This window comes from Uranotaenia lowii, chromosome 2 (assembly GCF_029784155.1).
Source record: "Uranotaenia lowii strain MFRU-FL chromosome 2, ASM2978415v1, whole genome shotgun sequence".
Lineage (NCBI taxonomy): Eukaryota > Metazoa > Arthropoda > Insecta > Diptera > Culicidae > Uranotaenia > Uranotaenia lowii.
This window is the reverse complement of record NC_073692.1, coordinates 355,536,033-355,595,932: the sequence shown is the minus strand read 5'-3', so window position 1 is coordinate 355,595,932 and position 59,900 is coordinate 355,536,033. Positions and strand designations below refer to the sequence as shown.

General features: G+C 41.2%; 7 protein-coding genes and 1 long non-coding RNA gene across 8 annotated transcripts; 3 read left to right on the top strand and 5 right to left on the bottom strand.

Moving 5' to 3' along the window:
* Positions 1-1,936: 1,936 nt before the first annotated feature.
* LOC129743084 (uncharacterized) lies at positions 1,937-3,971 on the bottom strand. Its single transcript, XM_055735035.1, has 3 exons — positions 3,638-3,971; positions 2,118-3,422; positions 1,937-1,974 (listed from the first exon to the last, which is right to left on the bottom strand). Exons 1-3 carry the CDS (start codon positions 3,969-3,971, stop codon positions 1,937-1,939), a joined length of 1,677 nt encoding a protein of 558 aa, XP_055591010.1.
* A 7,283-nt stretch (positions 3,972-11,254) lies between these two features.
* LOC129747732 (luciferin sulfotransferase-like) lies at positions 11,255-12,494 on the top strand. The gene is made up of 3 exons (XM_055742070.1): positions 11,255-11,433; positions 11,495-11,674; positions 11,737-12,494. Exons 1-3 carry the CDS (start codon positions 11,276-11,278, stop codon positions 12,407-12,409), a joined length of 1,011 nt encoding a protein of 336 aa, XP_055598045.1. The 5' UTR covers positions 11,255-11,275; the 3' UTR covers positions 12,410-12,494.
* Positions 12,495-29,147: 16,653 nt separating this feature from the next.
* Positions 29,148-31,532, top strand: LOC129745311 (nucleolar GTP-binding protein 2). Its single transcript, XM_055738299.1, has 2 exons — positions 29,148-30,310; positions 30,380-31,532. The coding sequence occupies exons 1-2, from the start codon at positions 29,329-29,331 to the stop codon at positions 31,456-31,458; spliced, it is 2,061 nt and encodes a 686-aa protein (XP_055594274.1). The 5' UTR covers positions 29,148-29,328; the 3' UTR covers positions 31,459-31,532.
* Positions 31,533-31,905: 373 nt separating this feature from the next.
* LOC129746894 (phosphatidylinositol N-acetylglucosaminyltransferase subunit P) lies at positions 31,906-32,595 on the bottom strand. The gene has a single exon (XM_055740822.1). It carries the CDS (start codon positions 32,593-32,595, stop codon positions 31,990-31,992), a length of 606 nt encoding a protein of 201 aa, XP_055596797.1. The 3' UTR covers positions 31,906-31,989.
* Positions 32,596-32,618: 23 nt separating this feature from the next.
* Positions 32,619-33,101, bottom strand: LOC129746895 (EKC/KEOPS complex subunit LAGE3). Its single transcript, XM_055740823.1, has 2 exons — positions 32,953-33,101; positions 32,619-32,886 (listed from the first exon to the last, which is right to left on the bottom strand). The coding sequence occupies exons 1-2, from the start codon at positions 32,976-32,978 to the stop codon at positions 32,619-32,621; spliced, it is 294 nt and encodes a 97-aa protein (XP_055596798.1). The 5' UTR covers positions 32,979-33,101.
* A 2,741-nt stretch (positions 33,102-35,842) lies between these two features.
* On the bottom strand, positions 35,843-37,531 carry LOC129743083 (uncharacterized). The gene has a single exon (XM_055735034.1). It carries the CDS (start codon positions 37,529-37,531, stop codon positions 35,843-35,845), a length of 1,689 nt encoding a protein of 562 aa, XP_055591009.1.
* Positions 37,532-47,353: 9,822 nt separating this feature from the next.
* Positions 47,354-52,292, top strand: LOC129743080 (uncharacterized protein K02A2.6-like). Its single transcript, XM_055735026.1, has 4 exons — positions 47,354-47,690; positions 47,813-49,036; positions 49,227-51,011; positions 51,072-52,292. Exons 2-4 carry the CDS (start codon positions 47,834-47,836, stop codon positions 52,290-52,292), a joined length of 4,209 nt encoding a protein of 1,402 aa, XP_055591001.1. The 5' UTR covers positions 47,354-47,690; positions 47,813-47,833.
* Positions 52,293-54,681: 2,389 nt separating this feature from the next.
* Positions 54,682-55,438, bottom strand: LOC129749061 (uncharacterized). Its single transcript, XR_008737914.1, has 2 exons — positions 55,007-55,438; positions 54,682-54,927 (listed from the first exon to the last, which is right to left on the bottom strand). It is a non-coding gene; the product is annotated as an uncharacterized LOC129749061 (long non-coding RNA).
* Between the last annotated feature and the right edge of the window lie 4,462 nt (positions 55,439-59,900).

Sequence of the window (59,900 nt, the reverse complement as noted above, 5' to 3'; positions counted from 1 at the left end):
CACCTAAATCAACAATAGACTTCACGTTCTCCAAGCTCACTCCAGAAAGTTGATAGATGTAATGAACAATATTACGTGAACGTGAGAAATTAACCACTTTACATTTTTTTGCGTTCGCCGCCATTCCATTTGAGTGGCACCAGTCCTCTAGTTTGGCGATGTCAGTTTGTAGGGCGAGGCAATCAAATTCGCTAATCACTTTCCTATAGAGTTTCAGATCGTCGGCATACATAAGCGTGTCAGATTGAAGCGTTGCACACAAGTCATTTACAAAAATAATAAATAGGGAAGAACTGTACAAGACGCACCAGCGAGGTAAAATGGCCCATGCCTTTCTTTCTCAAAAATACAATAACCTTTAGCTCCGAATGGTGTTTTTCGTCATTTTCATTGTAGCAAATGAGATTTTTCATCATTTTTAAGATGAAAAGTTCACAAAAACGACTTTAATTCTAAGGAACAGAAGGATTACTGGATTCTGCCTAAAACTTGTTACTTTTTTGGTTAACATATAAGGTTTTATGGTAAACCAGTCTGCGCTGTCTCATCCAACTGCAGCTTTTCGTTATAACACTTGTATGCACTTTCGAATGACTATTAATATTTTATTATATTTCACTAACTTCCCACAATTTTTAACAAAAATCAATCATATCAAAATTGGGGCAGAACGCCCGCAAAACCACGTGTTTTAAGCTCAAATTTTGAATGCAGTTAACTTTTCAGAAAAACCAAATGTCGAAACAAAATGTTTTTCAGTTGATTTGCTGACTCCCAAATTACGATAAGCATGCATAATTATAACAAATTTCATCCTTGTTTGAGTTTAAAAGGTGCACCAATATTTGACTCGAAGAAGTTATCTGCCGCCATGTTTGCCACGATATCAGTCAAGAAATTGAATTCCGTTGCCTATCTGAAGGCGTTTTACCTATAAGGATATAAAAAAGTGAATTTTGAACAGCAACATTTTCGTTAAATTAAGCAATAATAAATGATTTTTTGCCAAAGTATGGTTACTTTGCAAAAATACGATGAACATTTAATAAAAAATTTGATGTTTTAATTACTATATTCCGTATAATCATTGTTCCATTTCTCACCACCCAACCGGTATGGTGCGTTCTGTCCACTAGCTTTGGCGTTCTACCCCGCGGCTTGTTTTCTGGCTGTTTAAGATTTTCACATAAATATTACCAAAATCGTGTTTTTAACATATTATTTCTTTTTGATAAGATGTAAATGTGATCACTGAATCGTCGTGAACTTTCAATTTGGTTCATAGATGATGGGTATCGCTGTAAATAGCGATTATGCTTAACTGGTGCGTCTTGTACAGTTCTCCCCTAATAAAGGTCCAAGGTGACTACCTTGCGGTACTCCAGACGGCATGTCAAATTTCCTCGAGCGTGAATTTTTTATTTTTGTGTACGCCTGACGGTTAGCAAGGTACGACGCAGTCCATTCAAGCGACCAGGATGGAAAGCCAAGTCTATCCATCTTTGCAATCAGTATTTTGTGCGGGACCCGGTCAAAAGCCTTCGCAAAGTCGATGTAAACCGAATCTACTTGACATCCTTTTTCCAAATTGTTGTTCAGCGAGCTCACGTAGCACATTAAGTTGGTGACAGTTGACCTTTTTTTAACGAAACCATGTTGCGAGTCAGCGATGAAGGGTTTGATGGCAGCATACATACGTTCATGCATCAAAACTTCGAAGATTTTGGAAATTGCACAGAGTATCGAAATCGGTCTGTAGTTTTCTACACAATGTGCGTTTCCTGATTTGTAAATCGGAGTGATAGCCGCAATACGCCAGGCGTTAGGAAATGTCCTTTCTCTGAGTGAGCGATTAAACAGGTGACAAATCGGTGCAGCTAGGGATGCAGCGCAATTTTTTAGTACTGATGGAGGTATATCGTCTGGTCCAGTACCTTTAGATGGGTCGACTGTCGATAATCTTTCGAAAACTTCCTGTTCAGTGAGAGATGGCATAGGTAAGTTGACGTCGTGAGATTGTATAGAGGCTAGATAGTTGCTATCTGTTTCATAGTCGGCGGAACTAAAAACGCTTTGAAAAAAGTCAGCAAACATATTCGTAGATTCCGTCAAGTTACTTGCAGCTACGCCATTAAAACTGATGTCCACAGGAATAGTTGCATGTCTTCTCTTGCTTTTAAAGTGTTTCCAAAACGACGAAGGATCGCGTTTCAGGTTCTGTTGAAGGCGGCTGATGTGTTGACGATAAAGATTGTCGTTCAGTTCTTTAAAATCTCGTTCCAAAGACCTCAAACGGCGTCTTTGATCTTCGGTACGATTCTTAGTATAACACTTGCGGGCCTTACGAAGCTGGTTCCGTAATCGTCTGAGATCAGAGTTCCACCATGCGTGTTTAAATGACTGGGGTCTCGGAGAGCTCTTCAAAGGAACGTATTGTTTCAAAACGGAGTGGAGTTTTCTGTAGAATGCATCGACTGCAACATTGACGTTGTCGTTAGCACCGATGAATTCCCAGTTTGTGGAGTCAAACGCAGCAGCAATCAGGTCGAAGTTACATTTACTGTAGTCTAAGACGAAGTCAAATCTTCCTGTGCAATCGGTCGGCGAAGAATTGGAGTGAACTTCCACACATAATACGTACGGCTTGTGATGACGGTCGGTAGGAATAATCGAGACCGGAGATTCGAACATGATCACATTACCAGGATCATTGCAGAAAGCAAGGTCCAACAGGCGCATATTGTTGTTTGGTATGGAGCATATTTGATGCAAGCCAGCGGAAAAAAGCATTTCAGTTAGAGAAATTTCGGCTTCAGTGGAGGCGTTTGTCGGCAGGTAGCTATTTAAGTCATGATCAAAGATCCATTGCAGTTGTGGGAGATTGTAATCGCCAACAACGATGACAGAGTCCAGTGCGGTGGCCAGATTCATTATTCGTTGTACTGCGGCGAAATGTGTTTCGTAGTTGCGAAGGCAGCTGTTAGGCCGAAGATATATGCAACATAGGTACAAATATCCCGGATCGGTTCTGATTCTGACAATAGTTTGCTCAAGGTGTTCACAACCTTCTAAAGTTATTGGGATTGCATTCAACTCCTTTTTAACAGCAATCAGGACACCTCCACCTCTTTGAGCCGTGCTCGTCTCAGCACTACGATCGCAGCGATATATACTATAGTTCGAAGAAAGTTCGCAGTTTTGAAATTTGTCGTTCAACCAAGTTTCTGAGATTAAAATGCAATCATGGTCACTAGCAGACAGCGCGTTGTAGAAAGCGGTTGTTTTGGTGCGCATACCACCTGCATTCTGGTAGTAAAGGGAAATGCTACGGAGTTCAGTTCTTATCGGTTGAGTATTGAAATTTGAAGTAACGGGTTCAAGGATCAGTCGTTCCACAGGATCTGGGTTGACCGCTTCTGTTACTGATTTGGGGTAATATAAGGGGTTGTTTGTGTAGTATTGTTCGGAAGAAGCGATTGCGGTTTGGGGGCCCAAAAAACCTCGTTGGATCCGTTACCAGTAAATTCCCTGAAACGAATTCCAACAGGCCAAGTCTCAGTGGCCAGAGCTTTACTTCGCAAGTCTGTTTTCATGTCAACTTTGAATGACACAAATGAAAGAGAGTTAATATCTCTACCCCTTGGTACGAGCTTTCTTATTTTGATTTCGTTGTCACCAAGATTGCTGCGAATCATATCGAGAACCCTCTCATCAGAAACACTTGGGTGGACTCCAGCAAGGTACAGCGAGAAAGTTGAAACTGATTCAGCGCTCTGCGATGCGATGGAAGCGATATTGGCATGATCAGAGTTGGTCCCTTGAGCACAGATGCGTGAAGGGGGTGGGCGACGGGGTGTGGAATGAATATTTTCTTCGAAACGGCGACGTTTCGTACCAGGAACGGGAACAAGCAGTTTATTGGAGCTAGGAGTACCTTTCGGTGTCGGGAAATCTTTAAAACCGGAACGCATTTCGCTGCGTATAAGCTGAAGGATACTGTCCTGAATTTCATTTTTTAACGATGTCTTGAAAGAGTCGACAAATTCATCCGCAGCCGAAGAAACTGATACCATGGCATTTTTAAAGCGAGCCGTTGATAGCAGTTTTTTACAGCACGTGCAAATCCAGATAAGATGCAGATTTTTTGTTTTTCCCTCAATCAAATTTGGCGATAATTCGGAACATTTCATGCAAACTTTTGTAGAGCAGAACCCTTCGCATTGGATGAAATCCCCTTCGAAGATGTCTGCACATTTTTCACATTTATGAGCCATTATTAAATGTTATTCCAGATATTGAAAAGGCTACTGTGCTCAGCAACAGATAGCGCTAGTGTCGCTTGAGAGAAAAAGTAATTTGGGCTTGTGTGTCTGTTGTGCGCAGAGGGAGGCAACGTTACACGTTTTGTCTATGTATCGTGTGACCAACATCTTTCAAACAAGTGGTCGTGAATCTCGTTTTTAAGCTTTTTTTCCTCAGATTTAAGCTTTTTTTACCTTGAGAAGATAGGAGACGAAAGCTTAAATCTGAGGAAAAAAGCTTAAATCTGTCAAAACGAGGGGAAACAAAGGGGAAATCTGAGAGATGTGCTCCATACGGTTTGAATAGCGTTGCCGCCGTCTGGTTGTGCGCTTGTTCTTTGATGTTGTTTTTGGTTTACCTTGTATTGTCGCAGATGAAAACAAAGCAGGGGCCAATCACGATAAAGCTGAGAATAGTGGCGATGTCGGCGTTTGGTCTGGTGGTGTGGGTTGGAGCAGCTAGTGAGTTTTGTTTTGGGTGGTCGGAATCGCAATCAAAACACAAGCAGCAACAGTCAACTTTATTCGGTATACGGTCGGGTTTTTGCAAACGGAAACAGTGTTTTACATACGGTTGAGTGGCTTGTTGTGCTTTGTAATGATGTACGGTGGTTAGCAAGTGAAGAGCAGGATGTGGCGGTTGGCTGTTGTCACGCTAGGTGATCGGTGGAGCGGCTGGTATCGGTGTTTTTGGAGGCTGGTTTAATCAACTCTGCGGGCAGGCGAATTTGATGGCGAGGTGGGAGGGTAGGAGGACTGGCGGAGGCTTCTCGAACCACACTCGAGCCGATATGTAGGTGCTAATTAGTAGCCTTTACCTTGCGAGCAGGAAGTGGACGGATTGTGACGGCGATAGTGCGGTAAGTAATAATGATTTTGATAGTATCACTAGGATTTTAAAACTTATTTGCGGTTCTGAATCAACAAAAAATAGTTGAGCAGTTACGGAGCAATAACAAACACAAGCTTTTCAAGATGGCGGCAGAATGAAGCGTTTTTCGGGCATTCTGAGCTTAATTTGGGATCACAACTTTAAAATGCGATTTCTGGCCTTTAGAAGCGTTTTTCGGGCATTCTGAGCTTAATTTGGGATCACAACTTTAAAATGCGATTTCTGGCCTTTAGAAGCGTTTTTCGGGCATTCTGAGCTTAATTTGGGATCACAACTTTAAAATGCGATTTCTGGCCTTTAGAAGCGTTTTTTAGCGATTCTGAGCTTAATTTGGGATCACAACTTTAAAATGCGATTTCTGGCCTTTAGAAGCGTTTTTCGGGCATTCTGAGCTTAATTTGGGATCACAACTTTAAAATGCGATTTCTGGCCTTTAGAAGCGTTTTTTAGCGATTCTGAGCTTAATTTGGGATCACAACTTTAAAATGCGATTTCTGGCCTTTAGAAGCGTTTTTCGGGCATTCTGAGCTTAATTTGGGATCACAACTTTAAAATGCGATTTCTGGCCTTTAGAAGCGTTTTTCGGGCATTCTGAGCTTAATTTGGGATCACAACTTTAAAATGCGATTTCTGGCCTTTAGAAGCGTTTTTTAGCGATTCTGAGCTTAATTTGGGATCACAACTTTAAAATGCGATTTCTGGCCTTTAGAAGCGTTTTTCGGGCATTCTGAGCTTAATTTGGGATCACAACTTTAAAATGCGATTTCTGGCCTTTAGAAGCGTTTTTCGGGCATTCTGAGCTTAATTTGGGATCACAACTTTAAAATGCGATTTCTGGCCTTTAGAAGCGTTTTTCGGGCATTCTGAGCTTAATTTGGGATCACAACTTTAAAATGCGATTTCTGGCCTTTAGAAGCGTTTTTCGGGCATTCTGAGCTTAATTTGGGATCACAACTTTAAAATGCGATTTCTGGCCTTTAGAAGCGTTTTGTAGCGATTCTGAGCTTAATTTGGGATCACAACTTTAAAATGCGATTTCTGGCCTTTAGAAGCGTTTTTCGGGCATTCTGAGCTTAATTTGGGATCACAACTTTAAAATGCGATTTCTGGCCTTTAGAAGCGTTTTTCGGGCATTCTGAGCTTAATTTGGGATCACAACTTTAAAATGCGATTTCTGGCCTTTAGAAGCGTTTTTCGGGCGTTCTGAGCTTAATTTGGGATCACAACTTTAAAATGCGATTTCTGGCCTTTAGAAGCGTTTTTTAGCGATTCTGAGCTTAATTTGGGATCACAACTTTAAAATGCGATTTCTGGCCTTTAGAAGCGTTTTTCGGGCATTCTGAGCTTAATTTGGGATCACAACTTTAAAATGCGATTTCTGGCCTTTAGAAGCGTTTTTCGAGCATTCTGAGCTTAATTTGGGATCACAACTTTAAAATGCGATTTCTGGCCTTTAGAAGCGTTTTTCGGGCATTCTGAGCTTAATTTGGGATCACAACTTTAAAATGCGATTTCTGGCCTTTAGAAGCGTTTTTCGGGCATTCTGAGCTTAATTTGGGATCACAACTTTAAAATGCGATTTCTGGCCTTTAGAAGCGTTTTTTAGCGATTCTGAGCTTAATTTGGGATCACAACTTTAAAATGCGATTTCTGGCCTTTAGAAGCGTTTTTTAGCGATTCTGAGCTTAATTTGGGATCACAACTTTAAAATGCGATTTCTGGCCTTTAGAAGCGTTTTTCGGGCATTCTGAGCTTAATTTGGGATCACAACTTTAAAATGCGATTTCTGGCCTTTAGAAGCGTTTTTCGGGCATTCTGAGCTTAATTTGGGATCACAACTTTAAAATGCGATTTCTGGCCTTTAGAAGCGTTTTTCGGGCATTTTGAGCTTAATTTGGGATCACAACTTTAAAATGCGATCTCTGGCCTTTAGAAGCGTTTTTCGGGCGTTCTGAGCTTAATTTGGGATCACGACTTTAAAATGCGATTTCTGGCCTTTAGAAGCGTTTTTTAGCGATTCTGAGCTTAATTTGAGATCACAACTTTAAAATGCGATTTCTGGCCTTTAGAAGCGTTTTTCGGGCATTCTGAGCTTAATTTGGGATCACAGCTTAAAAATGCGATTTCTGGCCTTTAGAAGCGTTTTTTGGCCATTCTGAGCTTAATTTGGGATCACAACTTTAAAATGCGATTTCTGGCCTTTAGAAGCGTTTTTCGGGCATTCTGAGCTTAATTTGGGATCACAACTTTAAAATGCGATTTCTGGCCTTTAGAAGCGTTTTTCGGGCATTCTGAGCTTAATTTGGGATCACAACTTTAAAATGCGATTTCTGGCCTTTAGAAGCGTTTTTCGAGCATTCTGAGCTTAATTTGGGATCACAACTTTAAAATGCGATTTCTGGCCTTTAGAAGCGTTTTTTAGCGATTCTGAGCTTAATTTGGGATCACAACTTTAAAATGCGATTTCTGGCCTTTAGAAGCGTTTTTCGGGCATTCTGAGCTTAATTTGGGATCACAACTTTAAAATGCGATTTCTGGCCTTTAGAAGCGTTTTTTAGCGATTCTGAGCTTAATTTGGGATCACAACTTTAAAATGCGATCTCTGGCCTTTAGAAGCGTTTTTCGGGCGTTCTGAGCTTAATTTGGGATCACAACTTTAAAATGCGATTTCTGGCCTTTAGAAGCGTTTTTTAGCGATTCTGAGCTTAATTTGGGATCACAACTTTAAAATGCGATTTCTGGCCTTTAGAAGCGTTTTTCGGGCATTCTGAGCTTAATTTGGGATCACAACTTTAAAATGCGATTTCTGGCCTTTAGAAGCGTTTTTTAGCGATTCTGAGCTTAATTTGGGATCACAACTTTAAAATGCGATTTCTGGCCTTTAGAAGCGTTTTTCGGGCATTCTGAGCTTAATTTGGGATCACAACTTTAAAATGCGATTTCTGGCCTTTAGAAGCGTTTTTCGGGCATTCTGAGCTTAATTTGGGATCACAACTTTAAAATGCGATTTCTGGCCTTTAGAAGCGTTTTTCGGGCATTCTGAGCTTAATTTGGGATCACAACTTTAAAATGCGATTTCTGGCCTTTAGAAGCGTTTTTCGGGCATTCTGAGCTTAATTTGGGATCACAACTTTAAAATGCGATTTCTGGCCTTTAGAAGCATATTTCGGGCATTCTGAGCTTAATTTGGGATCACAACTTTAAAATGCGATTTCTGGCCTTTAGAAGCGTTTTTTAGCGATTCTGAGCTTAATTTGGGATCACAACTTTAAAATGCGATTTCTGGCCTTTAGAAGCGTTTTTCGGGCATTCTGAGCTTAATTTGGGATCACAACTTTAAAATGCGATTTCTGGCCTTTAGAAGCGTTTTTTAGCGATTCTGAGCTTAATTTGGGATCACAACTTTAAAATGCGATTTCTGGCCTTTAGAAGCGTTTTTCGGGCATTCTGAGCTTAATTTGGGATCACAACTTTAAAATGCGATTTCTGGCCTTTAGAAGCGTTTTTTAGCGATTCTGAGCTTAATTTGGGATCACAACTTTAAAATGCGATTTCTGGCCTTTAGAAGCGTTTTTCGGGCATTCTGAGCTTAATTTGGGATCACAACTTTAAAATGCGATTTCTGGCCTTTAGAAGCGTTTTTCGGGCATTCTGAGCTTAATTTGGGATCACAACTTTAAAATGCGATTTCTGGCCTTTAGAAGCGTTTTTCGGGCATTCTGAGCTTAATTTGGGATCACAACTTTAAAATGCGATCTCTGGCCTTTAGAAGCGTTTTTCGGGCGTTCTGAGCTTAATTTGGGATCACAACTTTAAAATGCGATTTCTGGCCTTTAGAAGCGTTTTTTAGCGATTCTGAGCTTAATTTGGGATCACAACTTTAAAATGCGATTTCTGGCCTTTAGAAGCGTTTTTCGGGCATTCTGAGCTTAATTTGGGATCACAACTTTAAAATGCGATCTCTGGCCTTTAGAAGCGTTTTTCGGGCGTTCTGAGCTTAATTTGGGATCACAACTTTAAAATGCGATTTCTGGCCTTTAGAAGCGTTTTTTAGCGATTCTGAGCTTAATTTGGGATCACAACTTTAAAATGCGATTTCTGGCCTTTAGAAGCGTTTTTCGGGCATTCTGAGCTTAATTTGGGATCACAACTTTAAAATGCGATTTCTGGCCTTTCGAAGCGTTTTTCGGGCATTCTGAGCTTAATTTGGGATCACAACTTTAAAATGCGATTTCTGGCCTTTAGAAGCGTTTTTTAGCGATTCTGAGCTTAATTTGGGATCACAACTTTAAAATGCGATTTCTGGCCTTTAGAAGCGTTTTTCGGGCATTCTGAGCTTAATTTGGAATCACAACTTTAAAATGCGATTTCTGGCCTTTAGAAGCGTTTTTCGGGCATTCTGAGCTTAATTTGGGATCACAACTTTAAAATGCGATTTCTGGCCTTTAGAAGCGTTTTTCGGGCATTCTGAGCTTAATTTGGGATCACAACTTTAAAATGCGATCTCTGGCCTTTAGAAGCGTTTTTCGGGCGTTCTGAGCTTAATTTGGGATCACAACTTTAAAATGCGATTTCTGGCCTTTAGAAGCGTTTTTTAGCGATTCTGAGCTTAATTTGAGATCACAACTTTAAAATGCGATTTCTGGCCTTTAGAAGCGTTTTTCGGGCATTCTGAGCTTAATTTGGGATCACAGCTTTAAAATGCGATTTCTGGCTTTTAGAAGCGTTTTTCGGGCATTCTGAGCTTAATTTGGGATCACAACTTTAAAATGCGATTTCTGGCCTTTAGAAGCGTTTTTCGGGCATTCTGAGCTTAATTTGGGATCACAACTTTAAAATGCGATTTCTGGCCTTTAGAAGCGTTTTTTAGCGATTCTGAGCTTAATTTGGGATCACAACTTTAAAATGCGATTTCTGGCCTTTAGAAGCGTTTTTCGGGCATTCTGAGCTTAATTTGGGACACAACTTTAAAATGCGATTTCTGGCCTTTAGAAGCGTTTTTTAGCGATTCTGAGCTTAATTTGGGATCACAACTTTAAAATGCGATTTCTGGCCTTTAGAAGCGTTTTTCGGGCATTCTGAGCTTAATTTGGGATCACAACTTTAAAATGCGATTTCTGGCCTTTAGAAGCGTTTTTCGGGCATTCTGAGCTTAATTTGGGATCACAACTTTAAAATGCGATTTCTGGCCTTTAGAAGCGTTTTTCGGCCATTCTGAGCTTAATTTGGGATCACAACTTTAAAATGCGATTTCTGACCTTTAGAAGCGTTTTTTATCGATTCTGAGCTTAATTTGGGATCACAACTTTAAATCCTCAGTTCGGTTACTTTGAAAAAGGATCAGGATCAGCATCTGAATAAGGACAAGAGGGTTGAAACAGGATCACAATTAGATTTCGAATTGGATATTATATTTTTTTAAGTTAATCAAAGTTATTTTAAGTGTATAAAGATGAAAAAGTTGGGTAGAAGACTCAATTAACGTAGAACTAAGATTGAATCTTACCGCAAATAATTATAACATTGTTTCTCTCGAATCAAGTGTACTGATATGTTACAAGATAAATTTTGACAAATCATGATTTTTATTACAGTACCTTAGATTTTAATTAGTTTAAGGTAAAGTTTCAAGTGAATTTATCTACCAGTGAAGTTATCTACAGGCGCGCCGGGGCGTATACAGCTATAAGAATTAAAATTGAAATATGCAAATAAATAGAATGTTATCTTGCGGAATGCGATAAGAATACAAATACCTACATTTTATCGGCGAGAAACTTTTACTCCGTTTGAGCTTAACATGAGTGAGAGCTTATCAAACTATCAATGTCGCCTTACTTATTCGAGTCGTACAACAAATGATAAATCATAACAACCCGTACTTAAGGTAGGTTTTAAAGGAATGAACAAACGATCAACTGATACTAACACAACACACACATACAAATGGACTCCATTCACAACTAAACTTCTCGCTTAACTATCGGGGACTTGTTTTTAAGCGAACTGGCTCTCGCTGCAATGTTTCATTGATAGTTGTTTCAGTTTGTTTTGCACTTTGCTTCGATTCGGTTCCAGCAACATGGCATTCGAGTATATCGACATCGAAGATTCCGTTTACAAGGCCACATTCGTGGAACGGGCAGAGCAGGGCTATATTTTGGTTCGACCGAAAGATTACTCCCATGTGCCGGTATCGCTTCCAGGCTGGGAACCGGAACCTACCCTGCTCAATGAGAAGTAGATGGCCAAATTACAAGTTTTTGGACGAATCTAGTTTGATTTCTTTATACTTTTGCAGATACAAAGCCCTTGATGAGCCAATCAAGAATATGACAATATACCCGGATGATGTTTGGCTGGCGACTTACCCGAAAAGTGGCACCACCTGGTGTCAGGAAATGATATGGTTGATTTGTAATGACCTCAACTATACGGAGGCGGCGAACGTGAAGTTAGTCAAGCGGTTTCCTTTCTTGGAGTAAGTTTTATCTACTGTCGAAAAAACTTCGTTTTACAAAACCATTTCCTCATTCAATCCAGGCTTTCGGGTATAAGACCATTGCCACAGGATTTCAATCCTTTCGAAGATGCGCAAAATCTAGCCCGCCCGAGATTTATCAAAACCCACCTTCCGGTTTCGATGCTGCCGGATCAAATTTGGACCATCAAACCAAAGCTGGTCTATGTTCGCAGGAATCCTAAAGCTGTGGCACCTTCCTACTATCATCATTCGGTTTCTTTGCACGGCTACCGCGGAAATCTGGAACAGTTTGTGCGATCTTTCATCAACGACCTGCAGTACTATTCCCCCTACCATCGGCATGTCATTGAATACAATAACCTGAACTACGATAACATTCTGCAGCTGTGCTATGAGGACATGAAAAAAGATCTGGCCCAAACGCTGCGTCGAGTTTGTCAATTTTTCGGAAAATCCTACACTGATCAACAACTGCAAACCTTAGAGCAGCACCTATCTTTCGATTCGATGAAAAATAATGAAGCGGTCAATTCTCGCTATTGGGTAGAGTTCAACTTAAAGCAGACCAACCGCATCGATAAGGTGGCTGACCAAGACTATCAGTTTATTCGACGAGGAGAAGCGGCCGGTTGGAAAAGGGAACTCAGTGACGAGTTGATCGAGGGTATCGACGAGTGGACACGAACTAAAGTAACTGATCCCAATCAAGCCAAACTGTTTCGGTACGATTGAGCTGGTTGAGTTTGTAAATTACTGGTTGAAAAGGTAACATAGTAATATTATTTTATTTTAAGAGATTTTAAATGAAAAATAAATTTACCCACTACAATTTAAATATTGTTTTCAATTAAGAATTAAGAATTTTCTCTGCGTATCTCGAGAACTAATTAAACAAATAGAACCCAATTTGGCATGGAAGGATACCTGGGTACATTAGTAATATTTTGAGATGATTTGAGATCCCTCGCTTGTTCTAGTGGGGTGATAACCAGAAGAAGGGGGGCTCTCACGCAATTTGTTTTTGGCATAACTCAAGAGCTTATCGTGCAAATGAGACCAAATGAGTTCTCTGAATTACTTACTTAATGATCCCGCGCCGTTCCACCGGTGCATAGGGCCGTGGTATAAGACCTCAACTGTTGGCGATCCGAAGCCAGCGTCTTCACCTGGTCCCAGTCAAGATTCTCGTCGACAGTTCGGATTTCAGCGGCTAAGCTTCGCCGCCACGAGTTTCTGGGTCTGCCTCTTTTTCGATGACCTTCTGGATTCCAATCTAGCGCTTCTCTGCAAATCTCGTTTTCATCTTTTCGCAGCGATTTCTAGCGGCCTTTGATGACACCGGCGATGTAGTTCCTCATTCGAGATCCAGTCGCCAGGCCACCAAGCGCGGATGATATTCCGCAGGCAGCGGTTTACAAATACTTGCAGTTTTCGCGTTGTCACCGCATATGTGCACCAAGTTTCGCACCCGTACAGCAAACGGACCTTTCTGATCCGGGTAGCGATATCTTTTCTGGTACCACCATCAGGCGTTATCTGGCTACCAACATACTGGAAGCACTCAACTTTTTCAACCTGTTGCCCAGCTACCATGAAACTGGAGGGATTTCCTGTGTTAATCTCCATCGACTTGGTCTTTCCGACATTGACTTTGAGACCTACTGCCTTGGAACTTTCGGTGAGGTCGTCGAGTTTGCTCTGCATGTCCGGTTGTGTTTGGGCGAGCAAAACAAATCGTCAGCCAGGTCAAGGTCGTTCAGTTGCACCATTGTTAAAGGATTCCACGGCAATTCTCGGTTCGGTGCACAGTCGATCGATCCAGTCAGAATCTCATCCATTACGATTAGAAAAAGTAGCGGTGATAAGATACATCCTTGTCTCACTCCAGCAGTTACCGGGATTGGTTCGGACAAGACACCGTCGTGCAAGACCTTGCACGAAAATGCCTCGTATTGTGCTTCGACGAGATGGACTAGCTTCTCTGGGACCCCTCGTCGCCTTAGAGCCGCCCAGATGTTTTGATGGGTAAGTCGGTCGAATGCTTTTTCGAGATCAACGAACACCAGCAGAAGAGAGTCCTGGAATTCGTTGATTTGTTCCAGTATGATTCGTAGTGTTGTGATGTGGTCCACACATGATCGTCCGGATCGGAATCCAGCTTGTTGCCGTCGGAGTGTAGCGTTGATTTTCTCCTGGATCCTGTTCAGGATCACCTTGCAGAGTACTTTGAGGGTTGTACAGATGAAAGTTATGCCACGCCAGTTACCGCACTCTGTTAGGTCTCCTTTCTTTGGGACCTTTACGAGGATACCCTGCATCCAGTCGGCCGGGAATGTTGCAGTATCCCAAATGTCAGCAAAAAGACGGTGCAACATTTGTGCTGACAAGGCAGGGTCGGCTTTGAGTATTTCAGCAGGGATGCAATCGATTCCAGGCGCTTTGTTGGATTTCATGTCCTTGATTGCCGCTTATATTTCAGCCAGCGAGGGCGCTTCCGAAATTACGCCATTAATGCGACTTACTGTGGGCACCTCGAGCTGCGGGTTCTGTTGGCCTTTGCTATTTGTAACTCGGAAGAGTTGTTCAAAATGCTCAGTCCAACGCTTGAGCTGATCTGTTGATCTGTCAGCAGCTGAACTGCTCGGTCTTTCAGCGGCATTCTTGCATTAGTCCTTGCACCACTAATACCGTATTTGTTTATGCCGAGTGTTGCACTAGTGTTGCACTGGTGCACCACTAGGTGCTGTCAAACTGTTTGTTTATTCGGACGGTGTTGCACTGGTTTTGACCTGTCGGAGTTCTGCTTACGGACGGTGGCCCACCGATAATTTTGCCAGTGTTGCGAGAGAGCGTGTGAGTGAGCGAGGTAGCAATACACTGGCGAGGATTTGTGTGTGTTTTTATCTGGGGGAGGAAGACTGAATAAAAAAAGAAAAAAAATCTTTCAAACGTCAAATTTCTCTCATCAATCTACCGACCAGTGCGAAGGTTCAAAATCTTACTTTCATATTTAGTGAATTTCAATAAAACTTTTTTGATGCTGAAAAGCACTTGTTTTGCATGAAACAATGATTTAATTAGGTTTTTCTTTTGCTCTGACGAATTCTGCAGATCAGGCGTATTGAGTTGCTCAAATTTCGTTAAAGTTTTTGAAGCTGATAAATAAAAATTGTTTGATTAATGGTCGTTCTTAAAAATAGCTTAAAGAACAGATTTAGATTTAGGGTAGTTCCCATTGATCGAACAAAATTTTTATATAGTTTAAAGTTTACGATTACAAATCTTTTCAACAATTGTTGGCTTTTTGCCGAACAGTAAAAAAACGATACAGAAAACGATACAGCGAATTTCAGCCTTCCTCCCCCAGGTTTTTATCGGGTACGGTGGAACACTCCACGAGTGGAGAAAACAAATACAGTATAAGGCGGCGAGATATATCATACACTCAGAAAAATACTATTATACATGCCATAAGATTCTCTTATGAAGTGGCGCCATAAGAAAAATCAATGAAATTCATAAGATTATCTTATGACGCGAATGAATTCTGCAGATGAACACCTACTTCAACGAGAGGTTGTTGCTTTTCGATAAGAGGGTCTTATAAAAATAGGCTATGTCACGTTTGATGCGAAAAATTCAAAACAATTGATGTTAAAAATTAATTTTATTGTTCGGCGAATTTGTTTGGTACACACATTATGGTCACCATCAGCAGCAAATCAACACCCGGTTCCACCGGTTCCGGTTTGTTTGGCCGCATACGTTCCTTTGACCTTGGGTTTTTCCCGTTCAACGTGCTGAAAAGTAAACAAAAAACAAATTAAAGTTTTCAAATATGTTTAACGATCACTAAAGATAAGCTTCATTTCAAACTTACCATTTAGAACAATAACTTTAATAATTCCACAATTTCGTTTGACGATTGAAAAATGACTGATGGAATCGATGTGTTCATTATTTTTCCTCAATGCCGTTTCTTCTATTTTTCATAAGAACTTCGTATGAAAATTGAAAGAATTTCATAAGACTCTTATGAAAAATTAGTTTGGACGCAAAAAAGGGGTTCATAAGACGTATCTTATGAAAATTATAATAAGAATTTGCCTGAGTGTATAATAATCGGATATCTCCAATGGCGGCGGCTCTTTCTCCCTCTCCGGCTAGGGAGTTTGTCCAGGCTCTCTTGTCTCGTCTACAAGCTCGTTTAACTGCCTTTTCCAGCTCCGCATATTGTAAGCGGGCGGCTGCTGTGGCCTACAACACGTGTTGTTAGAAAACTTGAAGGCCACAGATCTTGAAAATGTTTTTGCATGGCAAAATTTTCTAAATGTGCAAAAAGTGACAAAATTTCTACCATTTTTTCCAAACACCAGTGACTTGCTCTAACCTATCATTTTCACTTTATTATATTTTGAATCTTCAGTAGTTCGTTCATATTTCGAAAACGGAAGACACTATTGTCTCCGTTGATAAAAATGGACGAAGGCGGGGGGTTAAACGCCTCAACCGAGGACGATGAGAATTTCAGCTCGACAATGAAGAGCATGGAGGATACAGATGGTGCTGCTCCCTCAAATGCGATCCATTCTCAGGTGGGTGTTAATTCTTCATCGCCCTCGGTTATGAGTGGAACAACCCGGCTCCGAAATTACGCAGAGGGCTCATCTCTCACTGGACCTTTGGGTGGTTTTCATCTGGCCCAAAGTGAATGGCAAGCAAAGTGAATGAAAACCATTGCCCAGAATGAATTTTTCCCGGAATGACAAATACCCGAAATCAAACCCCAGAATGAACCATTTCCCAGAAAAAAATTCCCCAGAATGCATCATTTACCAGAAATTTTTTTCCCAGAATGGACCATTTCCCAGAATTTTTTTCCCCAGAATGGAACATTTACCAGAATGGCACAAATCCTAGATTTTTTCCCCTAGTATTTTTATTTGTTTTTTTTTTTCTAATGAATTCTTGAATATTTCATTTGATTAGAAAGTAATTTTTTCAAAATGATTTTTTAAATGAGACTACGACTTTGAAATTTTCCAACTAAATTTATTTTAGAACCAATATTGTGCTTTGTTTATGGTTTGGGTACTTTAATTGATTCAATGCTTACCATGGTCCTTTAAAAACCGTTTTGGTATCCGACTCCTCACGCTGCGCGTTCGAACTTGAAAGACGTTTTGTCCTTCACGCTGTCGCGTGCCGGACGGGGCTAAGGGATCACCCCTAGCTTTCACGCAGACCTAGGAAGCCCCGGCAGACCTAGACCAATGTCTTAGGGCCGCCGCTTCCGACGGCGGGTCGGCGGCCTCCTCGGATTTGGGAGCTTCGGCGGCTTTGTGCCGCCTCAGCCCCTTCATCCTCGTTGGTTGCGGCCTTGCCGCAAAAGAATAAAGTTATAAAACCCCATTTTTTTTTGTAACAATTCCTTTTTTTTAAATAATGTCTAGTAAGGATAAATGTTTTCAATTTTCTGGGAAATGGTCCTTCTTGCGAAAAAATTTCTGGTACATGGTTCATTGTGGTGAAAAAATTTCTGGGAAATGGTACATTCTGGCGAAAATTTTTCTGGGGAATGGTTCGTCTGGGGAAAAAAATTCTGGGGAATGGTTCTTTCTGGCGATTGGAATTCTGGGGATTTTTCATTCTGGGCAATGGTTTTCGGGTAAATGGAGTACAACCCTCCTTCAGACTCATTACGTCTTGATTGACGGAGTTTTGAGGCTTCCTGTGTGGCTCTTTGTGCCTCGTCCAATGGAATGTCAAAGTTGCATTAAATTCGTTGGATATTGCCCCGCTGGATACAGAGTATGAAATCCTGCAACGAAATCAGTGGTTCCGGCTCGAGACGTCGATTTCCTTGAGACGGCGGTTCCGGTTGGAGAGCTGAAGCAGCAGAACAGTGATGAGGTAGTATACCTCGAAGAAAACAGTGATAAAGAAGAAGAAAACAGTGGTAAAGAAAAAGACAACAGTGCTAAAGAAGGAGAAAACAGTGCTAAAGAAGAAGAAAACAGTGTCCAAGAAGATTGTACTAGTGAATATGAAGAAGATGAACTGTTCTCTAGTATAATCGAAGAAGATGCGGAAGATGAATCGGAGATCACCGGAAGTGGCTCTGGTGGTAGGTCGGTTCGAGTACGTAAAGCCCCTGTGTGGCATCAGGACTACGAAGTGGATGCTAGTTTTGCCTTAAATGCGCTGTCGTATGTGGAGGACCTCCCAGAGTCACTGTGCGAGATGCGGAAGCGTAGCGATTGGGCTTTGTGGCAGCGGGCGATGCAAGACGAGATGGATTCGTTGGAGCGAAACGGAACGTGGACTTTGTCGAAACTGCCGGAAGGAAGAAGCGCCATATCGTGCAAATGGCTTTTCAAAGTGAAGCCAGGTGAAGATGGGCAACCAGCTCGGCACAAGGCGAGGCTGGTCGCCAGAGGGTTCAGCCAGAAGCGAGGATTTGATTATTTGGAGACGTACTCCCCAGTGGCCCGGCTAGACACGTTGCGAGCAGTGTTAGCGTTGGCAAATAGTGCAGGAATGGTCGTCCATCAAATGGACGTAAAGACGGCCTTCCTAAATGGTGATTTGTCAGAAGAAATATACATGTGTCAGCCGGAAGGCTTTGTGAAGAAGAAAGATCTTGTCTGCCGATTGAATCGCTCGCTCTATGGACTGAAACAAGCTTCGCGACAGTGGAATGAACGCTTTAACGCATTCGTGAAGAAAATTGGGTTTATCCGAAGTGCAAATGACCTCTGTCTGTATACACGCGATACCGGACCAGATCAGGTGATCATTGTTATTTACGTTGATGATGTGCTAGTGGTCAGTCCGTCTGAAAAACTTGTCCGGAGTGTGAAAGTGTGTCTCGCGAAGGAGTTTGAGATGACTGACGTGGGTGAAGTCCGTCATTTTCTAGGCATGAAGATAGAAAGGGACAAGTCGAAGAAAGTCCTACGTATCACCCAGCGTCGTTACCTGGAAAACCTCCTTTCTCGTTTCCAGATGGAAAACTGCCGTCCAATCGCTACGCCCATGGAGAACCGTCTCAAGTTAGCGAAAGGAGAAGAATCAAAGAGGACCACACAACCGTATCGTGAGCTCGTAGGGTGTGTCATGTACGTGTCGCTTACGTCCCGGTCGGACTTGGCTGCTACCGCCAATTATTTCAGCCAGTTCCAGGCCTGCCCTAACGAAGAGCACTGGGTGCAGCTACGTCGTGTGCTCCGATACGTGAAAGGTACACTGAATTATGGATTGGTGTATGAAGCAAGCATCGATGGCCCGATGCTGGAAGTTTATACGGATGCTGATTGGGCCAGTGACATTGTGGATCGTCGCTCGGTGTCTGGCGCCGTTTTCAAGTTGTTTGGTGCCACGGTGAGCTGGATCGCTAAGAAGCAGGCAACTGTATCTCTGTCCTCAACGGAAGCCGAGCTGGTTGCCCTTTGCAAAGCTGCGTGCCACGGCCAGTGGTTTATCCGAGACTTGAAGGATTTGGGACTATCCGTCGTTGAACCAGTTCCGTTCCACGAAGACAATCAGTCGACTATAAAGATCGTTTCCAACGCAAAGGATACAGGTCGCTTGAAACATATTGATGTCAAGCATTTCTTCGTACGAGATTTGGTTGAGAGCGGATGCATCAAGGTCGACTACGTTCCATCAGCAGAACAGCAGGCGGACATCTTAACCAAGAGTCTTCCTGCCCCGGCATTCAGGAGATTGCGTGCCAGTCTAGGATTGGCTGACTGCAGTGTTTGAGCGGGCGTGTTGAGAGTGCAAACCCTGCGTACATCTCTAATTGCGCTCCCCTTCGATGACGCTGAATGCGTTCCTGTTTTTATCGCAGCTGTCAAATGCTGCTAATGGACTGTTTCCGTTTTTGTTAACTCTCTTAAATTAGACCTCGAACAATAAACACGTTTCTTTTTGTTAACGCGAGTGTCCGAGTATTATTTTGTTCTCCGTCGTCCGAATTGCCCATAACACTTTAATTTTAACATATACTGAGTGTTGATTCGGAAGTAGAAGAAACTTGATTAAGACAGCTTTGCTGTTCAGCACGCTTCAAAACTGTAAACGTTTATTATTATTAGTGATATGAAGTAATCATTATTAGGAAAGTGCTACATACAATTTGGTTTCCCTTGTGAGATTTCTATCCGAACCAACTCAAGTAGTGCCTGTTAGCATAGGCTATCTAAACATATTCGAAGCATAGCATTAGGTTTACAGGTGTCATTAAAAGGAAAAGATTTTACTTACAACTTCTTCGCGAAATCAAATGTTTTCTCTGCAGAACTTGAACCACGGAACTCCGTTATTCGCCTGAATTTTAAGTAATCGTAGCAACTGATCTATTACGACGAAATCGGATTATTGAAACTTCCCTTACTAACGGTATACAAAGCAATCTTACCAATCTTATGAAATTAGACCTGCTACTGCAATTTTGTTTATCAACACTGCTCAGAACAATATTTAAAATGAAAATCTAAGAATAAACGACGGCTAAATAGTTCTCCTCCAACGTACTTAAATTGTGCTTGGATCACGTTTTTTGTTTTCCTCTTGTAAACAAACTGACTGAGATGACTTAGATGTCACTATAGGGAGCAGTCGGGACTCACGCCACTAACATGATTCAGCCCAGGGGTATTCTCATCATTCTCCCCCCCCGTGTAGTTCCGAAGGCTCCAGATTACATCCTGCCTGGTCTGGCGAAGGTCCATCTACCTCTAAGAGTGCTAAATTGGCTACCGATTTCATAGTGTCTCCATTTGCTGAACGAACCACAGCCCTTCGCACTTGGCCATCTGGTGCAGTAATCACACTAACAACGCGTGCTCGTACCCAGCCATTTCTCTTCTGTTGATCGATTACCATGACCAGATCACCTGGTTTTAACGGCTTGGTCGGAGTAAACCACTTCGTTCGCTTAGTTAACATCGGCAAATACTCTTTGACCCACCTTACCCAAAACTTGTCGACCAGTGTTTGAGCCAAATTCCAGCTATCCCGTAATGTCCTGTTGGTAATCTCTAACGGAGTCACAGGTTGATGGATGCCAGTACTGCCATAGAGTATAAAATGGTTCGGGGTTAAGGCCTCTGATTCTGCGGCATCTAAAGGGACGTAAGTGAGAGGTCTATTTAGAATTCACTATAGATTCTGCTTCAAGCATTACAGTCTCTAAGACTTCTTCGCTGGGATGTTGTGGATGGTCCGATATGACATCCATTGCGGCCTTTATGGATCTTACCATACGTTCCCATGGGCCTCCCATATGGGGAGTCGCAGGAGGGTTGAAGAACCATTGCGTGCGTGCATTAGTGAATATTACGGCGCAGTTTTCGTGGGCATTACGAATCTGACTAACGAGAAGGTTGTTCGCGCCCAAAAAATTGGTCCCATTGTCGGAGTAAAATGTACCTGGAGAACCTCTTCGCGCGATGAACCTGCGGATGGCCATAACACAAGACTGGGTCGAAAGGCTGGACACTAGTTCAAGATGTACTGCTCTTATAGTAAGGCATGTAAACAGTGCCACCCAACGCTTAACCAAACTACGCCCCTGCTTGACCATTAGCGGACCAAAATAATCTATTCCGGTATGAGTGAAGGGCTTGACGAATGGTGTCAGTCGAACAGCAGGTAAGGGTGCCATAATGGGAAGTTTAGGGAGGGCTTTCTTAACTTTACACCACTGGCATTCTTTCGCAACACGTTTCACTAGCGTACGCAAATGAGGAATGCGAAAACGCTGACGCATCTCATTGACTACTGTTTCATTATTCCCGTGCAACAGACGACGATGGTACTGATGTATGAGCAGGTAGGTCAATCGGTGATCTTTTGGCAGAAGGACTGGATATTTACCTTCTAACGGAGTTGCAGGAGCGGCTCCTATTCTGCTATTCATACGCATCACGTGGTGATCATCCATAAAAGGAGTCATTTGGTACAACGAACTTCCTTTTCTTATCGATTTTTGTTCTTCAAGAGGGTTATTGAGGTTTTGAAGCAAAATATTGTACTCTTCCGAATATGTTTCCAACTGAACCTGTCGCCATAAAAAGTTTTCAGCTGACGCGATTTCATCGGCTTCAAAAATTCCTTTTCTAGGGCGCCTTTGATACCACGCGACTAGTCTGTAAACATATACTATCGCTCTCAATAATCTATTGAACTGTGAGTATCGAGAGTAATCGACCAAAGGTTTGAAGGTTTGAGCATGAAACATGAAGACTGCTCGCATTTCTTCTTCAGGATTACCAATAACTTTAAATTTAGATGGCCATTCGCATTCCGGTTTCCTCAAAAATTCTGGTCCAGTGAACCATCGACATTGAGGGCTGAAACTAGGCTCGGCATTCCACTTTGTGGCCTCGTTCGCCACGTTGAGTTTCGTCGGTACATGCCTCCATTCGTTGATAGAAGAGTTTCGTAGTATCTCACCAACTCTACACGACACATACTGATGATAACGTCGACTATCGGACCGCAACCAGGACAGGACTGTTGTTGAATCTGACCAGAGAAACCTTTCACTAACTGGGAGAGTCAAAGCGTTCATTATCTTCTGAGTAAGGCGGCTACCTTCCACGGCCGCTTGTAACTCAAGACGTGGTATAGAAAGCGGCTTCAATGGTGCCACTTTCGTTTTCGCTGCAATGATCGCACATTTTGGGATTCCATTATCTAAAATACGACCATACACTACACAGGAATAAGCCATTTCACTCGCATCCACAAAAGTGTGAAGTTGAAGAGTGTTTAGACACTTGGGAGGCGAGTTTTTGAAGAAACATCGAGGGATAATTATTTCATTTAATTGTTTCAGCTTTTCACTCCACTTGAACCAATTTGCATGTAGTTCTGTTGGTAAATGCTCGTCCCAGTCACAACCGTACTTCCAAATTTCTTGCATTAAAATCTTCCCATGTACGATGAAATGGGCTATCAATCCAAGGGGATCGAAAAGTGACATAACTATTTTCAAAACTTGCCGCTTAGTAGGAATGACTTTGAGATCGATAATTCGCATCGTTTCCGCTTGGAACGTGGCATCGAAGGTGAAGACATCTGTGTGGGGTTTCCAAACCATGCCTAAAACTCGTTCAGATTTTTCTTTGGTACTTATCCCCTGTTCCAGGCTTAAAACCTTCTCTCGTGTATCTTTGGATTCACCAAGTTTTTCTAAAACTTCGGTAGAATTAGAAGCGAAATTCCTAATTTCAAAACCACCTTGCGCGTGAATTAGTTTTACTTGGTTGACTATTTTCACAGCCTCTTCTGGTGTGTCTACACTTTTCAGGTAGTCATCCATGTAATGTTCATTTACTATATCACTAGCGGCTTGCGGAAATTCAGTGGCATATTCCATTGCGTTGCGGTTTTTCACGAACTGGGCTATACACGGTGAACATGTTGCTCCAAAGGTAGCCACGTCCATCACGTAGACTTGCGGTTGTTGGTGCGGATTTTCACGGAAAAGGAAGCGTTGATACTGCTTATCAGGATTTCTAATCCTGATTTGGTGGAACATCTCCTTGATGTCTCCGGTGATAGCGATGTCCCTTTGCCGAAATCTCACGAGGATATCAGGCAGCGATGTGAGGAGATCTGGACCTGTGAGCAAAGCATCGTTGAACGAAATCCCCTGCACTCGAGCTGCAGCGTCCCATATCAATCGAATCTTCTCGGGTTTCTTGGGATTTTGAACCACCCCAAGAGGAAGGTACCATGTCTTCTCCGGATCTGTGTTTTGTAACTCCTGCGTAGTTGCTAGATGGGCATAACCCTTTTCCAAATATTGCTGTATTTGTTCGCGTATTTTGTTTTCTAAAAACGGGTCTTTAGCTAGACGCTTCTCTAGGGACTGTAATCGGCGTTCTGCCATTGAGAAGCTGTTTGGAAAACGTTGCTCCGGGTGCTTGAATAGTAGACCGGTCTCGAATCGACCGTCGACCCGTCGCGTAGTCGCTTCGAGTATGGCCAGAGCACGTTTCTCACTATCGGTTACATGACCTTCCGCTCTGGATTCTTCTCCTTTCAGTAGTCGTCTAATCAATTCGTGTAATTCACGATCGCAGGACTCCGCTTCACAATGCACACTAACGGTTTCGATAGCTTGTGATCCAATCAATTGTTTCCCAAAAACACACCACCCTAAGCGCGTCTTAGTTGCGATCGGGTCATTCGCACCACCTTCTCGGATTTTCAAGGAAGTTAACAGAGTTGCGTGTTCAATACCGATTATCATACTAGGTGTGACCTTCGCGTACCCTTTAACTGGCAATCCTCGCAGATGTGGGTATATATTTTTCAAATATTCGTAGTCCATAGATTGCGAAGGAAGCAGTAGTTTTTCTACTGTACGAACATTGTTCAATCTGTACATTTTTTTCAGCGAAAGACCGGAAGCTATCACCGATATTCTTTGCGATTTTTTCTCTTCTCTTGTAACGTTGCCCGTCCAACTCAACCACAATGGGTCGGTTTGCCCTTCAATTCCAAGCTCGGTTGCAACGCTAGCTTCCAGCATAGTGGAAGATGAGCCGTCGTCTAGGAAAGCAATTACTTCGATCGACTTGCCATTTGCTTGCACAACGATGGGGAGGTAACGGAAAAGTGAAAAAGAACATCCGGTATGGTGATGAGCAATACTGACGTTCGACGCAGCGGAAGTACTTGGGTTTGCGGCCGATTGTGGATGTAGCAGGGGGTGGTGACGAACACGACAACCGTCAACATTACACTGTCTCGTAGAGCGACAAGGCCATTTTTTGTGAGGGATGAGGCAAAGGCGACAGAGCTTTTTCTCTTTTACTGCGTTCCACCTGGCGTCTTTGTTCAGACTTTGGAATATTTCGCAGTTAACGATTTCGTGGCCAGTATAGCCACAAAAAATGCACGCTTTCTTAGGATATTCCGTTTGCAATGAGATCTCTGTTGGATTATCGATAGCCACATGTGTAAAGAGCGAATGTTTTTCCTTACCAACTTTTTTCGTATTTTCATTTCTCGTGGGAACTTCTGGCATGATAACGTCACTGGCAGTGTTCATGAGTTCTGTCATGAACAGGCCGAACACCTCGAGATTCACGGTTGTGTACTGACGTTTGAACCAGGACCAATGCATCTGCATTTGCGGAGGTAATTTTTCAACAAGTTCTTGTATCAAAGTCGGGTTACATAGATGTTCCAAAAGATTTGTGGTTATCATATGATCAACCGTATTTTGAACGGCCAATGCGAATGTTATAATGGAGCGTAGGTTGTCCTCTTTCGGTGGAGCAGTTTTCCGAAGTGTTTTAAGCAGTGAATGAATAATTATTTCTGGTCTGCCATACAGTCGCTTCAATATATCCAATATTTGAGGAACGGACTCTGGGGTGGTAAGTTTGCTTTTAACCGCTTCCAAGGCCGGTCCACGTAAACAACGTTGCAATCGGGACAAATTCTCAGCATACGAAAACCCACAGGACATCGTGCTATTCTGGTACGTGCCGTAAAATAACGGCCAGTCTTGTGGATCGCCAGAAAAGTAGGGTAGTTCACGGGCTATCACTTGACGCGCTGCGAGTTGGGCTGCTGAAGGCATTTGATAACTGATCACATTCTTCCCCGATTCATCTGCCATTATCGGGAATGGAACACCGTGTGTTGATGTGGGAAGAGCTCTGTTTGTGTTGTGTAATTCGCCACCAGTAGGAATGGATGATGATGGTCTTTGGTGTTGCTCAACTATCGTTAACTGAGCCAAAGGAGATACGATTGTAGAGATGTCATGTGCGATATCATGATTGAAACCTTGCGTGAATCCGGGATACCTATTTGAATTGCGACTCGATTCAATCGAAACTGGAAGTGGTTCTGGCGTGTTGATTATAGGATTGTGTACGGCGGTGCAGCGTGGAGCGTAAATTTTACTTGGAATTTTAGGAATAGTTCCGGTTGAAACGTACACTGTAAATTTTTGCCTCGATTTCCAGCAAAAAAAATTGCTGGAAACGTTCAGCAATCCAATTTTTTGCTGGAAACCAGCAATCGATTTTCGAATTGCTGGATTTTTCAGCATTCGGTTATGTGCTTGTCATTTTTGCTGAAAAATCAGCAATCGGTTTTCAAATTGCTGGACTTTCCAGCAATTGATCTAGTTTGCTGGAAAATCAGCAATCGAGTTGTCAATTTGGAGTTTGTTTTTGTTTCATACGCTGAAGTAAGGTGAGATTCTATTTTACGAATTTAGGTTAAATTAATATAATTATTTTATTTTCCTCTATATTCTAGCAACCAGGCATCAAGTCAAGGGTAAGTTTTTATTGTACAGGTAGATATTCCATAGAAGATACTAATCAAAACTATTTTACAGGTGGCGGATGATCAACACTGCGGCACAAAGCGGCCACCCCAGAGCCGATTTTAGAAAGTTATAAAAAAAAGGTTTTTTAAAAAAAATAAATCCCTTATTGAAAATAGGAGTTGTTTTTATTGCTTATTATATGCACAGCCAATATTAAACTGTAATTTTGAATTGAAATATAAATTTCATACTAAATACTGCCGGTTGTGTTGAAAGAAATAGCTGGTTTCCAGCAATCTGGATTGCTGATTTTCCAGCAATTTGAATTGCTGGAAACCAGCATTAACGTTTGCTGTTTTTTCCAGCAATTGAAATTGCTGGAAATTTTGCTGGAAAGTCAGCGGGACAAAAACCAGCAAAATTTTGCTGGTTTCCAGCAAAAAAAAATTTGCTGTGTAAGGTCCGGCTGTCGTCACCGAAGGAATCGATCCTCTGCATACGGATGTCATGATGTTAGAATCAGTTCTCATGGCCAAATGTGGCGGGTAAGGTCTGGGTGTGCTACGAATAGCTGCCTTCGAAACAAGATCGTTCTGTAGCTGATTTTGTCTTTCGTTGCTGATCATTTGTAGCATCGTGGTCGGAGAAATTTCCTTTGAAGACCAGCGAATGGCAGACGGAAGATGGATCCCAGAAGCCAACCCAACAGCTGGATCATTCCGAATATGTGGGCTGCTAGTTGTACAAAACGCTACCTGATTGCTGGTTGTTACTGTAGATGGAACTACCAAACTAGCGTGAGGAGTGGATGAAGATGTTGGTGCTACTATAGTGTGTGAAATAATCTCGGCTGAGGTGAAACTGGATATGTTTTGAACCTCGTTAGGAAGGGCTGATGCCGGAAAAGCTTGGGCTGAACTACTAGATGGCTGCTGTGGTAACTCCCACTCGGTCGGCGCGTTTTGCCCCATATTACCCGTGGTCCCGTTTGCTAGCCACTCCGATACTTTCTCCCTACTACTTCTTTTACTACTGACACTTCCACTTCCTGCTTCCATTACTGCTTCAAACCTTTTCTTAATGTACTTTGCTTCCATGTCATATCTTTTTTTCCGCAATTCCTTTTCACTAGTCGCTTGTCGCTTTCTTGCTGCTTCATCTTCTTCTGCCTTTTTCTTTGCAGCGGCCTCTTCTTCGGCCAATGCCTTGATTTCGAGCTCATGTTGTTCTTTCAACAGCATTAGTTCCTGGTCCACACGCGATCTACGCGTTGAAACTGATCGAGCATCCGATTTTTGGGAACTTACGTTTGGTGCCAAGGGTACCGATGTACATGCTTGGCATCGCCACGAACGATCGGGATTTTCGATGGAGTCCGATACACCGGCGCACTCGTAATGGGCCCAATTCGAGCACAAGTCACACCCAACCATCCGATCGTTATCTGGTTTATCGCAGTGCAGACAATGTGCGTCTGTGGAGTTTCTTGGCTCTGCAGATGCCATAACAAATTTTTTGAAGATTGTTGATTCGGAAGTAGAAGAAACTTGATTAAGACAGCTTTGCTGTTCAGCACGCTTCAAAACTGTAAACGTTTATTATTATTAGTGATATGAAGTAATCATTATTAGGAAAGTGCTACATACAATTTGGTTTCCCTTGTGAGATTTCTATCCGAACCAACTCAAGTAGTGCCTGTTAGCATAGGCTATCTAAACATATTCGAAGCATAGCATTAGGTTTACAGGTGTCATTAAAAGGAAAAGATTTTACTTACAACTTCTTCGCGAAATCAAATGTTTTCTCTGCAGAACTTGAACCACGGAACTCCGTTATTCGCCTGAATTTTAAGTAATCGTAGCAACTGATCTATTACGACGAAATCGGATTATTGAAACTTCCCTTACTAACGGTATACAAAGCAATCTTACCAATCTTATGAAATTAGACCTGCTACTGCAATTTTGTTTATCAACACTGCTCAGAACAATATTTAAAATGAAAATCTAAGAATAAACGACGGCTAAATAGTTCTCCTCCAACGTACTTAAATTGTGCTTGGATCACGTTTTTTGTTTTCCTCTTGTAAACAAACTGACTGAGATGACTTAGATGTCACTATAGGGAGCAGTCGGGACTCACGCCACTAACATGATTCAGCCCAGGGGTATTCTCATCATATACTTTTCAGTTCACAGAGCTCTACGTTCTTTTGCGTACTTTCTACATACTGGTACGTACCAGACTTTCTACATACTTTTTCGTATTATCATTTTTACATACTAGTGGCTTCCTGCACTTACGGGTTGTCTTGACTTCTTTTTACTTACTTTTGTGTAGTATTTTCAAAGGGTGTGTTGGAATGAAAATTTGTTGTTGTTTTTTTTTTTGAGTGATTAAGCTTCTATTAAAAGTAAAATCGTTCATAAACATCCGTGACTACTTATTATTTGATATAAAGTAAATTAGGTATAAAGTAAATTTTACTTTAAAAAAAAACTCATAACACTTGTAATGTATGATTGCTGTTATTGATTTTTAAAATTTTGTCTTCTTATTTTCTGTGCTCTGGTAATGCTCCTTCCTGACTTTTTTCCTTTGTTCAAAGATTCCAAAAAAGCTCTATTTTGCTAGTCATATCGAATATGTTACTAAAAAGTAGAATTATTGGCTTATTTTAATTTAACAAAGTTTAATCACTTTAATCTAAACATTGAGTCACTTACATTGTTTAGGTCGAACACAAATATTTGTCTATAGTTTGAGTTAAACAGCTTCAAAAGTGACTAACTACATTTTAGCGTGCATCAAAAGCTCCGAAACTGAGGTGCCAGGTGGTTTTATCAAAAATCAAAACACCGTGTTGAAACAAATCAGAATTTTTTATGACTGACACCACTAACATTTGAAAAAATAACTCGCTTCTCTGCTTAAATAACATAAATAATGGCGATATATAACTACCGAAATCGACTCAAATTATGCAACTGAAGCGAGCAGAGTCGTCCTTGAAAAATTAGGACTGTCTCGCGAAAATTAGGACAAATCCAGATAAATCAAGACATCTGGCATCTCTGTATAAAAAAGCTGAAAGTGAAAAGCTCAGTCGCAGGGGTTTGTTATGACAGTTCCGAGACGCATTCAAAACATTCGGCGGACCACGTTTTCCCATTTCGGTCGGTAGTGGGTGTCGTTTTGCGTTGCAGCCGAAAATTACCTTAAAAATACGATAATATTCGTAAAATTTCGGTTTAAAAATTGTAGTTAATAAAAGTTTAAAGTAGGTGTTTCCTGAAAATATCGTTAACAGAAGGAAATCACTCAAATCAGCCCCACAATGCCGAAGGTAAGTTCCCGTTCGGGGCCGCCCCGAAAGCTGTCGACCAACAAGTCTGGGCATTCGATGAACCCGGAACGGTCGACCGAGGGCCTTAAGGGAGTGGCTAAACCGAGAACCAAAGCCACCATCAAGCGGCTTCAGATGTATCGGAACTTCAAAGCGAAGCGGGATCGAGACGGGAAGATTCTTACGCCGGCACCGTTCCAAGGATGGGTTAACAGTGGAACCGTGGCCAGGGTTGAACCATCTCCAAAGTGGTTCGCCAATTCGAGGGTTATTTCCCAGAATTCTCTGCAGAAGTTCCAAGAAGAGATGGGAAAGGTGGTTAAGGATCCGTACAAGGTGATCATGAAAGCTACCAATCTTCCGATAACATTGTTGAATGAAACGGCTCGGTATCAACGGGTTCATTTGCTGGATACCGAAAGCTTTGAGAACACTTTCGGTTCCAAAAAGCAGAGGAAGCGTCCCTCGTTGAAGGTACGGGACTTGGAGGATTTGAGCAAAAGTATTGAGGAATCGACGGAACGGTATGACGAGAGTAAAGATCGTGACTTGGATCGGGAGGATATCGATGGGGTTAAAGATCAGGTTCGAGATTGGGTTTTCGCTGCCGGGCAGAGTAAACGTATCTGGAACGAGCTGCATAAGGTTATCGATTCGGCTGATGTGCTGCTTCAGGTTTTGGACGCTCGAGATCCCATGGGCACTAGATCTAAATATATCGAAGGTTTCCTGCGTAAGGAAAAGCCCCACAAGCATCTGTTCTTCATTCTAAACAAGGTGGATCTGGTACCGATTTGGGTGACCCAAAGATGGGTGGCTATTTTGAGCAAGGAATATCCGACCATCGCTTTCCACGCCTCGCTGACTCATCCTTTCGGCAAAGGGGCCTTGATCAATTTGCTGAGACAGATCGGAAAACTGCACGTCGATAAAAAGCAGATAAGTGTTGGATTCATCGGTTATCCGAATGTTGGTGAGTTTTGAGATTTTTAATCTTCTGACTTAAATTTATAGATAAACCTTAATATTTATCCCTTTCCAGGAAAATCTTCGGTTATTAACGCCTTACGAAGCAAAAAAGTCTGTAAAGTAGCCCCGATCGCCGGTGAGACAAAAGTTTGGCAGTACATTACCCTGATGAAACGGATCTTCCTGATAGATTGTCCCGGTGTGGTTTATCCGACAGCCGAAACCGACACCGAAAAAGTTCTGAAAGGTGTCGTTCGAGTCGAGCTTGTTAACAACCCAGAAGACTACATCGAAGAGGTGCTTCGTCGAATTCGTCCCGAGTACATGATCAAAACTTACGGCGTCTCTGAATGGACCTCACACATCGATTTCCTGGAACAGGTGGCCCGGAAAGCTGGTAAACTACTGAAAAAAGGTGAACCAGATGTGCCAACGGTCGCAAAAATGGTTCTCAACGATTGGCAACGAGGTCGGCTACCATTCTATGTGGCACCGGAAGGATTTGAGCTGCCAAAATCGGTTCTGGAGGCCGAGGCAGCTGCTGCCGCAACCGAAAAGCAGGACGAAGATCAAAAGAGCTCTTATTCGGGTGTCACAGCAACTCCAACCATTCCCGATTCAATCAAGAAGGGCAAGGAGCTATTCCAAATTCAGGACTTCCGCAAGATTAAGGTCAACTTGGAATTCGAAAACGATGACGTTCGAGAAATCGACAAAATCGATTTGGAACTGTTGGAAAAATTGAAAGAAGAGAAGAAGGCCGAAATCAAAAAGAGGAAGCAAAGCAAAACCGGGGAAGGCAAAAAAGAGGACGACGAAGATTCGTCCGGTATTTCCGATTTCTACTCGGAAGACGAGTACGATGAGGAAAGTGGAAAAGTCGTACACAAGAGTGCCAAACAGCAAAAGGCGGCAACCGAAACCGGTGACGGCGCCAATGAAAAACAGCAGAAGCTTAAGAGTGCCAGTGGAAACTTTGTGGTGGAAGATGAAGAAGAAATTGCTAAGACAGCCGTCAAGAAAACGAAGCTGACGGCCAAACAGAAGCGAGCAATCGAACGGGCCGGTAAGCGGAAGAAGATCGGAAGCAATTTCTACGAAACGCACAACGTTAAGAACCGGAATCGGAACAAAAAACCGAAGGCGCCTTGAGGAGGGTTGGACGACGAAGGAAAGAAAAAAATATATTCTAAAAAATTTAAAGGTAAATAAAACTATTAAGTTTATTTTTTTCAATTTATGTTTTAGGGCTAAAAGAAAATATCCTTAACTTATCAGATAATGTTCCTAAGGCAATAATTCACAAATCCTTGCAGTTTACTTTACAAGTTTTGTACTTGCTCAACAGCATAAATTTGACGGTTGAATTGAAGATTCGGATTTTCGTATGTATAGAAATCTGACGTGCTCTGAATTTCGTTTCGGAAATTCTTTCCTTATCTCGTCGAATAAGTCTTCTCGTTCCTGATTATCTGATTTCCATAAGTTTCTGAAAAAGACCCAATTTAAAATGTTGCTTGTTTCAAATTTTCGAACTAGATCCTACTGGTTATTAAATAATTAACAATGGCCAGATGTGATAAGAAATTATAAAAATGATTTCCTCTTGACATATTTATATTTGGCATTACGTTCTTCAATTCCTTCCCAGAGGAAAATTACGGATATCCATATCAGTATCAATTAAATTCTTTTCCTGTACAAAACCCGATTCACTTCCACCAGACTCAAATCCGCCACGGCCGGAACCATCGCCCTAGTCCTCAGCTTCCCCAAATGACTCGGATCCTTTCGCAGCAAACAGCGCTCCTCATCGGGACAATCGCAGATGTTAGCAATTCTCACACTAGCCCTCAAATCCGAAGCCGTCGTCACCCGGATCGAGTGTTTGGAACAGAACGGCTTCACGGTCCAACTGTCTCCGTAGGGTCGATCAATTTTCTGGTTGCACCGTTGCCGATCCGGGTATTGATACTGGCAGCGCACGATCGTGTACCGATCCGTAACGGCCTCCCGAGAATCCGGTTCCGGCATCATGGCCAACGAAAGCGACGGGTAGATTAGGAAGGCGAAAAATGTGAGACCTACCAGAAGCAGGATAGGTATGAACAGCGCGAAATATTTATCCGGAAGGTAGGTCAAACCCAAACCGTCCAGTATTTTCGTGGGGATGAAAGCCCACAGGACGTAAAGGATAAAAAGGGTTTTGAAAAGTAAAAATAAAGCGAATCCATAGATGGCACGGGAAGCAGTGGGGGCTGGAGTGTGTTCCGGCATTCTCTCCGTCATCAAATCTTTTCGCCCAAACTGTGTTAATAATGTTGATACTGCTCCGTAGTTGGTGGTCCAAATTGGTCCAGCGTTTCACAGCATAGGATTAGCGACTCGAAAAAGGATGTGACCCCGACCCGAACGTGCTTGGCCGTTTCGCCGCGGAATTCAACGATCAACCGGCTGGGATCAGCCTGATCCAGCTTCAGGTGCTTCTCGATGAAACTTCGCTTCGGTTCCGTGTCGATCCGGAGCACGTCGTACGCTATTTCCGCTTCGCGCTTGGATGGAAATGGAACTTTGAGGGATCTGCGTTGGAGGTATGAGAAAGTTAACCTTTATGGTTAAAGAACAGCAAAAATAATCATTACTTACACTACAATCGGACCACTAGCAGACATTTTAGATGATATTCAAACAAAGTTTGTAAAGATTACTGCATTTTAAAAATTTTCATTCAAAAATGCGCTTCGATGGAGTTTGTTTTGAAAACTACACGCTCAAAAAAATTTCTTCGAATAGAGTTTAGTGAGTACGAACTCAAAATTGAGATTGGGATGAGACTTCCCACCCAACAAACATTTTTGCTGATTAAAAACGCCAATTCTCTGATCGTATGCTGTTTTGAGGTGCTGATTGCTGATTCAGCTTTCTGGCTGAAGAAGGAGATATTTCAGCGCTGTTTCAGCCAGAGATGTTAAAATCGCGAGTCTACATACTCGCACTTTGCCCTTCTTTGCAGAACGATTTTATTTCGTTAAACTCAATCTGCAATGATGCTATCTAAAGTTCAACTCGGAAAGCATCAGGAAGTAAGCTTCGGGTAAACTCGGCAGAAGTAAACAGCAATCGGGGGAAACATCAGCAAAGCAAACGCACAGTTCTGCGGATTAAAAAAAATAATCGTTTTCGTTCGGCAGCCGAACACATCAATCGGACAACGCATGGGGGCGTGGCTAAAAGTGATAGATAAAAGGGAACGGGAAACGAGCGAGAGAAGGGTGCGAGGAATGTTAACTCGGTCCGTCGGGCAACGATCGCTCGTGAGCATTCGTGTACGGTAAGCTTCGTTCTGTTGTTTCATTGGTGGGATTTTATTCCTGCGAGGCATGGAAAACATCAATTCGGAACAGTTCTCTTCGTTTTGTGTGCAATCACGTCATGATTGGAACGAAGATAAAATCAATCTGCACACAACAAGTTAAACTCGGAAATAATCAGCCGAATGATTCTTTCCGAGGCGAGTTTACACACCGCTGGTTTCAGCGTATAGGGAAGTTTTATTTCAGCCAATAGAAAGTAGGGGCAAATTGGCTTAAGAATAACTCGTTCAGCCTTCGTCCAACCATTTTTGACACCTTCAAATTTGACAGCCGTCAGCTGTACAAGGGTAGCTTCGAAAACGTCTATCAGCAATATCAAACTTTTTGTTATTCATGACGAATCAAAATAATTATCTTTTGAATCGTCTAATGATTCGAAATTTCTCATTTTGCATGATAAAATGGCCTTGCCGGGAAATTTACATTTTATTCTCGTAGCAATTTCAATTTCTTCATATGAAATTGACCTTGGTTGAGAAATATTTTGGTCGCTTAAGAGCTACACTTTCTGCTCCTTCTCAGAATGCATGGTATGGTTGGTTCTGCCTTCTGCGGCATGAGACCAACAAGTCGTAGCTTCAAAGTTCGAGACAAGTTCAAATAAAGAAAAAAATAACACGGGAGGGGAAAATTAGCTGGCAAACATCGGACATACATCGGTCAACATTCTTTTTTTTTTGTTGCTCCGTCAATTGACGTTTCATGTGGTTTCATGTCATCTTCGCTGATTAATTTCTCCAGATCTCGATGTTTAAGGGCTGAACAGCAGCTTCTCTCTGAATTTGGGTTGCCTTCTTTCAGCAAGATAGCTGATTTAAAATTAGAACTAAACAATGTTTCAGCGGTTGTTCAGCAAAAAATGTTTTTTGGGTTAGGGCAGTTATAAAAATAATTGGACAAACCAAAATAGATCCTATCTGGTGAAAAAAAAACTGGCCAACCCACGGATGAGCAAATATTCACAAAAATAAATCTATTCTAGAATTATTTTTTTCAAAAATTTTGATTTGGTTTTCAAAATAAACTGTAAACGTTATTTTGAAAACCAAATCAATTTTTTTTCTGGAGGTCACAGCTTTAGGGGAATATTCCTTATCTATTTTTTTCTACAAAAATCTAATTTTTTGACTTGAATTCACTCATTTGCGCTGTTGTAACTATGATCTTAATTTCAATTAATTTCTATCAAATTTAGAGTTTTGAAATCGTCTCGTCTTGTCATTTTCAAAACAGATCTGTGTTCTTTTGATAGAAAATGTCATGTTTTCTTGTAAAATTTTAATGATTTTTTTTGTGAATTTACTGCGACTTGCGACTGAAAGCTTTTCAAAACAACTCTAAAAAAATGTGTCGCGAAATTATTGCGACACATTCAATCCGCGATGCCAGGTAAATTTTTGACGTTTTGGAGTTAGGACAAATGTATGGCCGTTTTCGAAAGCTTTCCAAAAGCTCCCTAACTAATCGAAACTCTTCTATGGAGGACATGGTGTAGACTTTTTGTAGTCCGTATTTGACGTGACTCAACTAGAAAATTTATTCTTTTGTTAATTTACAATGTTGTTAACAAATATGAGACCAGATTACTTATAAATAAGTCTTCTACTTCGATCACAACTAGTTTGCCGAAGATCCTACAATCAGTTCCGGATTCGGATTCCTGTTAAGTTACGATAAAGTTACTTTCTGGTGTTTTTATAACAAAGATGGTTACTTACGATCTGATGGAGAATATACAGCAAGATATTTCGCAAATGCAATATTTATCCGGGAACGACAATTCACGGCAGTGAATTCGACCTAATCGGAACACATTTCTTCAATTAGCAAATCGTATTTGATATTTGGAGAATATTATCATAACTTACGTTTAATCAACCTACTGATCGGAATCTTGCTAGAATAGCATCAAACTCAGCTAAGAAAATGCTGCACTTCGGCACGAGAGAATACAATTTTAAGCAGAACTATAATTTTCACCAACCAATCTATCAAACACGTTTTTCAATTTTTCCGACTTTTCTACTTTTTCTTTTCTCCTTTCTTTTCTCCCCTGTCTAACTATCAAACTGTCAAACTATTCTGTCACAAAATGGGTTCGATGTTCCCCCTAATTTCACCCTCTCAGGGCCGTAGCAACACCCCACCCCGTAACGCCCACTTTAGGGGGCTTTACCTTCACATACATCTAGCAATGCAACCTTAACTACCCCACGGCGAAGAATCCCTGTACTGGTAGCTACGTCGACCTGCCGAACTTGTCCATCTTCTCCAGGAAACGTCTTCAACACTCTTCCACGAAGCCAGCCGTTCCGAACGCTTTCGTCGACTATCACCACTAGGTCTCCTTCACGTAGGGGTCTCACATCATGAAACCACTTGGTACGAGGCGCTATGGTTGGAAGATAACTCGCAATCCACCGCTTCCAAAATTGATCCAGCATGTAATCCATCGCCTTCCAGTTCGTGTTCAGCGCCGTCGGTTCATCTATCGGCACTTTCGCTGCATTACTTCCGCTTGAACTCATCAACAGGAAACTGTTCGGTGTGAGCACTTCAGCATTTGGTGAATCAAGTGGAACGAATGTTAACGGGTGTGAATTCACTATCATCTCGACCTCAGCCAAAAGGGTCATCAGTTCTTCGTCGTCAAGTGGGCTGCGAGGAGCTATGGTTTTCAGTGCATCTTTGACCGATCTTACTTTGCGCTCCCAGACCCCTCCCATGTGGGGGGTCGAGGGGGGATTGAAATGCCATTCGGTGGAAGCATTAGTGAAGGTCCTCGCTGCACACTGGTTGATGGCTTTGACTTCGTTGATAAGCTCTCTCGACGCCCCGCGAAAATTTGTGCCGTTGTCGCTGAAGAAGTGTTGGGATGGACCTCTTTTGGCTACGAACCTGCGAACTGCTCTGATGCACGAATCCGTCGACAGCGAATAGACGACCTCGAGATGTATTGCCCTGACGCTGAGGCAGGTAAACAGACATACCCAGCGTTTCACCGAGCTTCGCGCCCTTTTGACCGTCAGTGGGCCGAAGTAGTCCAGGCCGGTAAACGTAAACGGTCGTACATACGGCTTCACTCGAGGATGCGGTAACGGAGCCATCTTTGGAACGTCAGGCTTGGCTCGGTAGACGCGGCACCACATACAGGTTTTCAAAATGGACTTCACTGTGGCACGGAACTTCGGAATGTAGAATAGCTGCTGGAGTTCGTTTAAAACTGTTTCTGTGTTGGCGTGGCCGTAACGTTGGTGATATCTCAAAACGATTAGTGCTGTCACATGGTCAGATCTTGGAAGTATTATCGGGTTCCGGAAATCGTCAGAGTAATACAGAGAGTTGATCCTGCTTGAGGCCCGCAAAATGCCATTTTCGTCCACTACAACCGACAATTTAGCTAACGAACTTGATTTCGGAATCTTTTTGCATGCTTCAGGAAGATCGGTTATTTTTAGAAGAGCTTCTACTACATCGGGAAACGCCGAGCTCTGCACTTTCCGGAATATCGATATTTCTGCGGCTTCGTAATCTTTCTGCGTAGGTACCACTTCAGAATCGCTGTTGACTCTAACAGGACGATAACGATCGATGAAGTTGTGGATGTAGGCGAATACTTTGACGAGGCGTTCGAACGACGAAAACTTAGAAAAGTCAACCAGCTGTACACTGTTGGTCCCGCGATGAATATGAACCGATCGGATTTCTTCAGGCGTCTCTGCTACATTCGGTTTTCGGTTTGGCCATTCATCCTCCGGACTGTATAAGAATTCGGGTCCTACGAACCATCTACTGGTGGAACAGAAATTGGGACCATTGCCCCACTTGGTAGCATCGTCAGCGACGTTCATTTTGGAGGGTATCCAGCGCCACTCGTTGATCTTCGATATCGATAAAATTTCACCCACACGAAAGCCCACGTATTGCCGGTATTTGAGAATCTGCTAAGTGATGTTCGCTTTCAGCTCTGGATCTTTTGCCAACCGCCTCTCCAAACAACCATTTCGTTGTTTTGCCATATAGTAACTATTTGGCAGCTTGACGCAGTCCGATATCCACAACAATCCGGTTTGAATTCGACCGGAAGCGGTTCGTACCGTGGTTTCCTCCAAAATCTTCCTCGCTCGCGTGTCCTCTTCGCTTTCCGGTGATAGTTGACCTTGAATGCCGATTGTGTCGCTAGAGACGAATTCTCGGACAATGTCTTCAAGGTGTTCATCCGGAGCACAACTGCAAACGTTCACTCTGGCTCGAGACTGTTTTGCTGTTAATCCTCTGCCACCAAAAACTACCCAGCCTAAGCGAGTCTTGGCGGAAACAGGTTCCTCGTTCCTACGTTCACGCCTACCAAGCGTCATAATCAGCCGAGCATGGTCCACCCCGATCAGAATGCTAGGGGTTGCTTCGTTGTAACTTTCGACTGGCAGTCCTCGAAGGTGCGGGTAGAGCTTGACCAAATCAGGATAGTTAACTGTCTGCTTCGGGAGACCCAGATTTCTGACTGTGCGGACATTTTTCAGCAGATGCTTTTCTCCTCCGTTAATCTTTGCGATGGATAAATTGACACGACGGGAGGAATTTTCCTTTCTGGTTACATTGTTGGTCCACTCAAGGCATAGTGGACTCTCCGTGCCTTCGAGGCCAAGTTCTTCAGCCGCTTCGTTCTCTATTAACGTTAGATCGGAACCGTCATCCAGGAACGCAAACGCCGCTACAGATTTCCCGTTTCCGAACAGTCTCACGGGAAGGATTTTCAATAGCGTTTTGTCTTGAAAATGTCGATGTGTTGTTACAGTTCCTGAGGTTCCCGATTGTGCATCCGATTGGTCCGACCTTTTGGTAGAATGAAGCAGTTTATGATGTGCCTCGGAGCAACCGTCTACTCCACAAGGATACTTTGTGCGGCAGGGCCACTTGCCGTGTGGAAATAGGCATCTTCGACACATTTTCTTTCGCTCGACTATTTTCCATCTTTCGCTGACTGAAAGCTTGCGAAACCTTTCGCACTCACGAATCTTATGCCCCACGCTGTCACAGGCGAGGCAGGGTTTCGGATTTTCTGATTTCACTGTAACTTCCTGATGGGCGTTCAAAAAACCTCCTACTTTTTCCTTCCGCTTCTCCCTTTTCGTCGACACTTCTACGGAGGATTCCGTCGCTGTCGAAACGTTACAAGCTGCTGTCCGGATCGTCGAAATGAAATTGCAGAACGCTTCTAGATTTGGTACCGGAACGCTCATCAAGTAATGGCCCCACTGTAACTGCAGACATGGTGGGAGCTTGCTTACCATCTCCGTAAGTAGGATAGGGCTTGAGAGGTAAGAATGTAGTTGTGCTGCTTCCATAAACGTCACCAGGTTCCGGACTTCTCGACCGAATGTGACAAGCGTCCCAAGCTTGTTGGCATTTGGTTGTGTTGCTGTTCGGACTCTGGTCAGTAAGCAGTTGACCAACTGGTCCGGTCTTCCGCATTCATCCCGAAGGGTCGTAATTATTTGCGGTACGGCGGACGGAATTGTCAGAATACTGAGAACCTTTTCCCTGGCATTGCCGATGAGGGCTCTCTGCAGACGTGCTAGATTTTCGTCAGGCTGGATACCACACATCCGCGTGGTAGACTCGAAAGCATTAACGAACATTGGCCACTCTAAGGGATCTCCGGAGAATTTGGGTAGGTCCCTTGACACCACCTGTCTCGCTGCGATTTGTTGTGCGCTGATCACACCAGCAGCAGGATAGGCCCAGGAATTTGGGGCCTGCTGCGGTTGTGAATTATCCGTGGGTCCAACGCCGTGGATGCCATACGGATTTGAAGCCGCTCCAACTCCTGCATAAGCAGCCGGGAACTGCTTATCTGGCAACTGTCCAATATCCCGGATCCTCTGGTTTGACTCGTTCTGCTGAACGCACGTTCTGCCCGGATTTTCCGTCGGGGGAACTGCTTCTTTGTGCAAAACTGTAGAAAATCCCGGAGGGATTTCGAAACGTGTAGCTCGATATGTGGGCATCAGTGCTGCTGTTTGCCATTCAGTTTGATTCGATTCGGGAATCACGGAAAGCTGATGAGCAATCGGGTTAAATAATTTCGGAACCGCTCCAGTCGGTACGTTTCTCGAAAGTGGCGTGGAAGTAGCAGGTATCACTTCAGGATTCGCCTGCTGTCGTACATCACTGACCCAATGGTTCACTGCCTTAACCCATTCGAGACGGATTGCACACCGTGTGTGCAATGACTTTCCGAGGCTATAAGACCGATTGCACACCGTGTGTGCAATGGAAGTAGTTTTAACTTTTTCATGATTTTGAATAAACTAGTGGACCAATTTTGATGGTTCTTGAACCAATACAATGTGTAAAGCATAGGTAAACGTAATTTGGCATTGATTTCACTATGCATGAAAATGTCTTCTAAATATCTGGGGATGAAAATGACTTATAAAATTAGGCAGCGCAGACAGAATTTCGTTTCTTCGACACAGATAAAAGCTGGATATTTGTGTTGTTGTTGTGGAAGTGTGCGTCGGTGATTGTTTAGGCTATGGTAAGGGAAGAATAACTGATGTTGATATTCATCTAGAACCAGTCCTATGGCGTTTGTGTGAATTACGTATTGTTAACTCTTAGTTTAAATTCTCAAGTTTTAGAGCGTGCTATTGGGTTCATCATTTCCCTTGGCGGGGAATTTTTAAGTAAATTCTACTTTCACAAAGGTGTTTCTGGAACCTGTATTTTATAGTTGAAAACATTGTTTGCGGTAGCTATTCAATTAAACGAATGATAAAAAAAAGCTTAACAATGGTTACTTTTAAACAATTTATTGGAAAAATAAAATAAATTAAATGAACTTTAGCTCTATGGAGTTTGCAAATGATATCATCATCAATGATTTTAATGTTTTTGCATGGAATGTTTCAAACAATTAATTAATGATTTTTTAGTAAATTCTAGTTTTATATTGTACTTACATTTTTGAAATTTTAACGTTCTTTTCGATGTGCTTTCATGAAATGTAGAAGAAATCACCCTTCTTTCAAGGTGCTATTCAGTAAAATATACGCATAATTATGTGATAAACACTGGATTTTAAAATCTATACTTTTTATGAAATATAATCCTAAATATTCATAAGAATTAGTGAACTGGACTTACAAAGTTAGACAACTTAAATAGTTCTCGAATATAAAAAAAATCCACAGAAGAAAAATTTGAGTACCGACAAAGTCCTGACATGGTCCTTAATTCCGAAAAAAAGAAACGTTTTCATTTGAAAAAGTATAAAAAATCTTATTGCTGGTTAAAACCAGAGTACATAATACTCTTTGCATAATATTCTTTCTTTTATAACCAAACAAAAATTGAAACGAATGATGAATATGATTAAATTGGTGTATTTTTATTTTTTTTACTCATTGCACACCGTGTGTGCAATGCGGCTCCTAGAAATAATTTTATTACGAGGAGCGGACTGCACACACGGTGTGCAATGGACATTTTTTCGGAATTTACGATTAAATGTTGGAAATTTCAATGTGTTCATGTTTTTCAGATAAAAATTTATCGAATCAAAGAATAAAAATTTATCGCACCTGGGGGACGCGTTCGAAAAAAGTCGCCGTCTCGAATGGGTTAATCCGATCCCGAGCACTCAGACTGGAAACGCTGCCACCGACTGCTTTCTCCTGCTCGATTTCGAGCTCAAGTTGGTGCTTCTGAGAAAGATATTGGCGATCTTTCTCTTCCTTTTCCTTCTGGATCTTATCCTTTTCCTTCTGGATCTTATCTTCCAGGGCTTTCTGCTCCTCGAGCTGCTGAAGGCGCAATCTTGCCGAACTGTTAGATCGCACAGATATCACGGATCTTATCGATTTCGTCGATGCAGCAGGATGTTCCATTCCGCGCTTCTTCTCACAGGTACCACAGATCCACGATCGATTGGCAACAGATTCGGTAACGCCGATGCAATCGAAATGCCACCAATTATCGCAGACATCGCAAGCAACCATGCTACGAGCGCCATCCGGACGGAAACAGGCGAGACAGTTGTGTTCCGCAGCAGTCGTCCTCGACTGATTGAGGTTAGGATCCCGCGAACTCATTATTTTTGAGCTTGTAGACTTTTTGTAGTCCGTATTTGACGTGACTCAACTAGAAAATTTATTCTTTTGTTAATTTACAATTTTGTTATAAATATGAGACCAGATTACTTACAAATAAGTCTTCTTCTTCGATCAAAATGAGTTTGCCGAAGATCCTACAATCAGTTCCGGATTCGGATTCCTGTTAAGTTACGATAAAGTTACTTTCTGGTGCCCTTACAACAAAGAAGGTTACTTACGATCTGATGGAGAATATAAAGCAAGATATTTCGCAAATACAATATCTATCCGGGAACGACAATTCACGGCAGTGAATTCGACCTAATCGGAACACATTTCTTCAATTAGCAAATCGTATTTGATATTTGGAGAATATTATCATAACTTACGTTTAATCAACCTACCGATTGGAATCCTGCTAGAATAGCATCAAACTCAGCTAAGAAAATGCTGCACTTCGGCACGAGAGAATACAATCTCAAGCAGAACTATAATTTTCACCAACCAATCTATCAAACACGTTTTTCAATTCTTTCCGACTTTCCTACTTTTTCTTTTTTCCTTTCTTTTCTCCCCTGTCTAACTATCAAACTGTCAAACTATTCTGTCACAAAATGGGTTCGATGTTCCCCCTAATTTCACCCTCTCAGGGCCGTAGCAACACATGGTGTCGCTAGTGTTTGGTTTATAACTCCCATAGAGCATAACTTTTTCACCATTTGGTCAAAATCAACCAAATTTTACACACTGTCTCATTGATGTGTATTGTTTACATGCATGCTGTCGAACTCGAAGTCGTGTTTTTCGATTCAACGAAAATGGAGGAGAACCAACGCCAGTCTAGAGAACAAATTCTTTCCAATCACCTAGAATTTCCTGACCTGTTGCACCGGCAGTTGGGAAAAATGTTGAACATTCACCATTCAACTGTCTCCAGAGTGTTAAAGCGGTTCCAGGAGCGGTTGACGTTGTAACAAGGCAAAGAAGCTGAAACAAAACCGGGACCAGTGAACAAAAAGACGTATGTAGGGAAGGTGAAGCGGAGGATTAAAGCAAATCCCAACGTCTCAAGCCGTGATTTGGCTATAAGATCGGCATGTTGCAGAGCTACATCCAAAATGCAAAGAAGGCTGGACTACATACATACAAGGTACAGAACTTCCCAAACCGCGATGAGTGGCAACAATCGATGGCTAAAACTCGGGTATGGAAGCTCTACGAGAAGATGCTGACAAAAGTTGGCTACTGTGTGATGGACGACGAAATGTATATAAAAGCCGATTTTAAGAAAATTCCGGGGTTGGAGTTTTCCACCGGCAAGAGCAAGTTCGATGTGGACGACAAATTTAAGAAGAAGTAAACGTTGAAGTTCGCTTCCAAATATCTCGTTTGGCAGGCCATCTGCTCTTGCGGACTGAGGAATGAGCCTTCCGTGACAAAAGGCACAGAAAATGGCAAGATCCACAAATCTGAGTGCCTCGAGAAGCGCCTTTGCCGTTCTTGCAGCAGCACGATGAAGCTCCGCTATTTTGGCCAGATTTGGCATCATGCCACTATTCTAAAAGTGTCCTATGGAGTGGTATGAGGCAAATTGTTCTGGAACGAACCACCCTAACATTAGACGAAAAGACCCAGTAGCAACATGGCGATGCTGCGCGCATTAACGGCGGTAATGCGCGCCAAAATCATTGGCTTTTCCTCGGCAACGAAGAGGGTTTTCCGAAGGGTCCAGCCAAAGTCAGCCCGAGGCTCGGCCTCTTTTCCCATCCAACCATCATCGGAGACAGATCATCACGGTAATAAGTCGGAGGCCCGAGCGGCCAAGTCAGAGGCCAGCATGGCCATAGTCAGAGGCCCAGAGAGGCCTGAGTTTGTGTCAGAATAATTTGTTGTCGGAAGTACAAGTTTGTAATTAGTTCTAAGTAGAATGTCGGTAAAATACAGTCCACTATTTGTTAATGTTTTATGAAATTGAGTGAGTGAGTTTAATCTATAAAGAAAATTCTGATGCTATCGATCCTGCCATCAGGGGCGATCCTGAACACAAATTCTGTCCATTTTGTTCCAAAGGATGTCCGCCAAACTGTCCGGAGCTGAGCCTGGTGGGCAATAATGAAGCAGTAACTTCGGAAGAGCAAAAAGACCGTCAAAGGCGAGAAGGACATGTTGAGTAAATGAAAAAAAAAAAAATACTGAGAAACTGGTACCGGATGACACTGCAAAGACTCTGATGAAGCGCATCAAGTGAAAATGGGTTCAATTTTCCACTCAAGGCTCTGTAGTGAATAATGATAAAAATAAGTGTAAAATGAAAAAATATTAATATGATGAAAAGAATGGAAACTAACTGAAGAATTATATCAGTGTTTGATACTTGGTGATGAAAAGAGAGCAATTCAAATCCATAAAAATGGAACATAGAGAGAGAAGTATATACAATTGATAAAACGAGAGAAAGAGAAGAACAACTAAATCAGCAGATCTCGATGGTCTGCGGATCAGTTTGAATAAGATTGAAACGGATAATGGTCGCGTTGCAAATTGTATGTGAACTAAAAATAAAATAAAAAATAAAAAGGAGATGTAAATTAAAATTGTATGACCTTCGGTTACGACAAATTTGGCGCAGAACATGCTCCCATCCGTTCAATTAAAGGTAAATATGGATTTATTTAGGAAGTTAAAGAGAATTTGAAGCCAAATAGATTTTCAAAAAACGGAAAATGGCGGAACCTAATAGACGCTTTGGTGGAAGTAAAAGAAAAAATCGATACCGAAATGTATAATAAACATTAAATTTTCTGGTAAGTTACCTTTACGAATGCTGACTTTGTTGTAAAAAATTTAAAAAAAAGTTCCTTCTAGTATTTAAAAAAAAAATGGGATAGCCTAGTTGATTGGCTGTAGAGAGAGGTTATGGTGTCGTAAAATATGTATTAAAAATTATGCATTTTCGGACAGCAACATAGTAACTATACCTATTTTGCCAGAACAACAAATTTCCCTGTGAGGATGGAAGGCTCTTAGAAATTATCGATTATCCCTGTGAGGATAGAAAGCTCCGAGAAGCTGTTGGTGATCCCTGTGAGGATCAATAGCTTCGAGAAGCTAATATTGATCCTTATAAATGTTATGCTTTGAGAAGCAATATTAAATCCCCGTGAGGATGAGTAGTTTAGATAAACTGTACATAATCCCTGGGAGGATAAAGTAAGATGTCGTTACCTGTGAGGAACCAACAGAAGAATATTGCTTGAGAGATTACCTGTGAGTATTTTCTCGTGACGACATTCCCTGGGAGGAATTTTACTGTTAAGAACTTCCTTGTGAGGAGATTCCCTGAGAGGAATAGATCAATAACTTCGAGAAGCTGATATTGACCCTTATAAATGTAATGCTTTGAGAAGCAATATTCAATCCCCGTGAGGTTGAGTAGTTTAGATAAACTGTACATAATCCCTGGGAGGATAAAGTAAGATGTCGTTCCCTGTGAGGAACCAACAGAAGAATATTGCTTGAGAGATTACCTATGAGTATTTCCTCGTGACGACATTCCCTGGGAGGAATTTTACTGTTAAGAACATTCTTGTGAGGAGATTCCCTGAGAGGAACAGATCGATATGACGTTCCTCGTGAGTAACATCTTTGAAATCATTCCTTGAGAGGATTTAATACGACGTTACCAGTGAGGAACTTCCTATTCCCTGGAAGAAAAACTTAAATGGAGGAATTTCTCCGTGAAAACATTCCTTGAGGGGAATATTTCAATATAACGTTTCCCTAGAGATTTTCCCGGAAGTACATCCTCTTGAATGAACTTGAAGAAACAATTAGAAAAGATAATCCCTGTAAGAAACTTTTCCATAACATACCCGTAAATTTTATTTGTAAAAACGAATTTCCGGACAGGCAACATCGTCGAGAAGCTGTTGGTGATCCCTGTGAGGATCAATAGCTTCAAGAACCCGTTTAGATGTAATGCTTGAGAAGTAGTATTAAGTCCCCGTGAGGATGAGTAGTTTCGATAAACTGTACATAATCCCTGGGAGGATAAGATAAGATGAGATGTCGATCCTGAGGACCAACCGGTGAATTTTTCGTGAGGCATCACCTGTGATTTTTTTTTCCGTGACGAAAATCCTTGGAAGGAATTTTACTGTTAAGAACTCCTTGTGAGGAGGTTCCCTGCGAAGAATAGGTCGATATGATAGATTACGGATACGATAGAACGATATTAATTAACACGGAGATATGACGTTCCCCGTGAGAAACTTTTTCGAAGCCATTCCTTGAAAGGATTATTTCGGTATGACGTTCCCAGTGAGGAACTTTCCCATTCCCTGAAAGGAGCACCTCGAAGACGCTCCCCATGAGAACATTACTAGGGAGTGTGTGGGGCACAATGCCACCGACCGCAATGCATTGGTATACGTCTATATCAAGTACAGTAATCGCGCGTGGGTTCTCGTATACAAGCAAACGTGAGCACTCTGATGTACAAGCCGTAACATCAGCCCCTTCAGGGTACCAGCATTTGAACTGCCCAGTCATGTGTCCCGTGGTTTGTGACGCGCTTGTGCTTCGGGTGATTTCCCGCACGTAAATTGATATTGCACATTTGGCGACCGTGACAGGTTTGCTGGTTTATTCTAGACAAACCAGCAAAGTGAAAATCTAGTGAAAGAAATCTGGGAAATCACCCGATCACAAGATAAGTTTTCAAGGAGGCCATTTTGGGAAAAAAGTTCTTATAGTAAGCCAAAGGAAAGAACTATTACAGGTGAGCATTCTATTACAAGAGAGAGTCAAAGCGCGCTGAGAGTCCGCTTCATAACAGCGAGTTGAGAGTCCGCTGGCGAAAGATGTAACGAAGAGCGTGCTGGGAGTCCGTTTCTTCTATAATTATGACAGCGCGTTGAGAGTCCGCTGATGGAAAATGAAGAACACCAAGCGTGTTGGGAGTCCGCTTGTTCTTAAATAAATTAAACAGCGCGTTGGGAGTCCGCTGGAAGAAAAAGAAACAAAAGCGAGCTGAGAGTCCGCTTTTCCCCAATCATGTGCAAGCGCGTTGAGAGTCCGCTTGCAAGAGAAAAGAGAGCGAAACAGCGTGCTGAAGGTACGTTTTAAGGAACATCCAAAAATGCTAAACCGGGAAGCCATTAACACCCGGAAGACACCACCAATTTGATAACAAGCGCGTTGAGAGTCCGCTTACGCTTCAGTTGATGCCCGCTTAGAAAACATTTACATGCATAGAAAAGGGAAAAACAGATCTGCCGTCGAGAGCCGCTCTCGAATAAAAAAGAGCATACACACTGAACGGAAAAAGGCTGGATGGAAGCCGTATATGAGAGAAAAAGAGAGAGCAAGAAAAAATCTTTCAATACGATGCAATATAAAATGAACTGAGAGCTAAGGCGAACGAAACCCATACTTCCTAAAGCCGAATGGCTGCCCGTGAATTGAGAGCATAGGAAAAAACGAAATTAAAACCGTACATAAGAGCAAAAGAGAAAGAACAAACTTTTTCGAACTGAGTGCTAAGGCAAACAACAAATACTCCCTGCTGAATCGTTAACACTAACTCACGCGAAAAAAGATGTAAGTATTAGTTCGGCACACTAATTGAAAATGCATATGTAGTTGTGTTGTACTATATCGTCAAAAGTATCGAATCGGAAAACGTTTACAGGACGCCATTTTACAGATGCCATTGAAGTGACAAGGTTTGTTCGGTAAAAATTATTTAAGAGCCAGTGAACACAAGAATTTTGATAATTTTTCCTCGGAAAAATATCGAATTGAAAACGTGTACAAGTATCATTTTACGGAAGCCAGTGAACTGAAAAGGTTTGTTCGTTGAAAATTATCCGGACGCAGTAAAAAAAATAAGAATATTGATTTTTCGTGCTCGGTGAGTAGTATTTTAAAAAACGATGAGATTGTTTATTGTGAACCATAAAGAGACGCATGATACGTAACATTGCACAAATCCGAAAAATACATTTTTTCCCTACCCGCTTTTCCCCCCCACAGAGTTTTCAAATCAAAGCTAAAATGGCAGGAAGATACGTACGAGCCCCATCTACAGATGATGACGTCAGAGAGACTGAGCAAGAATTTCCCGGAAAATATGTCCGCGCACCGACAACATTGGAATGGGAAGGCCAACATCAAAACGATTACGCTCATTATTACGATGAAGCTATACCTAGCGATAGCACGGCGTTAGAGGAAAAGATTCGGGAGCTAGAAGAAGTTATTCGGCAGATGAGACAGTCAAATAGCTGCACAGAAAACGCCCAACTATCCACCAACACAACCGTTAATGACCGCCCATCATCCAGCGAAGGTAGCATCAAGTGTGATGTTAAACCTTTCCCAAAAAACGTACCAGCGTGCAAGATGTGGGAAGCCTGGACAAAATTTATTGAGGATTTCGAGTTGTCTGTCACGCTTCTTAACGCCCGTGACCCCAAGCGAAAAATCGATTTGCTCATGTTGTACATGGGGGATGAGCTTAAAGGAATAGTGCGAGCTGCCAAACTTAAACCTACTTCAGAGAACGATACAAGCTACGAAACTTTAATTAGAAACATCGATCAATACCTTAAGTCGATGACCGATCCGGCGGCGGAACACGAGTCGTTTTCTTGCATGCAGCAGGAAGAAGGAGAATCTGCCATTGGCTTTCACGCAAGGTTGTCGGAGAAAGTCAGGCTATGTGGTTACAGTGAATCAGACCAGGACATATTCGTTCGAGCTCAGCTTATGCGCGGCCTTCGCAACCAGGACGTGAAACAACAGGCACGCATTTATGGCTTGAAGACCAACGAGATAGTAGTATCAGCCACCCGGGCAGAAGCATTTCAAAATGAACTCGCCACTCGATCTGGTCAGAGCAGTGTTATGGCAGTACGCAGTTCCTTAAATAGTATACCACCAAACAAACGCAGAGCAGAGTCATCACGATCATTCGAGCCACGTCCCAAAAGGTATAGATACTCAGACTCACGCAACATTAACAGGAGCCGGAGCCAGTCGGAAAATTCTTCAGTGAGTCGAAAATACAGATGTACAAGGTGTCTAGAAGATCGATCTACTCACACGAATGGTGTTTGTCCAGCGTTAGATAAAGATTGTTATAATTGCTCCAGAATAGGACACATTGCTAAAGCGTGTCGGTTTAACAGAGTTAACGAACTAAGCCAGAATCGCCCCTCAAGGAGTACTAAAAAAGAGATCGAAGAAGAGGAAAAGGTAATGAACTAAAAAATGTACATGTATTAATAAATAAGAATATCATCATGTTAATTCTTTAAATAACGTTTTATTATTTTCTCGCTTCCTTTTATTATCGCCTCGGTTTTACGCGGAAAAGCAAATCTATTTGTTGTCATTGCAAGATGTTCTGGTAGACTGTCGAATAGGATCCTCTACCCCAATTAAGTTTCTCATCGACTCCGGTGCAGACGTGAATGTGATTGGAGGCACTGATTGGGATAAACTTGAAAAGGAAATAAGTACTGGTCACACCCACGTAGTTTATGAAACTTGTCCAAACAATCGGAATCTACAAGCTTACGCGTCTAATAAACCCATGAATATACATCGCACCCTTAAGGCAACCATTGAGGTGGTAGGATATCGGAGACCAGTGGTTACAGCTGAGTTTCTTGTGATAAAGGAGGGTAAACAATCTCTGCTTGGACGATGTACAGCGAGCGACATGGGACTACTGAGAGTAGGACTTGAAATCAATGGGTTGAATGAGGTGGAAATATTTCCAAAAATGCCTGGAGTACGCGTCAATTTTAGTATTGACAGATCCGTTCCACCAGTACGGAACGCTTACTGTAATATTCCGGCGGCCTATCGCGAAGCAGCTCGTCTGCGACTCGAACAAATGGAAGCCAGTGGCATAATAGAGAAAGTAACGCATGCACCTCAGTGGATAAGCGGAATGTCCGCGGTGCCAAAAGGGAAAGATGACTTCCGCTTGGTGGTCAATATGCGTGCCCCAAATAAGGCGATAAAACGGGAGTACTTCCGGTTGCCCCTTGTCGACGAGATGAGAGTGAAGCTTCATGGTGCTAGGTACTTCACAAAACTCGATCTGTCCAACGCATATTACCACTTGGAGTTAGGCCTTGAGTCACGCGACCTCACAACTTTCCTCACCGACAACGGCATGTACCGGTTCACCAGACTTATGTTTGGAGTGAACTGCGCACCGGAGGTGTTCCAACGGGAAATGTGTCGGATACTAGAGAGCATTGAGAACAAAGTAGTTTACATAGACGATGTACTAATTTACTCTGATACGTTGGTCAAGTTGCGGAAAACAGTAAACCAAGTGCTAAAGATTTTTGAACTGAACAATTTAACACTTAATAGGTCTAAGTGTGAATTCGATAAAACTCACATCACATTTTTAGGCCATTGCTTGGATGAGAATGGATTCAACATAGAAGCATCTAAAATAAAAGACATAGAGAAGTTTTCAAATCCCGCTAACTCATCGGAATTAAGAAGTTTCCTAGGACTTGCGTCATTCATAAGTCCCCATATAAGGAACTTCGCTAACTTGACCGCCCCTCTTTGGACCGCAGTCGCTAATGAATCGTGGATTTGGGGAGAAGAGCAACGAAGAGCCTTCGAGCAAGTCAAATATCAAATCATACAATGCACTACGTCTCTGGGATTTTTTTCCGAATCGGACAAAACTATTTTATATACGGACGCTTCTCCTCATGCGTTAGGAGCTGTACTAGTGCAAGAAAATTGCGACGGGATCCCACGCATCATAAGCTTTGCCTCAAAGTCGTTAACCGATACCGAAAAGAGGTACCCCCAGAACCAAAGAGAGGCTCTAGGGGCAGTGTGGGCGGTTGAACGATTCTCGTACTTTCTTATTGGTCGGCCATTTACTCTACGTACAGATGCCCAAGGGATGGCATTTATTATTAGCAGACCTCGTGAGGAATCGAAACGTGCTTTGACAAGGGCTGACGGTTGGTCGTTACGCCTGAGCCCTTACGTATTCGAAGTGGAGTACATTAAAGGGCGTGACAACATAGCCGACCCCTCCTCTCGATTGTATCACGGTGAAGATGAACCTTTCAACGAGGAAGTAAGTCCATGGGAGATTTGCCAATTGCAAACTAAGTTTTATGAGTATCTAACGAAGGACGAAATAAAAGATTGTACAAAGAATGACGAAATCCTTCAACAAGTAAGTGTGGAGTTTCGATTACTTAAACTTGAATTTCAACAAAAAAATTTGCCATTTTAGGTTTTACGTGCACTAAGTTCTGGTAAATGGGCCCCAAATATCTTAAGATTTAAAACAGTGGCCAGGGATTTAGAGCTTGTTGAGGATATTTTGTTGAAAAATGGCTGCGCGGTCATACCAGTTAATCTGCGGGAAAAAGTGTTAAAAATTGCTCATTCAGGACACCCATTGGAAGCAAAGTTTAAGAGCATCCTCCGCAAAAGGGTTTGGTGGCCAGGTATGGGGAAAGACGCAGACGAGTGGGTAAAATCTTGCGCCGTTTGTGCAGTAAACGGTAAGCCAGAGAGGCCTACCCCAATGCAGCGTACATTTGCCCCTAAAAGTGTATGGGACACGATAGCTGTTGATTTCAACGGACCGTACCACAAACTAGGAGGAATTTTAATCCTAGTTGTAATAGATTTCCGGTCGCGATACGCCATAGCATCTCCTGTAAAATCAACGCGCTTCGAGCACACGAAAACGGTATTCGATGACATATTTCGAAGAGAGGGGTTCCCAAGAGCTATAAAAAGCGATAATGGACCGCCTTTCAATGGAGATGAGTATAAAGAGTATTGTGGCACACGCGGTATTCAAACAATTTTCTCAACGCCATTCTATCCCCAACAAAACGGCCTTGTTGAATCCTTTATGAAGGTCGTTAATAAAGCGATATCTACAGCGTTACACTCGAACACAGATTATCGACAGGAACTTCAAGCAGCGGTGGATGCATATAACGCGGCTGATCACTCGACTACAAAAATATCTCCTGAGGAGGTGCACATGGGACGTAAAATACAACGAGGGCTGCCTGTCCTCAGCAACAATCGATCATGGGGCAACACTGATAACATTATCCTGGACAATCGAGATCGTGAATATAAAATCAGATCCAAAGAACGTGAAGACGCGCGACGTGGGGCGATTGCATGTAAAGTTCAAGTAGGTGACACGGTAATAGTAGAGCGAGCATCCAAAGGCAAAGGGCAAACTAAATTTCACCCGAAGCGTTTCACCGTCGAATCCGAAAATAATGGTAGCTTGGTCCTTTCCGATGCCGATGGACAAAAGTTAAAACGTCACGTTACGCAAACTAAAAAAGTTTTTCCTTGGCGAGATAGTGAGCACACAATTGATAACTCGGAGAGCCAAAACCCCAATGAAACTGACGAGGGGTTGATCCGTCCAGCTAGAGAAAAGCGAGTCCCAACGTATCTTTCCGAATATGTTCATTAATGAATGCTAAAAATAAAAGATTGTTAATTAAGGGATTTAACATCGAATACGATTGATTAATCAAAAATCCACCAAACGAGTGTTTTTCCGAGCCGAACTGCCTACTACGATTCAGTTTGTTATGATTTTTTTGTTTACACTTTCAATTACCACAGGTTTTATCGAACAGATAAAATGGAATTGAAACGAAATGCACTGAGAAAAAAAACTCTTGTATTATTGATTTTTTTTCCTATATAGTTCAATAAATCGATATCATAGATAAATAGATCGTTTAATTATTTTTTTTTTGCATCATTTTTTTTTTTTTTTAGAAAAGAAGGAAGATGTGTGGGGCACAATGCCACCGACCGCAATGCATTGGTATACGTCTATATCAAGTACAGTAATCGCGCGTGGGTTCTCGTATACAAGCAAACGTGAGCACTCTGATGTACAAGCCGTAACATCAGCCCCTTCAGGGTACCAGCATTTGAACTGCCCAGTCATGTGTCCCGTGGTTTGTGACGCGCTTGTGCTTCGGGTGATTTCCCGCACGTAAATTGATATTGCACAGGGAGGAATATATGATAGTCCCTGTGAAAATTTTTCCCAGAAGGACGTTCTTGTAATTAACTTAAAGAACTTCTAAGAATAGAAATTCTCTGAGAGAAACCTTTCCATGACTACCTTGCCTGTGAGCAACCTTTCCGTGATGAGTTTGCATTAAAGAAACCTTCCTAAGAGGAAATTCCCTGATTATTTTTCTCGTCAAGACAGCAAAAATTCCTTGAGAGGAACTTCTTCGTTGGAAAATTTCCTTGTGAGGAACTTCCTCGTGAAAACATTCTCTAAAAATTTTCCGTAAAAAAACATACTTTTGAGGAACGCTTTGTAGAACATGAGAAAATGTTCCTTGACACAGGAGCTTCTTGATAGGAAATTCCCTACAATGAGCTTCCCCGTGAGGACATAGTCCAAGAAAAAATACTAATTTCAGGACATTTCCCCCAGGCGAACCTTCCTGAGAATAATAGTATTCTCTGTGATGAATTTCCATGCTATACGATGAAACACAGTTATACATTAAAACAAATCTGAAATAGGAAATCAATTCTGAAAAGTTGAAATACTTTTCCTTAAAACAATCAGCCTTGAGAAGCAGGACAAGATTAAAAGTGAAGATCAAACGCATTTGGAGTTCGGGACGTTGCTTAACTTAGTTAAGTTGATTGGAAAAGTCCTGTTTAAGAATACATATATAACGACTTGAACAAATTATGGACATATGCATAACATGTCCGTTGATAGGATAACATAATTGTAAACTTACGTTCGATTTGTTATGCACACTGAAAGCCGTTTAAAAAAAAAAAAAACAAGAAGTGTAAGTAAGCTTAGTTATGATTTGTTATAAATTAAGTAGCAGAATGGATACGGTTTCCAAACAAACCAAGGCGAATCTAAATGTCTGAAAAAAAAACTTGAAATTGAAATGAATCTAACTCAAGCCAAACAAAAAAAAATGCTTAGAATTTGCTACAGTCAATCTTGAATCGTTCGATGCATCAAGCTGTGTACAGAAGTGTAGTACATATCCACTATTCAACTGATAAAATATGTTCTCGGTTGGAAGTTAAAATTCAACGCAGGTATCAGGTGAAACATGTGCTTGAGTACAAAATATTAGAATATCTGTGATCTATGTTTAAAAAAAAACCAAATTTGAATCTTGATTGATTCATTGAGGCTCCCATTCTGATTACTGGATATTTGTCTCAAGTCTGAAGAATTTTAAAGTGAGTACAACCGTTGTGAATCTGAAATGTTTACATAAAGTCTGATTTGAGCCACGGCCCATACGTCTAATTGTAAGTTTCAAACACAATCTAAAATTAGAATATAAATATAATCTGCGAATCATAATGGCCCTTATTCTGCGCCTCGAGTGACGTGACGATAGTAGAGTCACCCAAGTCACTCTATTCCAGCAGTCGGTTTAGGTGAGGAACGTCACTTCGGATGAACTTTGTGAGTTCTTACCCTATTCTCGTAGTCACCGTGGGTGAGAATCGTCGCATTCGAGTGACGATTTTAGGTGACAATTGTCGGTACCTTTTCAGGTGGTGACGAGATAGAAATTTAATCGAGAATTTATGTAAATCACAATGTTAGGCTCTAAATGGTTAATTATACTAATGAATGATAGTTTTGGAAATAAAATTAAGCAAATTTATTAGCAAATATGATTTTTAAATATATTGAAACTTTTTCATTGCTATCTCAAATATGTAATTTGGATTGAAATACTGAATGGAAAGTATGATCTTCTAATGAAATCTAAAATTCAGATTTAATTGAAGTTTGTTTTTCGAACCGTTAAAACGATGAAATGACGAAAACTTTGGAATTCAAATATTATAGTACTTATAATTTTATTTTCACTTTTTAATAATATGCTATGCAAAGAAACCGGATTTAGGTTTATGTGACCGAAATTTGTCGTTTGAATCTGATGCTGCTGCTGCTATTTCGTTGGTTTCGATAAATGCTCGGCATTCCATGATCTCCTATCTGGCAGGCGAAACAACTTCCGGCATGCCACGGGGGTAACTTCAGTTGAGGAAAATATATAAACCGGCAGCATTCGCCATTACTGAAAACGAAAAAAAAAACTTAACTTCTCTTGGATGATCGAACAGTTTCAGGTACAAAACACAAATTATTTTACATACCTGATAAACCTTTGGAAATGTTTAACAAACACCGCCTTTTTGTGCGCTGGGTTTTTGGAGCAGCAGCCGTCGGCATCTGATTTTTTTTCCCCGGCAATATGACCCAGATCCGAACTTAGCTTTGATGAACGAAATTTCCACTTACGTCGCACAAATCGTCCGTTTTTCTTCCTGAAGCAGCTTGCTGTAACCGTACCATCCGATGATGGCCATTTTCGAACCGAAATTCTAACCCGAAATTCTAAAAACTTACTTCGGAAAATCCGAAGCGAGAGCAAAATCCAAACAACACCAGCAAAATTCTACCATTTTGACAGATGTGTTCATTCGGTCACTCACCTAGAGTGAACCTCTGTCACTTTAACCACAACGACTCCGGGAATAAGGTGACAAATCTCACGGTGACTCGAGGTGAGGTGACAATCGTCACCTCATGCGCGGCGCAGAATAAGGGCCAATCTTCAAGTTGACTATATGCGAGCTCATATATGCCAAAACAACACGAATCTAAAGTTAAATTAGTTAAGTCATGGACTTGTATGCAAGAGTCAAGAAAATAGCTTTTTTTTAAAACTCAGGAAACGAAATTGAGATCTGATTGTAATTTGTGTGAAATGATTAATGATTGATAGATATCACAAATAGTCGAAATCTATCCAAATATCAGTCATAAATACTGTATTGAAAGTCCAAAGCTTGGATTTAAAATGGATCTGGATCTAAAGGTGAAGGAATGAATGAAGGAAGGTATGAATTCTGAAATTCGAATTTATAAAGTCTGATTATAATATTTTCTTTCCAAGGCAGAATTTGAAATGAGGTACTCATTGAGAGTCAGTAATCTAACTCTGGGATCTTAGTCAATGGATCTGGATCGAGCGCCTAAATCTGAAAATGATAAACTGTGTTTGGTCTCTAAGGTGGTTCAAGTACTTCGGTAACTGGATCTGAATTTTTGAATCAGAGTTTGGGAATGGTAGAAATCAAAATTACCGAGCAACCACTATTAAAAAAGTGCACATATTGAATACTGCCAGAAAAGCACTAATTTGTCGCTCGTCGCTGAAGTCATACATTCGTTATTCGAATATTACGCCAAGTTTTTAACAACGGAAGAAATGTAGTCGAGAATAGAAACATTATGTCACTGACAATTGATTTAATTCAACTTATGAACAATAGAGATTTAAATGACTTGATTGTGTACTAAAAACTAAAAGTAATATTTACTATCATAAGAGGCAATCGATGGATTTTTCAGAAATATCTTAGATTCAATCAGTTCTCCTTAATTCTCTTAAAACAGTCATCATCATTAATTAGTTGATTGGAATATAAAGCATTGTATCATCTCTGGAATTCATTAGAATGTTCTCATTAGCAATAAGTACGACTGCCTATGTTAGATTTCGTTAATCACCACTCTCGTTAAAAAAAAAAAAAAAAAAAACATGAATTTTTTTCGTTATAAAATGCTGTACGTGATATATTGAATAAAATCCTTTATCAATAATTACTCCGATGAGACACAGTAGAAGGATCTTCTAGTCAAGGTGTGAACTTTTCGAGGTTCATATGGTTATTGCTGCTATAGATATTTGATTTATGTTCAAGACCTAATGAAAATCGTACAAGGTTGAGAAAACGCTAGAGCCAATAAGTAGAACACAGAGCATGAAGTAGGTTCGTGAGCAAATCAATACAGTAGCATCAATTGAGAAAATGTCAAAAACTGTCTCAGTCGTTGAATAAAGCATGTTTCCAAGCAGAATTAGCACTAGGTTAATAACAATACCGAGGCGAGCAAATATTTATCATAAGGGTTCTCCTCAAAGATACAATAACATTAAATGAACAAAGAGAGGCGCATGCCTTAATAGCTATGGGATCGCTTTTAAGTTTCACTGTAACATTCTCAATTGTGTCGCTTTACTAATTTTGTTTAACTGGTTCGTTATGTAAATGAAACAAAAGCATAGAATTGCAAACTCTGCATCACAAGTTGGTTCATATCGTTAATTTAAACGTATGTCAATGACGTGGTTTATCAAAAGGATTGAGTCGATAATAGCTTTTTAAAAAAAAATAATAATATTAACTTTTTTGATCCGAATGTTTCCTCATAAAGTTAAATCCGCAGAATGAAAGATTTAATAAACGTGGGCAGTGATTAATTTCAGGTTGTTGACAGCATTTTAACACGTTAATACCTTAAAGCCAACATAAAACATCGGAAATTACGTGAAAAACGAAGCACAGTCGAAGTGAATATTCGCTCACGTAAATAGGGTCCTGTAGTAGAGGAATTTGGTTGCGCACTGATGTGTTAACTAACACTATCGAATAAATTCTTCATGTTATCCGAGGCCTAAGTGGAGGCAAGGCGATCCGTTGTTAGACTCCAGGAGCCAGCGTTAAAGGAATCGGCGGTCGGGCTTAACGTCGGTGCAAGATGCGATAACACGGATTTTAGCCTACTAGCAACAAATTTGGAACAAACTGCTGAATTCGTTGTCCTTCGCACGCAAACAGAAGTAAACACGTTACACATACGTTACTCTTCAAGATACACGCTCAGCTAGAAGAATAATAATGGAATTAATATTTACACGGTAATAAACGTTACTTTTCAATTTCAAGTCTGTTCAATGTACTTAGTTACCAAAACAAGAAGAATGTTACAATAATATTCACTCTGTGAATTTAAGCAATGAATAATATCAATTCAATTGCGCACTCTTAGAGTGTATAAGTTAAGAAGTTAATGAAATTTTGAATGATCAAATAGCGTATTCGTTTAAAGGCGGAAGCAACATAATTTGCCACGAGTTTAGCGCAAATTGATGTAATTATGATCGTTATTCCATTCAGTGATTCAACATTTTGCACGAGTTTTGCAATGAAAATAAGCCATATAGCCAACCATAGAAGTTGTCAGTGTTGCAGGTGAGTGATGTCGGTATAAATTTACATTTGATTTTCGGTTGTTTATTGAAGTAAAAGATGGCCATGAGATGTGCCATTTGAAAAAAAAAAAAACAAACGGTATTTCGACAAGCTTGAGAGATGTACGTGCAGCGTACGTGCTACAGGAGCGTATCGTTGAAGGAAAACCTAAGTTTCAGTTATTACTCACATGTTGTATCAATTTCTTGAAATAAAAACAAATTAGGCAAGGTATGTTTGAAAGTCTGTTTTGTATTTTATATGAGGAGCAACAAGGAAATAATAGAAATAATGCTATTTACGACTCTGGAAGGCGTTTCTGAAAAACTTTTCATTCTCAATTAACAAAAATGTTCAATGACTAAATAACGAAAAATGACTAAGGTATTGTTGGATTCTTTGGTGATTCTCTAATTTCTAACGTTATTTGCTGTTCAAAGGAGTAGAGGAGGAGGTGAATGTAGTGAATAATGATAAAAATAAGTGTAAAATGAAAAAATATTAATATGATGAAAAGAATGGAAACTAACTGAAGAATTATATCAGTGTTTGATACTTGGTGATGAAAAGAGAGCAATTCAAATCCATAAAAATGGAACATAGAGAGAGAAGTATATACAATTGATAAAACGAGAGAAAGAGAAGAACAACTAAATCAGCAGATCTCGATGGTCTGCGGATCAGTTTGAATAAGATTGAAACGGATAATGGTCGCGTTGCAAATTGTATGTGAACTAAAAATAAAATAAAAAATAAAAAGGAGATGTAAATTAAAATTGTATGACCTTCGGTTACGACAGGCTCCATCGATTAACTTTTATTTTGATTTTTGAAGTAAATATATGTACCCTAAAATTTTGGTTTGATTCTAAACATTAAAAGAAAATTGGCATGATGTTTTCGGTGTCGTAATAATTTCGTGTTCGCCCTAGATTAGATATTAGATATAAACAAATATTTATTTTTTCTACCTAATGAAGCAGTGTTTGTTCACTCAGAAAAATACTATTATGTATGCCATAAGATTCTCTTATGAAGTGGCGCCATAAGAAAAATTAATGAAATTCATAAGATTGTCTTATGACGCGAATGAATTCTGAAGATGAACGCCTACTTCAATGAGAGGTTGTTGCTTTTCATAAGAGATTCTTATGGAAACAGTAAATCACTTTCTAATAAGAAAAATTCTCGATATTTCATGCTGAAAACATTCACTTTATTGTTTGCCAAATTCGTTTAAAATTAAATCCTTCATTGTCACCATCAGCAGCGCATCAACAGACGGCTCCATCAAGGTTTTTGGCTTGCTGAAAAGTAACCAAATAATGTATTTTAGTTTCACACCAAAACGTTCACACCAAAAACATCAAATCGAACTTACCATTCCGGAGATAACAATAACATTTAACATTGAAGGAAAACTATAATAACTATGAACTGGCGATTGCTTCGTACTGTTAGATGATGAAAAAAAACTGATGCTATGAATGAATGTGTTCATCATTTTTTCACAATGCCGTTTCTTCTATTTTTCATAAGAACATCGTATGAAAATTGAAAGAATTTCATAAGACTCTTATGAAAAATTAGTTTGGACGCAAAAAAGTGGTTCATAAGATGTATCTTATGAAATTTAGAATAAGATTTCCTCTGAGTGTTGGATTCAACGCGATTATGTAAATTGCGAAAAAAGTTGCATTTCAAAAATCAAATGGAAAAAAATCAAATTTTCGTTTAGTTATTTTTTCGAAATTACGGTTGTCTTAAAGTTACATTTAACAAAACAGCAACAGAATTGTAATGTAATAATAGTAAATTTTTAAAGAACTCTTATCAGTTAAAATTTAATGCATTTAATGCTATAATGTATTAATGCTTTTTCTCAATGTGTGTAATATATTAATGTGCGTAAGAAATGTCGAAAACAACTCTATTTTCTGGAATCGTA

Bases quoted from the DNA above. Each gene is read 5' to 3' on its own strand.
- LOC129743080 (XM_055735026.1), top strand. From the start codon at position 47,834: ATGGCAGGAAGATACGTACGAGCCCCATCTACAGATGATGACGTCAGA. The intron at 49,037-49,226 runs GTAATGAACTAA...ACCCCAATTAAG, and splicing joins AGATCGAAGAAGAGGAAAAG to TTTCTCATCGACTCCGGTGC. The intron at 51,012-51,071 runs GTAAGTGTGGAG...TTGCCATTTTAG, and splicing joins ATGACGAAATCCTTCAACAA to GTTTTACGTGCACTAAGTTC.
- LOC129746894 (XM_055740822.1), bottom strand. From the start codon at position 32,595: ATGACGGAGAGAATGCCGGAACACACTCCAGCCCCCACTGCTTCCCGT.
- LOC129743084 (XM_055735035.1), bottom strand. From the start codon at position 3,971: ATGCGTTCCGGTTTTAAAGATTTCCCGACACCGAAAGGTACTCCTAGC. The intron at 3,423-3,637 runs GTAGAGATATTA...ACCCCAAATCAG, and splicing joins AAGAAAGCTCGTACCAAGGG to TAACAGAAGCGGTCAACCCA. The intron at 1,975-2,117 runs GTAACTTGACGG...CTCACTGAACAG, and splicing joins TTTTAATGGCGTAGCTGCAA to GAAGTTTTCGAAAGATTATC.
- LOC129746895 (XM_055740823.1), bottom strand. From the start codon at position 32,978: ATGTCTGCTAGTGGTCCGATTGTAGT. The intron at 32,887-32,952 runs GTAAGTAATGAT...CCTCCAACGCAG, and splicing joins GCTAGTGGTCCGATTGTAGT to ATCCCTCAAAGTTCCATTTC.
- LOC129743083 (XM_055735034.1), bottom strand. From the start codon at position 37,531: ATGAACGTCGCTGACGATGCTACCAAGTGGGGCAATGGTCCCAATTTC.
- LOC129745311 (XM_055738299.1), top strand. From the start codon at position 29,329: ATGCCGAAGGTAAGTTCCCGTTCGGGGCCGCCCCGAAAGCTGTCGACC. The intron at 30,311-30,379 runs GTGAGTTTTGAG...ATCCCTTTCCAG, and splicing joins CATCGGTTATCCGAATGTTG to GAAAATCTTCGGTTATTAAC.
- LOC129747732 (XM_055742070.1), top strand. From the start codon at position 11,276: ATGGCATTCGAGTATATCGACATCGAAGATTCCGTTTACAAGGCCACA. The intron at 11,434-11,494 runs GTAGATGGCCAA...ATACTTTTGCAG, and splicing joins CCTACCCTGCTCAATGAGAA to ATACAAAGCCCTTGATGAGC. The intron at 11,675-11,736 runs GTAAGTTTTATC...CATTCAATCCAG, and splicing joins AAGCGGTTTCCTTTCTTGGA to GCTTTCGGGTATAAGACCAT.